Genomic DNA, 72,089 nt, shown 5'->3' with positions numbered 1-72,089 from the left:
TCCTCTTCACAAAATACTCCAGTCTTGTGGTATTTCACATCTTCTCACTTGGCCTTACTCGCATGCTCAAAATGGCACTATTGAGTGCCATCATCGTCACATAGTAGAGACTGGCTTGTCTCTCCTTGCTCATGCCTCAGTTCCCTTTAAATACTGGTCTGAAGCTTTTCAAACCACTATTTTCTTAATTAATCGCATGCCTACCCCATTCTTCATAATAAATCACCTTTTGAGATGTTGTTTCACAACACTCCGGACTATCAATTTTTACGTGTCTTTGGTGTGGCATGTTGGCCAAATCTTCATCCCTATAATCGACACAAAATGGACCTTTATTCCCATTTTTGTGTTTTTATGGGATATAGCATTGATCACAAGGGTTATTGCTGCCTTCATCTACCTACGGGTCGAGCATATATTTCTCTTGATGTCATCTTTGATGAAACAATTTTTCCATTCTCTACACAACACAGGCCAAATGGGTCTCCCTCTCTTCTGCAAACTAACATTCCTATTCTTTCCCTTCCTAATTTTCCAGCTCAAATCACTACTCCTTCGGCCCCAGTCAACTCATGTTCCAATTCACCTACTCGGCCCCTCAGTTCAAGCCTAACAAATTCATCAATTCATCCATCAAACTCGGCCCATAACCCCCAGCCCAATTCATCTACTTGGCCCCTTAGTCCACACCTAACGAGTTCACCAATTCCTCCAGCAAACTTGGTCCATAATCTCCAACCTGATCCACCTACCAATCCACACCAGCCCTCATCTTCTCAATACACTATCCCTAATATTGTTAACTCCTCTATGCCGCCATCAACACACACAGACCCACAGTCTATCTCTTCCACTGGTCATGACCAGTCTCTTCCATCATCTCCAAATGGCTCCTCCCCATCATCCTCTTCAACCGTCCATCATAACCTCCCCTCTCACCCGATGGTCACTCGAACCAAAACACGGTCTCTGCGCCTCCTTATACGAACCGATGGAACCATCCCTTGGCCCACTCCCAAACCCTCATCCTCTCTCACTTCTTACTCCCAAAATGTCCCAGAAGAACCTTCCTCCTTCACTGAGGCGTCCCGTTTTCCCGAATGGAGAGCAGCTATGGCCACCGAGTTTGCTACTCTCTTGCAAAATTGTACATGGGACATAGTTCCCTTCTCTTCTTCCTTTAATCTTCTAGGTGCTAAATGGGTCTTGAAAACAAAACACCAGGTTGATGGAAGTCTTGAACGCCGTAAAGCACGGCTTGTGGCCAAGGGATTTCATCAACAGCCCGGCCTTGATTACTCCGAGACCTTTAGTTTGGTTGTTAAACTGGTAACTATACGACTCATTCTATCACTTGATGTCACTCATAACTGGCCATTGCACTGGTTGGATATTTAGAATGCAATTTTGCATGGGGACCTTGAAGAAGATGTGTACATGCAGCAGCCTCCGAGGTTTGTGAATCCCAATCTTCCAGCCATGTCTGTAAGTTAAGGAAATCGATCTATGGCTTGAAGCAAGCCCCACGGGCTTGGTTCTCCAAGCTCACAGATCAGCTTCTCTCTCTCGGTTTCTCTAGTTCAAAATCTTATAGTTCTCTGTTTGTTTTTAGAAATAAATCTGATTTCCTCTATGTTTTAATTTACGTAGATGACATTATTGTTACCAGATCTACCTCTGCCTTGGTATCTGAATTTATTACAGCATTGAAATCTCATTTCCCTGTTAAGGGTCTTGGCACTCTCAGTTTTTTTTAGGCAACAAAGTGTTTCGCAACTCCTCTGGTCTCTATCTATCTCAGTCTAAATATGTGTCTGACTTACTTGCTCGAACGAATATGCATGAGTCTAAATTAGTTTCAACTCCTTTATTTGCCTCTTTCAAACTGAATGCACTTGATGGCTCCTCCTTTGAGGATCTCTATAGAAGTATTGTAGGTAGTCTACAATAACTATCTTTTACTCGGCCTAATATTTTGTTTGCAGTAAATAAAGTATGTCAGTACATGCATTACCCAATGTAGCCCCACTGGCAACTTGTAAAACGCATCCTTTGTTACCTTAATCATACCAAACACTTCGGCCTTTATTTCTGTTCATCTTCTCCTATTAAGCTGTCTGCCTTTACCGATGCTAACTGGGCAGGTTGCCCGAATGATCGTAAGTCTATAGGAGGTCATTGCATTTACCTTGGGTCTCACCTTATTTCTTGGGGTTCAAAAAAATAGCCCACTATAGCTCGGTCATCCATTGAAGTCGAGTATAAGGCTGTGGCAAATGCCACTTGTGAAATTTTATGGTTACAGCATTTGTTACAAGAGCTTGGTATTTTTCTTATTAAACCTCCAACATTGTGGTGTGATAATTAGGCTCCACATATCTCTCGGTTAATCCTGTTTTACATGCTAGTACTAAGCACATTGAGCTTGATTATCATTTTGTACGAGATAGAGTGGCTATCAAAACACTACAAATCTCCTTTATCTCTAGTAAAGATCAACTTGCTGACATTTTTACTAAGCCTTTGTCCTCAGCGCGTTTTTCACAATTACAATCAAGCCTCACTCTCACTCCAGTGCCACTTGAATCGCCAGGGGATATTAAGGCAGTACACAAGGGACCTGCCTCTAGTACTCCAGAGCACAAAGAATTAGTCGTGGCTGCTACAAATATTCCAGCTGTAGCATAATAGTACATAACAAAAAGTTGATGCGGACCAATCGTTGTGTATCTGTTGTAAAGCCATTGTGCTATAAATATGTGTAGATATTCTCTGAATTGTATACGGGAAATCAATAATACTAAAATGAGGTTTTAAGTCAATATTTCTTCATTCAGAACTTTTGTCAAACATCTTCTCTATCACTCTGTGTTACCGTGATTCAATATAGAGTATGTAAGCACCGTATAATCATTTTGAAAATATCACTTCTCATTACCTTAAAATATTCTTAGTTTATTTTTCAAACACATTTTAATAAGTTGGCATAAGCCCTAGAGATTAAGGTGACTAAAATTAAATTATTTTGTTATAATATATAAGATTATAATTCCCTAAAACTTTGGGGAATCGAAGCAACTAATATTTATTTTATTTCACTTAAATCAAACAAGATAAATTGAACAAAATGACTTCATGCCCTATAAATAGCCTTAATTTGACTCCTATCTTCACTTGGGCAAAGTTATGAGATAGAAGATTAACTTGTTTAATCAAAATACTAGAGATTAAATACCAAAATTGACAAATTTTTAATATCACTTCTATTATATAATGTTTCAAGGTATGCTAAGTTAGTTGGTTAGATTATTCTTCATTTGAGGCTTGGTTTGGATTGAGACGTGCTCTCAACCCGGCCATTTTATCTCATCATTACAATTTTTACAAATTCTGACACAAAATACAATAAACAATTCAATTTTTTCAAATCTCAAAATAATAATAATATTTTATTTAATTTTCATATCAACTCATCTCATCAGATAAACTCACTATCCAAACCTAACATTATTAAATTTACATATTTAATATTGTGCATTGCACACATTTTACAACTAATTATACATATGCCCAAGGAAATTACCTCACTAAACTTGATGTTGGATAGCCGAGTCGAATCCCAAAAAGAACTATAACTCCGACTCCATCGTTGAGGCAAGTTTGCATAAAGGATTTGTCTCTAAAATTAATGAAAAAATTTATTTGCAAGCATCTTTATAGATATGCTAGACAGACTGCTGATGGGAAAGCATGTCATATCTATTAAATTCAAAACTAAGAATTAAAATTTTGTAAAAAATCAGAGAGTAAGTCAACTGTAAAAAACCAATGAATGAAAGGGGATATTATATCATTGTTAATATAATCATCCTAAGAAATGAGGGATTTCACAGCCTACTCTGTATAATTTGCTGCAAAAGGACTATTTGCCAAACTTGCAAATTTCCCAAACACAATGGTACAAGTAACATAGGCTCAATGAAGAACATATGAATGGTTCGAGGAGGGCAACCTGACTGCCAATAAGCTTTGACTCAAATGGTAGTTCCAGAGGTCAATCACATCAAAACTTGCCAATAAAAGAAGGCATTCCCAATAGCTTTTTCTTAGCAATAAATTGTTAAAATGATTGTGCATATTTTCAGATCCAGTTCTGCCGTTTCTCCAATTATGTGACAGTAAAGAGAAATACAGGGAACATGTCATGGCAAAATATCAGCATGACATGAAGGGATCTGAGTGCAGTTAAGCACCTGAAACTAACTTTACTACAAGGAAATGAGCCCTAGAAATTCTCATCACCACGTTTGATTTAGATGTAGAAATAATGTCATATACTAAACTATTATTAGTCAATTTAGTCTATTTATATTATAGTAAAAGTATATTATTTTATAATAATTAGCTCACTCTTATTGAATTTAAATAACTATATAAGTTATAGTTATATAAATATATATAATGAATGTTCTTTTATAATATATGTGCAATATCGGAGGTAGAGTTGGCAGGCAAAATCAGAGTCGAAGGCAGAGTTAGTATGTCGGAGTCAGAGTCAGTTCGTCGGAGTCATAGTCGAACTGACTCTCACTCTGACTTTTCAGGTGAAAAAATCTCCGACTCTGACTTGGAATGGAGTCAGATTTAGAGTAAGATTTTTGAATTTCTACTTAATCCAACTAATTTGAAGTAACCATGTGACACCCCCAAATCCCACGTACGAACACGTAGAAATCGAGACGTCAGGATGATGACAACATGGGTCACCACCCTATCGCCAAGTGCCAAGTATGTGTACATGCAACAAGTGTGCAAATAAAAACACGCAGCGGATAACAAAAGTCTTATAACTAAGTACCAGAATTTTTTCTATGTTTAATACAAACTCGTTCAAAACATACATAATAAAATATTACAAGCCTCAAATATAGTTTCAAAACCAAACTACAAGGCATAAAACTCCAAATCAAAACTCTGGCAGAGCCGCCTTCTCGAGCTCAGCAGCCTCCTCCTCCTCCTCGACATCTGCATCAAAATCTACGATACCAAAATGGTGCCGCAGGTAAGTAAAGATTCAAACGCCACAAGATAAAAACATATTATACTCAACAATATGCATGAAAGAATGCAAATGCACATAACCCATAAAACCACATTTTTCTACACACACTAAAATCCCATTTTGGCCCAAAAGATATCCTTTAAAACTAGTCCTTGCCATCATCCCAGATAATGGCCCAAATCAAGAAACCACCATTTTTCCAGAAAATGGATCACAAACCCTCAAACACAATCTCGCCATTTTCCCAGAAAATGACCTGTATCCAATATCCAAAACCTGTTCCAATTATTGCATGCACCATGATCTCCCCTAGGGATCATCCACACACTCTGTCTCCTGTGCCACACCACAGGTAACGACTACGTGTGTGACACCTAAACGAGTGATGCCTAGTAATCGCGCCCAGCGCGTACCTGGACCAGGCCATTCTCTAGTCCCCGCCAGCCTAGGAACCACGGAGTCGACATGACAGCGTTACCGTATCGTGCAATCCAGTCGTCGCCCAGCGACAACCCAGGGGATGTCACTCAGTATTATCCACTCCCGAGTGACCAGAGGAGCTCCACCGAGATAAGACCCCATCTTAGCTTGGGGTCGTGATACACACGCACCCGAAAATCCATTTACACCAAAAAAAAAAAATCAGATTTTCTCAATTTAAAGCAATGCACATGAATGCATCATGCAATACACACCTCAAGACACTGTTCATCCAACAAGTAACAAAACAACAAAACCAAGCAACTCCGTCCTCAATCCATCCAACCCCCGACTCCTCAAACTCAGTCTGGAATTAACCAACCAATCAATGAATTTATTGAAAAGTAATAATATATTTAAATCTAAAATCAAGTTTGAAAATTACTTATAGCGCTATAAGGTATTTTTTAAAAGATTACAACGTTGCAAACGATGGAGAAAAAGCAACGTAACAGTGTATTTTACATTGTGGTCGTGGGTTGTAAATTACCCACTTTCGAACGGGGGCGAACCAAGACTTGAAATTGATAGGAAATGGCCTAAAGATGTTTATGAAGCTAATGAAAGTGAGTTTTGCCTTGGGTGATGGTGCACAGTGGAGATCAACCAACTTTGAGGAAAAGAGGCCGAGGGAGAGTGAGGGAGAGTGAGAGTTATACACAACTCCGTTGGCCATGAAATTTCTTGGGGAAGGTCATGGTGATGAGAGGAACGAGATGGTGGTGGTGAAACACCATGGGTGGCCGTGTACGGCGGCGTATGGTGGTGCAACCGAAACTCTAGCTATGGAGACCCATTGGAGAAAAAGAGAGAGTTAGGGGAAAAGAAAGACATGGGGAGGAAGTCCTTGATGTGGTGAATCCATTGGTGGTGCTTGGTGGCTGATTTGGCCATGTATGGTAGCTCAAAGAGGAGAAAAAGGCTAGAAGACCCATTTGTTTGGAGGAGAAAAGAGAGAGATTGGGTAGCCGGTGTAGCACACCACCGATGCAGTAGAGCTTGCTAGTGTGGGAGGGACATGCCGGAGGTGGAGGTGGCGCCGACTAGGCGGGCTAAAGGAAACGGACAGAGGGAGAGGGAGGGGCTGGGTTGCACGGCTGGGGGGAAGAAGCAGGGGAGGAAAAAGAAGAAAAAAAAAAGAAAGAAGAAGAAAAAAAAGAAAAAGGAGAAAAGAAAAAGAGGAGAAAAGAAAAAGGAAAGGAAGAAAGTGATATCCAGTCTTCACATCTTGAGTCAAAAAACTGATCCAACGAAAACAATTTTAAAAGCTATAAAACGAATAAAATAATTTAAACACCACATCAAGCTAAAATATAATAAATAACTAATAAAAACAACAACATAATTTTAAATCTAAAAACAAACTAAAATAAATTATACAGCAATTTAAAATCAAAACGATAATTAATATCAAGAAAGCTCCACAAAACAAATATTACAACTAAATAAATTCAATTAAAATACAATAATTTAAAATAAAAGAACTAATATTTTAATTAAATTAAAATACTCCTTCAATGAAAATACACGTAAAAAGGGGATGTCACAAACCACAAGATAGACTATCAAGCATAATCTTATTAGATCCACCCCAGGATAAATGTTTTTCATCCTGAATTTTGTAATTTCCAAACATATTGGCCAATACTTAATATTTTGAGTCAACTAATTTAGTGGTTGACTTAAGAAATTATTTAAAACATTCTTCATTAACTTGTATAATTAAGAATGATAAAATCAATAATAAAAATACGTAACACAAAAGTTGATGTGCAACCAAAAAATTTCACAATATCAACTAGCGTACTGTATTTTTTTTTTTAAATCATTTTTCGTGTATTTAAAAAATACTAAAAATAAAAAATACACAATTCGGTACAAATGATAGGTACACTTTATGCAACATAGGAACAATGTTTTCTCATAACAGTACAAATATTGCTCTAGCTACCAAAGGTCCTGGCAGCATATTTGAGGAGTGCATCATAATCAAAACAAATAAAAACATTAATAAAGGACATCACAAACATAGAAAGAAAGAGCAATGGAACAATGATCAGTTGGAATAATTCTCACCCATTTCCCTTGTTCAATCTTACGTTATTTAAGATAATACAAACGAATAAGGCTAGGTCATATAGTCTTAAGGAATACAAGCCTTGCGTACTCCATTTTTTAATGGTGGACCTTTTTCTTTTTTAAATAGAATTCGCAATACTTGCATTCTCTGCAACTATATCTAAGTATATTACTCCCATACGAACATATGTTATTTATTTAACTCAATGAGTTTTGATGATCGATTAGGTTTATTTACTTGATTAATTACTTCTAGTGGTAAAACTTGTATAGAAAACTATCAGCTAGCTTCTGACCAATGCGAACAGTAGACTTTGTATCCAAATGCAAGTGATCTGCTAAAAAGTTTGATCCCACAAAATCAACATGCACGACATTCTTCAGTTTTATATTCAGCTGAGCATCTCTTACAGATCTTAGGAACTTTCCATCTCTAGTAGAAACTACAACCTGCAAAAAATATTAATACTTTTAGAAATTTTATAATGATTAATTTGCAAAGATGCATTATGGAATTGTAACCAATTTGTGAAAGGATAAATGTTTTAGTAACAATGAGATTCCACAAAAGTAAACTCACAAACTGACGTGGCTTGATGTCGCACATTCAATAGTAAAGTCACTTTTTTATAATAAACTAGATCTAACTTATCATATAAAGTCATGTCAGTTTATAAGGTTACTTATGAAAGAAATTGTGCATAAAAGAAACTGATTAACCTAAGCTAAGCCAAAGAAAGTATCATAAGAATGGGGTGATCAAGAGAGTTAAGATCATGTTGAAGATTATTGAAAAACTTCTCCAACCTTCCCCTATAGAGCCACAATCACTCTCTCCCTGATACCAAAGCAGTGCATGAATATTACCACCAGTACTTTTGCCTCGTAGCTCTTGCACTATCCATCAACTAATTGTATAGTATAGTACCCTTTTGCCACTTTTCTATCTTTGTTTCTCCTATTGCCAAATGGACCTGGCCAATCACTCCAAAGTTTGGACGTTTTACCAATATTTGGTTGGAAAAGGGAATGCATGGTCTTTCCGAGTTGCATCGCTAACTCTTCTATAATCTATGCATACTTGCCATCCCATGACCGTCCTCGTTGATATAACTTCATTGTTGTCATTCTTGATCAAGGTTATCTTGCCTTTCTTTGGGACGACTTGTACTAGACTTACCCATGCCCTATCCGAGATCGGATAGATAATCGCGACATCTAACAGATTCAGTACTTCTTTTTGCACCACTTCTTGCATGGATGGAGTCAATCTCCTTTGGGGTTGGAAGATCGGCTTAAAATTATCTTCCATTAAAATCTTATTCATGCAAATTGAAGGACTAATTCATTTTATGTCCAAGATGGTCCAACCCAAGGCCATCTTATGTTCCCACAAGACTCTCAGCAACTTCTCCTCACCTACATCACTCAAGGAACTATTAATAATAACTGGAAAAGTAGAGTCCTGGCCTAAGAAAGCTTACCTTAAATTTGATGGAAGCGGTTTGAGCTCAAGCTTAGGTGGTTCCTTGGAGATGTCGGCTGAGATGAATTTAACTCTTCCACTTTTTGTCTTATTGAAGGAGGAAAGGATGATGTAGCATCCAAATATCTCCCACACTCCCTAACCTTTTCACCTTTGGATTTAATAAATGTAGAGTGAGTAAGACATACCTCAAGTGGTAGCTTTGGAAATTCAGCTCCATAAGTCTTGTCGGCCATGATCCTATCTAGGTCGCTTATTTGAAAACAAGAATGTACCTAGGAAGGGAATTCCATAGATTTAAATACATTAAAAGTGACCTGCTCCTTGCCAACCCTCAAAATGAATTTACCTTGTTGGACATCAATTAAGGTTCTCCTCATCGCAAGGAAGGGATCCCAACCCAAATTCATTCATAGAAACAGAAAGAGATAGATCTGGGTTCATTTCTGGCCATTGGCCAAGTGGAGCTTGGAAAGTCGACGACAATGGAGAGCATCTAGGGAGGCAATAGAGCAGGCATGGGCTGAGAATCACATATAAATCCTGCCTTTGAGTGATTTAATGGGAGGTTGAAGCATCTTGAAGGGATTATTGATGAGAGGAATGCCAATAGGGACTTGAAGAACAAAAACCGGCTGGGGTTGTGCCTATAGCATTTCCATTTGAAATGGAAAATGCATATATCAGGGTGTAGCTTCATTGATTACATTATCTTCCAAGACAGAGTCTAAGATCTTGTTCTCTGCCAACCCGAAGATAATGAAGCAATTATCAATGATGATGAAGAAAAGAGAAGCAAACATTTCAGATCTTGTTCTCCGAACTCATCTTCAAAAGACCTTGAAGATTCTACAATAACCCATTGAAAGAGAAAGCAAATATAAAATGAAAGAACAAGACAAAAAAAAAATAGCTTAAAGAATTGCATTAATCGGCCGACGTGACTTAAAGCAAACTCAATTAGAGTCTAGTGCTGTATGTTACTCTACAGTCTCCAGGTACCCCATCTACGATGTGACTTAAAGCAAACTGAAGTAGAGTCTACTGCTGCATGTTACTCCACCTATTCAACCCCATCTATAACTGTAAGAAAGAGTACTCAGTAATCAACAACTAATGGCTATTAACTGGAAGAAAAAGAAAAAACTGATGACTATTTAAAAATATTTAAATCGGGTCAGTACCGGAATACCTGATTAGATGGCCGGTTATTCGAGTAATCGGGTTAGCAGAAACTTTTAGAATCGGATAGGACCGGAACTGTGGCTTTTCGGGTCGGGTCATTGAACAGTCCTAGCAATGATCACAAACAATATTAGTTTAAATAACATTGGCATTCATCTTACCTAGTTGTTGTGATAAATTTGCCATTTGTGCCACCAACATGGAGATAGAATCAAGTTCAAAGATGTTGGCTGCCTTCCTTGGCATTGCTCTCTCTGCAGCCCACTGATAGTTATTAGACGCTAACTCTTCCAGAAGTTCATATGCGGCTTCTTGAGTCTTACTCCTCAAAGCTCCTCCCGCGGCCTCATCAACCATAGATCAATTTGTGGGTCCCAAACCATTGTAAAATGTCTATACTTGAAGCCAGGCTGAGAGGTCGTGATGCAGACACTTGCGCAATAAGTCCTTGTATCCTCCCATGCCTCATATAATTATTCACCCTCAAATTAGGTGAAGGTAGTAATATCATTCCTTAACTTCGCTATCTCTGCTGGAGGGAAATATTTTTCTAAGAGTTTTTGTGGCAACTCCTCCCACGTAGTAATGATGCCAGGCGACAAAGAGTTCAACGAAGCTTTTATTTTTTCTCTAAGTGAAAGGAATAAGTGTCAATCGAATCACATCATTTGTCACTTCATTATGTATAAAAGTATCACAAATTTTCAAGAAATTTGCAATATGGACATTATAGGATCTTCTTGTGATAGCCATCCACATTGAACAGTTTGTTGTATCATTTGAATTATCACTAGCTTAATCTCGAAACTATTAGCTTGAATAGTTGGCCTCCTTATGCTAGATGTAGCCCCATTAACCAAGGGCATAGCATAGTCCCTCAAAGCTTTATTATCTTGGTCGGCCATGGTGAATGCAAATGTGGTAGCCTCTAGCTTATTCTTTTTATTGATTCTACGTAAAGTTCTTTTACTCTTGAGGTCAAAAAGTGTGGGCTCTAATGGTTTAGATGGGAGCATACACTTCTAAATCCTGAAATAGAAATAGAAGAAAAGTAAAACTGAGGTCTATTTAAACAAATTTTAAAAATAATTAAAATCTAAATCTAAATTAGTAACAGTCTAGCAAGTATCAATATCAATAACAAATAATTAATCCTTAACAATGGTACCAAAAACTTGTTTGTGTGAAAATATCTGTAAGTGCATAGAATCATAAAAAGTAGTAAAGCGTTTTAAAGAAAACGGATGTCGAACCCACAGAGATTAATTATGCTATTGAGTAATGAAATTTACTAAATTAATTACTATTTAGAAAACTGAATAAATGGAAAGATTCTACTATCTAAATTAAATTGAAATACTTAAGAAAAATAAAGTTCAGAATAAAAGAGCATAAAATCTAAAACTGTAAATATAATAAGAATAGATCTAGAGCATTTGATTTCGCCTAGCAAATCTCACACAATTTATTCTTTCTCGTTATAAAATTCCAAATTTTCCAAGTTGATGATAAAAATCCCTTAAATATTCAATATCTTCTCTTGAATAATATCAAAAATATCTCCAACTAATAACTTCATATTTCTATGTGAATTTAACTAATTGGAGACTCATTAAGTTCTTTGGATATTTCTTGAAAATTCACTAATTGTGCTAAAGTATTTCTACTTTTTCTCAACAAATGGTGCTCAATCCTAGAGCTCTAATCATAAATCACCTCTCGTTCTCATTGCGATTCAATAGATCGAACAATAACTGGCTAGAAAATTGGAAGCATTGAGAATAAGGAATAAACACTCAATCATGGAAATATTGAAAATAAAATAACTTGGAATATAAATTGTGTGTTTAATGTCATACTACATCAAAACTCTAGAAAATAAAATTAGTTCATAATGAAACTGAAAAGAAAAAGAATAAAACTAGTATTCTTTGTTGGAATTGGTTGATGAAGCATGCAGCTCTCGCCTTTGCTCTCCAAATCCGCCTCCCCCTTAGAAAAATAAAGAATAAAAAACTAAACTAAGAAACTAGACTCAGGACTATCAAACTCTCCAACTCCCTAATTCATCCCACAAGCCGAGATTAAATTGTTGTTAAAGTTGAAAAAATGGAATCAGAGACTTACGGCTACAATCTAACCTAAAGATCTGGAAAATAATTTCCAAAGATAAATATTAACAAAAGAGAAAAATATATAAAAAATAATGGGATTGTCTAAAATGAAAAATTTAGTGATATGCGGCTTGATTTATGGAGCTCAGGAGAGTCGTAGATTGACATGCGTGCTAAATATAGATATACTCCTCGCCCCTTGATGAAGATGAAAATACTACTCCTCAGCCAAGATGATAGACCCCCTCTCGCCAACCTACCGAGCTGTAAAGCTACTTGCTTTTGCTAGTTAGTTAGGTTGGTTGCTTAAATTGATCGTTTAGACTAGTCGCTGGGTCTCCTCATCTACTGAAAGGATAGACTATTCTCCTACCGAGGGTTAAGTCTTCTCACATTTGGGTGAGATAAATTCTCTTTGCTACCTGCGGGACAAGGCTCCTGGCCCAAATCTCCTTGACTTTCTTCAGATCTCTTCGCCTCTCGTTGATCTGGATCCTAGTCTTTTCTTTTGTACCAAAGTGCTCTCCTTTTGCACTAAATCTTCTCATTCCTTCAAATCCAAGAAAATAAAGAAAAATATAAAATAAAATCAATAGAATTAAAGGAGAGCTGACACTTTTTATAAATAAAAGAGTAATAAAAATCAAATAAAAATCACACTTATCACATTGCCAATATTTCATATTATTAGATGTGTGGTAGGTGCACTGCATGTTTAACTATCATGAATGAGAGTAATCTTTGCTTGCTGTTTCCAGCTCAGATGCAGTCTTTCAAGAAAAAAAAAAAAATCAATTTCCTTTTGAAGATATTGCGCTTCCTCAACTGAGTTAGTAGTCAAAGATTGCTGGAGGGCCTCCAACCTTTTAATCTTGAACTGCAAGTTTGCATTTGAGACAGGATCCTTACTCTTGCTCCACCTCTTCATTCTCAACATCCAACTACCCAGTTTGCTTGTAAGATTGGAAAAACCCCCAAAGGAAGGATGAGGTTGACTCCAAGCCTCTTGAATAACAACCTCACAATCTTCATAAGTAGACCAAGTGGCTTCATATCAGCATAAACTTTGAAAGAACTATGGTTGCTGGTACCTGTGTCGAAGAAAGAGTAAGATGGGACAATGTTCAGAAAAGGAAGAGGCCAAGGCTTGGGCCTCCCCATCACCAAATTCCTTACACCAGGGTGTAGTAGCAACATCTCTATCAAGTCTCTCCTTTGCAAAAGTACTATCTTTTCTATTATTAGACCATATGAATTTGCCCTTGTAAAAACCCAAGTCATTGAGATGACAATCTTGCAATACTGCTCTAAAGGATTCCATCTATTTGTCATACCTTCGAGCCCCTCCAAATTCCTCAATATGAAATAGAAGCTCATTAAAATCACCCAGATAGAGCCACATTTAAGGCTGGAACTGGTGTAGAGATCTTAAGAGACTATGACCTTTATGCCTTTTCTTAACCTAAGGATTGCCATAAAAGCATGTGAGCGTCCCTGTTAAATTATATTTTTGAGTAGTAACCCATGAATTCATATGTCGCCAAGAATAACTATGAATAATAAGTGGCAGGTCCACTTTTAATAGCAAAGCCGATCCCCCACCCCGACTAATACCATCAACCGGAAAGAGACATTGAAAACACAAATGTAATTTCAACCTTTCCAACTTAGTCTTGTGTATTTTACTCTCCATTAAAAATATAATACTAGGCCTCTTATCCTTAACCATGAGGTCAAGGTCTCGAGCTATCTAAGGGTTGCCAAGGCCTCAAAAGTTCTAACTTAAAAGCCTCATTTCACCTGACAAAGTTGAACAACACCCTTCACCCATATATTAAGACTAGGACCCCGAGGAACAATTTCTCCTTGTTGCTCTTGGTTTGTCCTTACTATCAAAAGTGACACTACTAATATTCGGCTTTCATTTTCTAAGATCAACAAGTTTGGAAGGTGTTAAGTTAGCATCAACCACCTAACCCCACAACCTTCGTTTCCATTTAGTTAACGAACCTATGTGGGAATCATCAGATACAGTCAACACTATCTCCATCCTTATTGGCCATATGACAAAGCTTAGGTGTAATCAAGGCAACTGATGATGCCTCTAGATTGCGCTTGGGATTTGGCAGACTGAAGCGTCAAGACATACAACACAAGATTTTTGACACCCCTAGGTTTCACTTGGGTTCAGACGGACTCTAAAGAGTTGGGACATGCAACACAAGGTTATTGTCACCGTTCATAACAATTAATAATGCAATGCACCTAGCATGCATCTAGCAGTATGCAATATTTGTAGTGGATAATATTTTTCTTGAGCAATACTATGAATCAAATCAGATATGTCCCAAAGCATTAAAACATAATTCATAAACAGAATGTGATGGAAGTTCAAGATTATAGCATAAGTCCAAAAGGGTATGTAATCATAAGAGTACTAGAGAATGAGCTCCTTAAGTACAAGCAGGAATTAAAGCAACTACGAGACTAATCCATTGAGTAGCTCGCACAACTCAGTCAAGGATGCCATAATACTAATAATAAATCAGAGCATTGAGGCTATGAGCTCCACATCGTGCCATCGTCGTCTAATTTGTCTCTAGTCAATCAACCTTTGGTACACCTCCTGATCTTGACACATGATCTACCATTCCGGGAGAAATGGTAGTTGGAACTACCAAGGTGAGATTTGAGTACAAATCTCAGCAAGTTAATAAGAATCTATAACATACAGTTTACAAATGCATGCATGGTAGTGAAAGCATGAATGGATATTCATAATCACAAATAAGCATGATGTGACTTGACATATAACATGGTATGAACTGACATGGCTTCAACTTGAGCACAGACTGAACTTGAAACTGAACTTGACATAATGTGAACTTGAACATGAACTTAATGTAACGTGAACTTGAGATGAACGTGAACTTGAGCTTGAATAATATGAACTTAAACATAACATAACATGAACTGGATCTTGAATAACATGAACTTGAACATGAAATATATGAACTTAAATGTGGAACTGAATGTGAGACTAAACATGAACTCTGACATCAAATCAAAATGATTTTACCAGTCATTTCGTCAGAAATAGTGAACAATCAGAATGATTATGCCCAACATATTCTGTAAGAGATACTCAAATAATCAAAATAATTACACCATGAGTGTTTTAAATAAGATACCATAACAATCAAAATGATTACGATGGGAGTACCTAGTAATATTTTGACAATCAAAATGATTATGCCAAGAGAATTTGAGTATAAGTGTTCTAACAATCAAAATTATTATGCCGGACGTATCTCGTGTGAATTATCAATGGAGATACTCAAATAAACATAGTGATTACGTCATCAGTATTCCAAGCATGACTAACTAAGAAAATACTATTTTTGAGACATACTTTGTACTCGAGACATGAAATGATGTGAAATGAGATTATTGATGACATGACATAACATAACATGACATGTGCGTGAGGTGAATGACATGGCATAACATGAAATTCGTAAACACTTTGTGACGTAATGTGTAACATTTTGTGACATGGCATAACATTTAACTGATAATTTTTTGTGACATGACACAATATATATAACAGATGAACATTTCGTGACATGGCATAATATGTGACCGGTGCAAAACTGCAAGTGCACAGTATCGTAGTTTTATAGTAAAGTAATAAGAAGAGTATCGTCCTCAGAGATTGGTACCTTACTCTTGCCAAATACCAAAATTATGCTAATCTCAATTTTATATAGAGGAATCGCTAAGGTTTTTGTAGTAGCAATTAAAACTAGATCAACTCAAGAGAAATAAGCAAAGAAAGTAAAACTGATGTTTGAAGATCAAATTCAATAGGGAAGAAAACTTCTAGGAAATCGATTTCACCATAATTCTTCACTATGCTTTTCTCATCCAGCTAATTTAACTTAAACCTCTTTTGTCTATTAGCAAATCTCTAATTCATCCAAAAGCCTCTTTCGATAGTCAATTGGAAGTGATTCTAGTTTATCAATTCACACAAGAGTATGCAAATTAAATAATCAAGAACGCAATAAGACCAATGATTTAATTACTACACAGGTTCATACAAGTCTTTCGATCTCTATACTTACCTATGCTGAAATATCCAAGATCTACCCTATGATTCCCTCTTTCGATAGCAAATCACAAGATTAATAATCATCTAATCAATGGCCAGTTAATTAGAAGCAATAAATTCAGAATAAATCAGATAAACAAAGAGAGAATTTCATTAAATTAGCATGGACAAACAAGCATAGTTCGGAATTAGGTTACATCGTTTTCCTAGAAATTAGAAAATTTAGCTCATGCTAGAATTGGAATTCAACATAAACGAATTCACCATAATTGTTCTGAGAAGATGGGAAGAAGAAAATAAACACTGAAAAATCCTCCTTGCAGCCTCAACTGGTCGTCAAAAGCTCAAGGGAACGATTCAACGCCTTTCTCCCGTCCGTGCTCGTGTATGAATCCAACGTACGTGCAATAAATTGGAATTCCGTCTCCAAAACAAATGATTTGAATCCCTCTAGCTATGTTTTTCTCTCCCAAAGAGTGTTCTCCAGTCAAAACTCTCGGCTCTAGAGTGAAGAATGGCCTTTTATATGGTCCAACGGCGGAAAACCTAAAATCTGTCAAAATACGATGTTCGCTCGAGCGGGGTGTCGAGCGCGCGTCGAGCGTTCGACTCTGCCTGATTTCGCTCGAGCGTCCTATCGCGCGCACATCGAGCGTTCGACTCTGCCTGATTTCGCTCGAGCGGCCAATGTCTCTGCTCGAGCGATCTTCGTTTTTCAGCAACCCGCTCGAGCTCCCTGTCGAGCGGCAGTCGAGCATTTGAATCTGCCTGAATTCGCTCGAGCGGCCAAAAGCCTCCGCTCGAGCGAACTTGTAAAATCTGCAATATGAAATTTTGCAAGCCATCAATATGTAACAGATAAGATTTCATGATATGACACAACATGTAACAGATAAACATTTCGTGACATGGCATAAAATATAATAGATAAACTTTTGTGATATAGCATAACATGTAAGAGATGAATATCTCATGACACAAAATAATGTATAACAGATATAAACTTTGTGATAGAATATAGTGGGTAATAGATAAAGATATAGAGTCAAAATATAATGCCTAACAAAATAACATATACATGGCATAGCATAGCATATATGATAACATAAGCATATAGACAATAGTTCTCTTGCCAATGCACACACACTAAAATGTGACAAAAAGTTAGAATCCAACTTATAGTTACTGTCGCATCCTGGAGAAAAATGTGCAAGACACCAGAAACTATAAGTAGGGATTTCTAAATATTAGAAATTTCATCACTAATAACTTAGAAACATGAAAATACCATTTTAGAGTAAAATTATCGTTTTACCCTCTACATGTAAAAAAATGACCATTTTACCCCTAATTTAAGAATTTTACATCCCAACTCTAAAACTCACAAAAATTTACATTCCTCATATAAAATTTGTCCTAAATCCAAATATCTAATTATAAAAATTTAAAACACATAAAAACTATCACTAACACACTAAGGCCAAAACCTTCAAAGGCATAAACTCTTGATGTTTGTTGCAATTCTATCAACTTCATTCGTCATGCTTAAAACCAAAATATTGCACCATGGATGATTACATCCTATATTAAAAATCATACAAGAAAAAAAAGACTCACTTTACAAGAATCACAAAAAATCATTTTAAAACAAAGCTCCAAGTTTTAACTAAAAGCATAACCTTTGATTCTCAATGTTTTGTCTCTTTTTAAAACATCTCCAAGAACTTTCAAAAGTTCAAAACTTTATTCCAATATATTCATAACACACTTCTAAGAATTATAATGCTTTGAATAATCATGCCAAAATACAAAATTACAAGATCTAACGCCAAACTTTCGACTTCAACACTTATATTCAAAACCAATTGCCTTAAGGTTTGCTTTTTTTTATCAAGTCCTTTGATCTGAAACATACAATGACAAATATCACAAACCAACAATATCATATGGTTAACAATCATATCCTAGAGTAGATCCAAGCATTAAAATCAAGATCACATGGTCAAAATTAAAACAAAATAGAGATCTATCCAAAAACCTCCTATATGTGACTTAACTGAACCTTTTCAAGTATAAAAATCATATCTTCAAAACCAACGCAACAAAACCTTAAAATAATACCCCAACATTTAGAATAAATTCTTAGGATCATTATATAAAAATATCAAAGCCATTGGAGCATGATTTTACGATAAAATATCCAAACTTTTACAAAACAGAAACTATTTTACTCCTTCCAGTTTAAAACTATTTAGATCTAAGAAAAAATTTCATCAAAAGCTTATAATATGAAACAAATCCTCATCAAAATTTCATATAAATATGTTAACTACACTTCATAAAAAAATCAGACCAAGATCTTTCCAGTAGCTTGGTAAAAAACTAAAAAATATCTAGTAGTGTATTGCTTGCCACTCAAGATGACCTTTCTAATATTAAAACAAATTTTTACCACTCAAATGGACATGAAAATCAACACAAAAATATCCATTAAAACTAGAATCAAAGATTAATTACTCTTGTGAAGGGAATTTTGTGAGAAAAGACTTAAAAAGCTTTAAAAAAAGGTATGGAAATTGAATCAGGAAAACTATCTGAGAGAACCTTTAGGTTTCTCTCCAAGAAAAGTGTTGAAAATGGATGAAATGAAAGGGAATAGACTTGGATGCCTTCTTGCACAACTGAGGGGTGATGAGAGGGTTGTGAATGATAACTGAGTGATGGTTGTATCAACCAAAACAAGTGGTAAAACCATGGGCAATAGTGTATGGTTTTCAGCCATGGAAGCTTCCTTGTGAAGGATGGTGGTGAGGTGGCATTAGCCTTCACACCAACTACAACTTGGGGCTGCTTTCGGCACTGTTTGGTCAGCCATGTTAGGGAGAAACTTCCTCCACAAGCCTTGCAAAGGTGGCTCAATTTCATGGGCCTTAATGAGCCTTAATTGAATGGACTTGAATTTGAGGTTTAAAGAGGGTTTGGGTTACTATCAAACCCAAATTTAATTTTTCTTGACCCCATAAACTATCCAATTTTCAAAGAATAACATGAATTTGAGTGATTAATAGCATATGGAAGTAATTTAATTAAGTGATTAAATACTAAGCTAGAAACCAAAGACCCATTTAGGGTTTGGGAAAACCATTGAGAGTTTTAGTTTTAACCAATCTTTTGGAGTTTCAATTGAATTCCAAGTATTTGGTGTTTCACTAGGGTTGAAACCCTCTTTAGTTCGACACAAATTAGATGGTTGGATGGAATAATTTCTTAGGTGGCATGATTACAAAGCTTGATTTCTTTCACTTTTTCCATCTCATGGTTCTTCTTAGTGCAAAGTGTCCAAAACTATTTACCAAGTACGGCTAAGATTTTGTTAAATATCCAAATAAAATTTCTCTAACCTAATTTGGACATTCCGCACTGTGATTTTGAAAACATTATTCTAGGTGCTACTATTGAGGTTATTATTCACTCTGAAAAAATAAAAATAAACTTTGCATTGTAAAATCTTAAATATACATACTAACCTTAGGATGCAAATTGTTTATCGAAATTGGACTCTGAAATGCCTCGACATAATCAAAAAGAGTTATCGAACAAGCGTTTCATCTGAAAACAAAAAATGAGTTTATTGCTTCATAAAATCCTAAATATTTAAACGACACTAGGTGTAGACCATATCCCATTCTGACACTTTTAGGTACCTCAAATAAATAAAATTGTACTTTTCACACCATAGTGAGTGGTTACACTGATTATGCTGATAGACTAAAATCTATGTGATTGAGTCGATTCATGAAAATTTTCAGATTTTCATGAAGTTCCTAAGCATAAAGAAATTCATCCCTTGAATTTTTGGTGGGCTGTTATAAGGTTACCTGTCCTCATTCATACATACCAGATAAAGATGCAATGCACCTAGCATTCATATAATGATATGTAATATTTGCAACAGATGATTGTTTTTTCTTGAGCAATACTATACACTAGATGTGACACACCACTTAAAAGTACCTTAGGACTTAAACCATTATGACCATGACCCTAGCTAAGCCAAAGTTTAGATCTTTGAGAAAAGGAAAATTTTGAAGTTTGAGTTGGCAAAGGAGCGTACACCATGGGTTTAGTTAGTATTATTTTAAGAAAAATGTGCCAAGAGGCCAATGGAAGAATGGCATATAGCATATTAGAGGCTTGCCACTTTGGTGGGCTAGGTAACTTGGTTAAAGATACTAGATAGATTTGGAGAAAGCCCGAGAGTTTGGTTTAAGATAAGACAACTAAGGATAGACACAAGACTATAGGCCCAACTTGATGGACACAAGACATTAGGCCCAAGTTAGTATACATAAGACTATGGGGCCCAACTTAGTAAAAATCCAAACTATAGGCCCAACTTGGTTAAATCCAAGATTAAGATCCAACCTAGTGAACTATTGAGGCCAAGGAAAGGGCCAATAAAAATCTAAAAGGGGGGGGGGGGGGGGGGGGGGGGAAAGGATAGGACTATTCTAAGGCCCACAAAAAGGGATTTAATATTTGGCTGAATGGGAATTCAATCCAAAGCCCATCCCACACACCCCTAGAGTTACAAATCAAACCATGGTTAGCCCTCCCATAACCTCAAGCTTCCATTTCCAAAGATCCTTCATCAACCACTAATAGTAAAGTTGCCATCTTTGAATGCTGATTTCCACCACTAATATTAAGTTTCCATCCTTCATTTTCTAAATTTTTTCACTTTCCTCACTTACTCTAGATCACTCCCTCATGACTCATGAATAGTAGTTAAATTTCATCCCTTGTCATGTAGTATCATGACATGTCAAATGCCAAATAAACCCACCAATCAGCACTCTTGGTGCAAACCATTCAACCCTACAACAAGCCACCAAAACCATGGCTCATCAACAAGTTTTCAAGAAGGTATTCTACACCACTCAACCAGCAATATGTCACCTAAACCTAAACCTAAAATAAGGCCAAGAACAATTCCATGAGCTAAGCCAAAAACTCAACTATTCACTCAGGAATTGAAGAAGTAACCAAACTGAATACCCAGGCTTCTTCAAAATTTTTTTGCACCAAAATTAGCCACCTCCACACATCACCACCTCTGCCATTTCACCCTAAGCAAGTATTTCAAAGCACTCAAATACATGCTTGGCCAATCCCTTTCCATAAGTAACAAGACCGATTGGCAAACGGGATGGTGAAGTTAGATCACTCGGCTGAAACCTATGCAATCAATTCTTTCCTTCAATTTTTACTCAAACTAAATCACATGGCAACCAATCAAGCCTCCTTACCCACTTGGGAAAGCCACTCAATAGTGGTTACTATGCTAGCAAAAATGACCAAAAGAATGGGAACAAAGGACACTAAAAAAACTGGACAGTTTTTAAGCCAAAACTGTCGACCATCAATATGGTTCCCCATGGATTTTTGTTTCAAATTTATGAAGTCCCTCAACCCCTGCACCTATGGCCTTCCTCTAGCTCTTGTACATGAGGTAATCAAGTGTTTTAGGCTACTATTCAACTGAACAAGGCAATGGCACGTCTGAAATGCACTCAACACCTCCCCCACCCACAACCACCACTCACATTCCATCACCTTCAGCCAAGTCATGCACTCCCTTACCCCTCCATTGAGTCCTATAAAGACCCCTTTCACCCCTCACTTCCTCACACGACTTCCTCAAGCTTTTTCTTAGTGTTCTTGAGAGCAAAACCCTCTTAGTGTGTGTAAGGAGTGAAACCGAGTGGTGTAAGAGTTTGGAGTGAGTTGTTTTTGGAGCATCATAAGCCATGATTTGGCGAGTACCTCTACCTATCTTTTGTTGGGTGACTTGTTTACATGTTAGGCTTTAAATTATGGTATAAAGAGGAAGATTTGATTGAGTTATGTAAGGTTGAACTTGGGAAAGCACATATGGTTTAGATTTTGAGTTTTACATGTATAAATTGTTTTGGCATGAAATTTTAGCCATGACATGTCTTAACATGTTATCCTAAGCGTAGCTAACATCTTGAGCAATTGATTAAAGGTTTAAATTTGAGGAAAATAACATGTCATGTTAAGTTTATAAGTCAATATCTAGTGTTGATCATCTAAGCACATTCGGTTTCCACTTGCATGAAGATGTCATATCATGATTTATTTTCCTAAAATTTGAGTTATAAACTTTTAGAAACCTATGATCATCATGTTAGGGGTTGAAGTACATGATTTATTTAGGCCTTAAGGGTTACATGTTAAAAGAAGCTAAAAGCATCATGCTTATACCCGGTTTGAAGGTTTCATGACTTTTTGGTGCAAATTGATGCATGGATGATAATAAGAACTCACGTGACCTGAATCTAAATTGTTAGAATGTCCGTTAATACCACAATTATTGGTTACTACTTTACAAAATTGGCCACACATGCATCCATTAAAGCAATAGGCTTGAAATCCCTAAATGGTCACAAAGCATGCCATGGGTTGGATGGAATTGGCATGGTAGCTGTTTGATTCTTGCAATTCTAAGGTCATATATGGCCTTAGAACATGAAAATATGAGGTTTGTGAAATTTGAGGCCAAAACACAAATAGTGAAAGTTTAGGCCCTAAATAGCAATTTCGAAAAAATATAAGGGTAGTTTTGTAAATATTTTTTGAAACCTTTTGATTATGAACATCTTCCTTAATTTTACAATTATTAACTTAGAATAACTCTTATTACAGCTGCACCAAATTCCTAATATTCAAAAAGTTTATAAGTTAGCTTCTAACTTATTCTTGGATAATTTATTTATGATTCTTGTAGAAATGCTACATTCATATTTTAAATTTCATTTCAAGCATATAATATCACATGATACATCATTGAGTATTTGATTACTTGCTTATTTGACATGTGAGGTTTTCACCATTTTAGCATGTTACATAAAAATGTCATTTTTGCATGAGCACATGTCATGAAATACCTTTTGAGCATCGTATGAAAATAAATTTTGTTATGACCCCAAATGCTAGGATGAGAAATTATCCAGGTGGAACTCCTCTGTCTACTCTGGAGTGAGTACAAATGGAGGGGTAAACCCTAAGTTGACAAAGAAACGCTAACGGGCTTCGAATGAATTCTTTTTAAAGAATGTTGGACCAAAGTTGTTTATGAAACCTAATGCCAGTGGGTGCAAATGTTATGATGATGAAATGTTATAATATCAATGCATTAAGATATGAGTGAGTTGTAGTATGGACATTGGTAGGTACTCACAATGCAAATTGGGAGCTATGACGATGACATATGTTTTGTTATTAATAACTCCAATAAATAAATAAAAAATGTTATGTTTTTTGGGAAGATGAAGTGAAAAATGTTCTCTATAAGAAAATGTGCATTAAAGTTTTTCTTAAAGATGTTAAGGAATCTGGATGGAAGACAAATACTGATTTTTTTTCCTTACTGAGATTTTAATGAATTTCACTACAGTAGTCTCACTACCATTCTCCTCGAAATGGTAGTAGCTATGTCAATACCGATCTTCGATGAACAAGATGGTGATGAACTCCACCCCTTAGCTTCAGATGAATGAGAACGAGCCCGACCTCGACTGAAAAATGGAGTTAATAGTGATATTCTTAGAGATGGTCTTGTTCGCTATGAAACGTATTAGAGAGAAGTTTTGATCTACCTGATTATGGAACCTTGTTATAGTTGACTATAATAAGGAGATTCTATCTCTAATTTTATGTTTGAGCTTATGCCTTACTATTTGAACCTCTTTCAATAAGGGATCATTTATCTATGGTTACTTGAATTATTGGGATGTTTAGTTTATTATGGTATGAAATTCTTATAAGTCGCCATTTTTCTGCTGCGATTATTATATATTGCTAGTTGTATACTAAGTTGCAGTGCATATTATCTGTCTTGAACGAGGGTATTTAATCATGTGTTGCATGTCCCAATACTCCAAGTCTCCATTCCATCCCAAGCAGAGGTTGAGGGCGTCACACCAGATATAACATATCCCAAATTAACATAAGCATACTTCATAGACATATAATAACTAAAGTCCAAAAGCTACAGTACTTGTTTAAATTATCTGTAACATCACTAGTACTGGAGACAAGCCTTCTCATGTACACAATAAGACAAGCATAATGACTACTAGGCTAGACTAAGGAGTAGCTCGAGTAACTCGGCCAAAATAGCACTAGAGTATCAACGGGATGAGCTCCTCGTTGTTGTGTTGTGGTCTAATTGACCTCATCCAGATGAGCCTCCATGGGTCCTCCTAATTCTGACACATGGTCTACCATTTGAGGAGGAATGGTAGTTAGAATTAATAAGTGAAATTTGATTATAAATCTCAGCAAGTTAATAATCAACTTAAACTAATAGTTTATGTATGTATGCATGGAAGTAAAATAACATGAATACTAACGTGAACATGAATGAGCATGACATGACTTGGAAAATAGCATGACATATGCTAACATTATTTGGAAACTAACATGAACTGAAATTTACTTGAACTAGACTTGAACTGAATTATACATGAAGTAAACTGAAACTGAACGTGAATTGAACATAAACTTGAAATTTTTTTCAATAAATAAACTAGTTAATTAAACATGACATGTGCTTAACTGAAATATGTGACTAAACATGGACATGACATGATTTGACTAAATTAGACTTAACATGAACTAAAATGCTTGACATGAATTGAACATATATGAACTGATTGTGAACTGAAAATACTTGACATGAACTGAACTCACATAAGCATTAAATGCCCTAACAATCAGAATAATTTTCCTAGTTGTTTCTTCAGAAATAGGTGAACATCCAAACAATTCTGCCCAATATATTTTGTAAGAGACACTCAGACAATTAGAATGATTACGCCATGAGCATTTTAAAAGAGATACCCTAATAATTAGAATAATTACACCAGGAGTACCTAGTAATAACTTTAATGAAAATACTCTGACAATCTGAATGATTATGCCATTAATATTTTAGTAGAGATATTCTAATAGTCAAAATGATTACACCATAAGTGCCTAATAATAACTTTAATGATATTACTCTGACAATCAATGGTTATGCCAAAAGGATTTAAATGGAAATACCCTATCAATCAAAATAATTACGCCCGAAGTAATTAGTAATAACTTTAATGAAGATATTCTGACAATCAGAATGATTACAATATGAGCATTTTAAATTTTTACTATAGGTACTCTAACAATCAGAATGATTATGACAAAAGTAGCTTGCTTAAATTATCAATGGAGATACTTGAACAATCATAATAATTACGCCATGAGTATCCCGTTCATGACTGACTAGGAAAAATATTTTTTGATGGACTTGTATGACTCGTGACATGGCATAACGTGACATGATATGAAAACAAATTCAAGCAAGAATGGCGAGAAAAATTGTCTAAAATCTCTTCTAGAGTTCTCTCTAAGCAAACGAAGTGGAAGTGGCCAAAATATGAAGAACGAGCAAAAGACGACCTATATAGAGCTAGGGAGCTAAGAGGGGATGTGAGAGTGACCACTTGATCATGGTTTTATCAGCCAAAACCATGGATAGTAGCACATGGTTTTCATCCAAGGAAGTTTCCATGTGAAGAGTGGGGGTGAGGTGACTGATTGACCTCTCATAAGCCACTATTTGGGGCTGACATGGGTAATGAAAGTACACTTACAGAAATGGAGAAACTTCCTCATGAGGCCATGCATAGGTTGAGATTTTCGATGGACCTTAATGAGCCTAAATCAATTGGGTATTTGGGATTTCAATAGGGTTTGATTTGGAGTTTCATTTTTTAACAAACCCAAATCTAAATTTTCTTGGCCTAATGAAATTTTCAAATATAAAAGAATAAATAAGGGTGTAATGACATGGATTTTAATGGTTAATAGCATGTGAAAGTGATTTAATTAAGTGATTAAACACTAAGATAAAACCAGTCAACACTTAAGGTTGGGGTAACTATTTGGGGTTTAGGGAAACCTTTTAAGGTTTTGGCTTTCACCAAAGTTTTGAAGTTTCAATTGGATCTCAAAGATTTGGGGTCTCACTAGTGTTGAAACCCTATTTGATTTGCCACCAAAATGAATGGTTGGATGAAATAATGTTTGGCTTAAGTGACATAATTACAATACTTGATTTTTCTTCATTTCCTTCATATTTTCATCTCATGGTTTCTCTTGGTGCCAAGTGTCCTATACTATTCACCAACTGTGACTAAGATCTTGTCATGTATCCAAATAAAACTTCTCTAGACTGATTTGGACAATCCACATTGTGATTTGAAAAGGACTGGACTGAGTGCTAGTAAGGGTGTTATTATTCACTCCAAAAATGACTTAAATAACTTTACACCATAAAATCCCAAATAATCCCTATGAAACTAATAGTGCAATTTGTTTCGCAAATTTTGACTCCTAAGTGCCTCAAATAAATCAAAATTCATTTTCGATCAACTATCATCCGATAAATGAAAATTATATTATTGCGACATAAAATCCTAAATATTTATCTGAGACTAATGGCATAAATTGTTTCTTAATCTCATACTCATAAGTATCTCAAATAAATAAAATCTCATTTCTATCACCAAAGTGGGTAAGAAATTGACCAAGCTAACAAATTAAAGCTTACACAATTATTCAATTCGCGAAACCTTTTCGAGATCTTCACAACATTAATAAAGGCTAAAAAAATTCATCCACTGAACTTCTGGTGGGCTATTACACAGATTAATAAAAGAAACAACAGATTCCACCTTGGGAATATAGGCCTTATGTAGTGAATGTGTGCTTGATTCAGGCAGGACAACATGGATTTTATTGTCTGTGAGAACATTGGTAGATACATTATAAATAGTTTTTTCAGTTACAAAAGGATCTGTTTTAGGCGTAGGATAACTACCAACCATAAGAGCATGTGGTTGGTCGACAACATTCCATGTAGCACCTTCAATGTTTTCAACCAATGATTGCTTTTCAAAAATATAACTACCATCCTCCTGTCCAAAATTGTCACCATTATTAGATGTCAAACTAGTAACCGTCATCTGCTTGCCAAAAGAAGGCAGAGAGATCTTTGTCGATCGTACCCTAACTGATACTAGAATAGTGGACTAGATACCTTTAGCTATGACCCATATTGCAAAGTAGGTGATGATCTTAAGGATGCTAAATTGATCTTTCATGGACAAACTTGTAATATCCCTATATGATAAGGATAAAAGTAGGTAGTGTATGGATCTCACATTGCTTGGGAAGAAGTTCTTGCCCTTTATAATGTTGCAATAGGGCTCCAATTGTATAATTGACTAGTCCTTTTGAAGTATAGGCCATATGGTTTGGTCTTTCCATTGGGATGTTACAAATGGTATCAGAGTCTATCCTGACCATAAATGTGAGACTTAAGACATGCCCTCTACGATGAATTGGCTTGATGACAATATTGAAAATTTAAGGGGGGAAGATTGTGGTACCCCATATGATAAGAATAAGAGATCCCACAATGCTTGGGAATGAGAAGTTATTACTCTTTATAATATTCTACTGTGGCTCTAATTGTATCATTGACTAGTCCGTTTGAAGTATAGATCATATGATTCAGGTCTTCCATAGGTGCGTTACAAAACTAGAAACGGTTCTCCCCCACTTCAACAAATTTAATTGTTGTAGCAATCTTCCAAACTTTCAACATGGGTGGACTTGAAAACGTCATGATTGACACGTTTCTCTTCCACATCCTCACCAACTAAGCAGCATTTTCTCGTGCCAAAGTGTCTTGCATATCTTCCCCAACCACCATAACTTCATGCTTCTCTTCTACAGAGTACAAACTATCCCATAATCAAGTGGTATCTTCTACCCTCGGGAATAAATAAAAAAAACAAATATTGAGATTGCAACACTAATCTTGCCCTCAGCAAACTACACCTTCCACTTGAGCTTGAAGGAAAGAAACTTTCTCCTCACAAAGCCATGAGAGAGAGAGAGAGAGAGAGAGAGAGAGAGAGAGAGAGAGAGAGACGAATTGGGTGGTATTGAACTGTCTAACCATAGGAGACAAAAAATTGAGAAATGACAGAGAAATAGTTTAATATTATTTTTAGAAATGAGTGCAAAATAATTTAATATTATTTTTATTTTGAAATTTGAAAAAGTTGTATTAATTTTTATATTTTGTTTTCAATTTATTAAAATTGTAATGATTAGATAAAAAATTAAAAATTAAAAGTTAAAAAATATTTTGTATTTGAGTGATGTTTAAAAAAGAAATTAGAAATTTTTTAAGAAATTATAAGAATTTCTCATTTCATATAATCTCATCTAATCCCATCTAATTTACAAAAGGTACCCTAAGTAATTAGACCGTCAAAACATAGAGTAAGGATTTTAATGCTAAAATTTAAAAAAAAAAAAAATTTAAGTGTCAATGTGAATGCACAAATAAGTATAAGGGTGGAAAGATTAGAGAAAAAAAAAGTATGAGGGTGGAAAATGAAAAGAAAATAATACAATGACAATCAAATATGTTCACTTATAATGGTGGAAAATGAAAAGTAAGTGACTATTGATGAATTTATATTTATATTTTAATTTTTCTTGATAATTAAAAATTTTAAAAAAAATAATAATTCATTTACACTAATGTGTAGGTTTGGGTGCGCCTAACATTGTTGCCAAGGAAAACATAATGTAAAATGTTGTTGTGTCATCTTGACGATATCGCTCAAGTGTACCGTTCGAGAAATTTTATTTTTTATTTTTTACTTAATAATTAAGAAAATGATTTTAAGTGTATTGATGTATTTTTTTATTTTTTAAAAATATTTAAACCTATTTTAAAAAATGTGAAAAAAAAAGAAAAAAAATATAACTAGCCAGCATAGCCTGCCCAAACACAATAATCCAGTCAAAGAAAGGCCTTGGAAACTGTGTCGTTTAGCCCACGTGAACATCAACACAACCTAACGATTTCCCTCGTGCCGTCTCGGCGGGCATTTCCGGTGATCTCTCGCGTCTTCTCGTTTAGTATTAGCAGCGCGGAATATAAGGCTTTTTTCTCATCTTCTTCCCTGTTTATTTACTGTTTCTTCGCTGACGATGAAATCCCAACGACGCTACTAGCAAAAGACTCCATATAATCTCCTCCTCCTCCCTTCCCACGCAATTTTAGGTTTGCTCTTGAGCCCCTGTACCCTCTCTCTCTTGTCATTGAATTATTTATGCATTTATTTTTATACGGAACTTTCTCGTGGTGCATTTATTTGGTACTGGAATAGATATTTGAGTCCCCACAACTTTAGCTAAGAGTAAAATCAAGAAGAGATAAGACAAATCGATTCACTCTCTTAAGAGAAAACAGACTCAGATTCCTAACAGGAGATAGACTTATACTCCTAGAAGGGAACTGCTTCACATGACTTAGAGACCTACAAAGAAAAAGCTTCACAAGACTAATTAGATTCCTATCACTCTAAAGAAATAACTTCTATAAATAGCCTATAGGAGGTAACAAATCCTGAACTTGATTTACTATATACTCTTACTCTCATATTATATTTCTAACTTTGGCATTGGAGATTCCACAGGGCAACCAATGTTGCCCCTTCATTTGTTGCAAGCGATCCATGTGGTAGGTGGCGATGAAACACGTTCTTAACAGTGGCGCCATCTGTGGGATATATATTTCTTGCAACCAGCATGCTTTTCACATGCCTACTACTACGCGATCACAAGCAAGCAAAGACCGAGAAGTGAACACAACAAAGATAGAGGTGAGGTGGGCAGATATGGAAGAAAAACTGAAAAGGAGATTGATCCAGTAGAGCAACTGTAGAAAGAAAGCGAGGAGTTAAGGCGACAACATGTTGCTACGCTGCCAGTCGATGGACAAACAAAAGAGGATGCCCATAGTGCAGGCGAGGTCGATACTGAGGAGCTGGAAAAGAAGAAACTGCACGAGAAGCTAAAAAGTCTTGTTGACAAATATGTAGAGATGGCAAGGAAGATGGGAGGATCTTCCTCGGTAGAACAGTTGCTGAACCGTACAGACCTCCCCTACAGTGATGAAGTTATGGCAGTGCCCCTCCCACCTAAATTCAAGGTTTCCCAGATTGACATGTACAATGGGTCCAAAGACCCGGTGGAACACTTGGAGAACTTTAAGGTGCATATCACACTCCACGGTTTCCCTGGAGAAATCGCATGCCAAGCTTTTCCCTTGACCCTAAAGGGAACTACAAGAGGGTGGTTTAGAACTCTCCGACCAGGATCAATCGACAACTTCGAGGAATTGGCCAAGCAGTTCTTAACACAATTTATGCCAAATAGAAGGCGACGGCACCTATCAGCATACCTTTTAACAGTTAAGCAGAGAGAAAAAGAGAATCTGAAGACATACCTCACCTGTTTTAATATAGAGAGGTTGACAACCAAAGATCAAGACGAGAAGATCATTTGGCCGCCCTCTTGGGTGGGATCTGGCCGCGTAGCCCTTTTATGGCTGAGTTAGCCAGGAGGACCCCATCTATTTTGAGAGAGTTCATGGATAGGGCAGATAACTTCGTAAATGCTGAAGATACACTACAAGCCCTTGTAGACCCGAGAAAAGATGAGCAGAGGGCAGAATGTAAAACCAACCTAGGCGATAAGAAACTTACGTTGGGTCATCAGGATAGAAAACAAGAAAGACGACTAGAGCACAACAACACATTGATGTACAGCAATCTATATGTGCAAGAAAGGGAGGTGCCAGACAGAGAGTATCGCCAATCTAGAGCAGGCAATCGTTATTGGAAATACCACCAGACGGGTTCGCATTGGACAGAAGACTACACGACCATGAAGAAAAGGGTCATCGAACTGGCGGACACGGGAGAGTTAGAGTGAATGGTCGCAGAATGTTCAAAGCCTAAGTGACGGTATGAACGAGTACACGGCTAGGAAAGAGAGGACAGCCCAGGTAGGCAGCAAAATACTCGTGGCAGCAATAGAGATGGAGTGCTCTCAAATGATGATAGGGACAGGGCGTCCCAAGGTGAAATCAGATGAAGTTTCTTGACCGACATTGGGACAGGAGAAACATATGGCGAGCAGCTTTCCTGCCCTGGGAATGCAGACCATTGGGAGAAACCTTACCCATGATAACAAAATTTTTATTTTCTATTTGATTTATTGTTTTATTGATGAGACTCTTTTTGCATATTTCTGGAACATCTGGCAAATATTAAAATTAACAACTCTATTTGTGTGATAAATAAAGTGCCTCTTACAGATCAGTCTCGCTTTACCCATAGAAGCGGATGGTGGTCAAGTCTTCATGACATTGCAAAAGGGAAAGGTCAGGGACCGCCCAATCATTAAACACCAATGACGAGCTATCAGCCTCGCGATGCCATGTAAAAAGGGCAGGAAAGGTCAGGGACAGCCCAACCTTTAAACACCAATGACGAGTTATCACACTCGCAGTGCCATGTAAAAAGGGCGCGAAGGTCAGTAGACCACACCACCCTTAAACACCAATGACGAGTTATCACACTAGTTGTGCCATGTAAAAAAGGGGGGAAAGGTCAGGGACAGCCCGACCATTAAACACTAATGACGAGTTAACACACTCGCGGTGCCATGAAAAAAAGGAGCGTAGGTCCTCAAATCACGCCGGCCCTAAACACCAAAGGTAAGCCTTAGCAACTTGCAGTGCCATGTAAAAAGGGCGCGGAGGTCCTTAAACCACACCGAACCCTAAACACCAAAGGCAAGCTATAGCAACTTGCGGTGCCATAAAAAAAGGGTGCGTAGGTCCTCAAACCACGCCGACCCTAAACACCAAAGGCAAGCCATAGCAGCTTGCGGTGTCATGAAAAAAGGGCACGTAGGTCCCAAGACCACATTGACCCTAAACACCAAAGGCAAGCCTTAGCAGCTTGTAGTGCCATGAAAAAAGGTGGGAAAGGTCAGGGACTGCCCAACCACTAAATACCAATGGCGAGCTATCAGCCTCGCAGTGCCATGTACAAAGGAAACTCCTCAACACCCAAGTTAATCTTCTCGCCAGAAAGCCCATCGCCACCAGAGCAAGGCTGAGGTATTTAAATCTTAACTTTGTACATTTTTATTATACTAACCAATTTTGTTTTTAGTAAACCAATGCCTTTGGGCGAGCAACAACACAAACACCTATAGGCAAGCAAGAATATAGATGCCTCTGGGAAATCAACTATACGAACGCCTCTAGGCAGTCAACTATACAAACGCCTTAAGGCGAGCAACCATACAAACGCATCTAGGTGAGCAAAAGGATAAAAGCTTCTAGGCGAGCAATATGACCAACAATTCTGGGCGAGCAAGTATTTAGCAGTCTCAACCGTGCAAAAATACTGTTACAAAAGCACTCAAGGATAAACAGTTTTTTCCATGCAATAAACAGTCTCTCAGGCGAACTTCCACAGACTCAAAATTGAGCTCCACACTCACACTCAATGCGGTCGAGTACATCTCCCGCCTATCTCTTCAAGCTGAGTCTCTCAATGCTTAGCACAAAACAAACAAAAAACTAGGGATTGGACAACAAACTAGGGATCGAGCAGGATACCAGTAACCAAGTTTCTAAATTTATTTTGTAGATTATTGACTTGAAGATTCTCAAGGTCTTCTAAGGCTTCACAGCTACCAGAACTGCTTTTTCTGTAGGTTACCTCAATTATGGTTGACTTGAAGACTCCCAAGACAACCAAAAGGCCGAGCTACCAAAGGTCGAGCCTCATGCACGATGCAGCCAACTAATAGCTAACCAAAAGGAAGTGAAGACACCCATGCGCACTAACTAGCATGGATCCTCAGAGGGGTAGGGAAAAACAAAAGCAAACTAATGCCCACGAGCTGATGGGGTAAAAGGTAGGTACAAAGAATGCAAAGTATTTAATTTCCCATGTGATGATCACAAAGGAAATTAGCGGGGTAACTGGAATGGATATTTGACTCCCCACAACTTTAGCTAAGAGATAAGACAAATCGACTCACTCTCTTAAGAGGAAACAGACTAGATTCCTAATAGGAGATAGACTCCTACTCCTAGAAGGGAACTGCTTCACTTAACTTAGACTCCTACAAGGAAAAGGCTTCACAAGGTTTATTAGATTCCTATCACTCCAAGGAAATAACTTCTATAAATAACCTACAGGAGGTAACAAATCCTTAACTTGATTTACTATACACTCTTACTCTCATATTATATTTCTGGCTTTGGCATCAGAAATTTCACAGGGCAATCAGTGCCGCCCCTTCATTTGTTGCAGGTGATCTGTGTGGGAGGTGGCAATGAAACACGTCCTTAACATTTACGTGAAGTTTGGAAGTTTGGCCAATTTGCTTCATCTTCTTCCTCGTAACTGGAAAACCAGAGTTTGTAATTTTCCTTCTTTTTGTGAAATAATGTTCGTCATCTGTGGTTCAATCTAGACTTCGCTTTTGGTTGATTTTGATCTATCATTTTTAATAGTCTTCGTTTTTAAACTTTTTTTATTTACAGTTGACCTGTGTGATCTTTTTTAGCATTTTGGTAGGTCTTTCTTAGTGATTTGAACACGAACGAATCAGAAGAGATGGAAGGGACGAAAGAAATGGGACTTAAAAACATGAGCTCGCATTGCTCCATCCCCGAAATGGACAACTACGACCTTCTGCGCCTTCTCGACAAGCCAAGGCTAAACATCAAGGGACAGCGTTCAATTAATGAGAGGTCGCCTGCAAGCTGTCGATCGGTCTCACCAGAGGAGGCTTGGATAACTTTGAGAGCACGTACTCACCTGGTGGCAGGTCGGGTTTCGAGACCCCGGCGTCCTCTGCTCAGAACTCATTTGAGCCCCATCCTATGGTTGCCAATGCTTGGGAAGCACTCCGGCGATCTTTGGTGTATTTCTGAGGTCAACCGCTTGGGACGATCGCTGCGTATGATCATGCCTCGGAGGAAGTTCTTAACTATGATCAGGTAAAACTTCTAGGCCAAATAATGATGCTCAATGATCGACTATCATAATCAGGTACAAGACAATTAAAAAATAAACATTTTTATAAATAAAAATATTAAGAAATGATTAAAATTAAGAACATTTTTCTAAGTTCTCAAAGATTCTATTGATGAAGTCAATAGGCATTGTCTATGTAAACAAAACTTAAAAAACTAAAAATATCGATCGAATTCGGGATGAAAACCCATTTAAGATTTTGGATTAATGGTACTAGAGAATGCATTTGTACTTAAAAGTTGAGGGGAGGTTGATTGTGATTGGTAGGGATGTAAAAAAAAAAGGGGGAAAACTGGTTAAACCGGACCGGATCGAACTAGCGGATTCGGTCGATACGGTCCGATTTATAAAGATGTCTGATCTAGTACCAATTCTTAAGAATCAAAATTCAAAGCCGGTCCTAAATCAGTGCGGTATGGTTTAAATCGGACTAGACTGGTATATATATTTATAATTTTTTATATTATAATATATATTATAGGTTAAATTGCTAATTCATATAACATGAAATTTTAATCTTATTATTCAAGTCTATTAATTTTATAACATAAAATTAATATAACATTTGATATAATATCTAAGTTTTAATCTTATAATATAAAATTAATATAATATAACATAAAATTTTAATCTATTAATATGAAGTTATTAATATATAAACTTACTTTTAATATATATATATATATATATATATATGTATATATCAATGATAAATACATTTTTGACATAATAAATTATAATATATATCTTTTTGGTAAATACATTTTTACAAATTTGATCATATATACTCGTATAAAAAGTATACTATAATAGAAATAATCTAATAGTTTAGTATATGTAAACATAATATTATTACCAACACAGATAGTCCGTAAAATCGAAAAAACTAGACTGGACTGAGACCGAAAAAACTAGAAGTTCCAGTTTCAGTAGTGAATCAGTCCAGTTTTGGTTCTTAAATTTTCAAAACTAGTGTGTACCTATTGAGTTCTAAAAAATGTACAAAACTAGACAAAACCGAACCGATTACACCACTAGCGATTGGAAAGAATGCAATTGGTGAAAAACTCACAACCAATAGTGAAGAACCGTTCAACTCAAGGGGGAGCTTAAATTGTATTTAATCCTTGGAAAAATATAGTTGCAAGCATAATTGTGCACTAATCTGTGCACCAATGTGATGTGATTGGTCAAAAAGTAGATTTTATTGAAAATGGTGTTAATTTAAATTTTAAGTATGAATAAATCAGTATTGGTACACAGATTAGTACGCGACTGTGCTTGTATGTAGCAAAACTCTTAATCCTTAGGCACATTGCAAAGTAGAAGTCAGAGTCCCGAATGCCACTTGCACAACAACCCTTTTGACCACCACAGATTTTGATGTAGCCAAGGGTTTAGTTGGAGAAAATAGTTTAGTTTCTTATAAAAATAAAAATTCCTATAGGGTTTGGTCTTGGGGGCCATCCCCAAGGTCTAATGTTCTATCTAAGGGTGCAAACAATTTATGAGGGCTACCTACTATCGGTGAAAAGCCGATGATTTACCCTTATCCATGTAATGTGGACAAGTTACATGGGTTCGTTGCTTAATTGGGTACAAAACATGTTGTATTTACGCTATCTCTAGAGTTCCTTATCATAAAAAATAAATGATGATCCGGATGTTCATTAGGTAAACTTGAAAACTTGATCTCGGTTGATGGAATCTCTCAAAAGGTGATCAGGCAGACTTTTACATCAAAATGAAGAGCAGCTATATGAACCTGTGATATATGTCTTGACCTGTGCATGTCTTCTGACTTTGTTACCGGATATTTGTTGTGGGCCCATTACCCGGGTTTGGGGTTTAATTGGCTTAAACAAATTTTGTGTTTGCACTGTCTTCGAGTTCATGATCATAAAAAATATCTTATGGGCCTGACTTGATATTTGTTTCTCTTCAGATATTTGTAAGAGACTTTGTACCTAGTGCCCTCACTTTCTTGATGAATGGTGAACCTGACATAGTTAAGAACTTCCTTTGTGTCTTCAAGGGTGGGAGAAAAGAATAGACCGATTTAAACTTGGGGAAGGTGCAATGCCAGCCAGCTTCAAAGTTCATCATGACCCCATTCGAAAATTGGATACTTTAGTTGCTGACTTTGGTGAAAGTGCTATTGGTAGAGTTGCTCCTGTAGACTCTGGATTTTGGTGGATTATTCTTCTCCGAGCATATACAAAGTCTACAGGGGATCTATCACTTGCAGAAACACCAGACTGTCAAAAGGGGATGAGGCTTATTTTGACTCTATGTCTATCAGAGGGATTTGATACATTTCCAACTCTGCTTTTTGCAGATGGATGCTGTATGATTGACCGAAGAATGGTAAGCCGCCTTTATAATACTTTTTAGTCAAATATGGACCTGATGTTGGTTAGCTGTTCATTTACAAAGCTCTTTGGTTATTCTTATGAAATATCACATGATTTACTATCATAGTAGGAGTTTCCAAGGAAAGCAACGTCACTAAATGGTCTTAGTGGACACTTTCAGTATATTTTTTCAGAAGCAGAGTACGTTAGTAACTGAGCCAGTGAAGAGATAGCTGGATTAGCATAGTCTTTTATTTAGTTCTTTTTTGGGTTTATGTGGAATCAGATCTAAATATGGTGGCCTCACTTTAAAAATATAAAAAAATAAAAATAAAAAAAATAAAAAAGATCTAAATATGGTGGCCTTATCAAATTAAGTTGTTCCTTTACGAGTATAAATCTTTATTTCCGTAGCCATTTGTTGTTAGTAATGTTGAAGGCTATTTTCTTTCAATTTCTTTCAATGTATCTGTTTTAGCAGTGCTTAAGAATACTTCAAAACAAAGATTAAGTGTTTCTTAATTGGAAGGGAACTTGACAGACTTTGTTGTTTTGTAATGCTTACCGCCTTGTATGAATGGAGAACCTAGGGCATGTTTGGACACTTGGTGTATCACAGAATTTTGTGAATAACAATGAAATGGTTTGAGTGAATATGTTTATTTTGTTTTGGCAAAGGAGAGAGAAAAAAACAGAATAAAAATATTATAAAGTCAAAAAATGGTTTGAATATTTTGAAGTTTGTAAAAGTTATATTGATTTTGTGTTTTGTTTTAGATGAAGAAGTTGAAAATTTGAAATTGAATGTTGTGTTTTGAGTAATGTTTGAGAATGAAATTTTGAGAATTCTTTGCCTGTCCAAACATTCCCTTAATATTCTTCTTGTTCTATTCGTACTTTTGTCACTTTTTGGTGCACATTAGTAAGATTTTGAGGGTGTTACATGAAGATTCTAATAATAGATATTTACTTTGCTTGGTTTCTCAAGTATGTTACGGATATTTCCAGTTTAGCATTCCTAGTTGAATGATTGCTGATTTTTTTGTTTCCTTTTCGCGTCTTCCTTTTGTGTGCTATATCGATCAATCCCTCATTATCATTTTAGCTTTCCTTTTATATCTCTCTTTGATGAAAAAGCTGGCTCTTTTATACCATTCGCTCCACTTTTTCACTAGATGACGGATGCATAGGACAAAGCAATTTCTACATTGCAGTCTCTCTATGCGTTACCTTCGACTTTGTGTTGACATTCTTTATGTGAGGACGACTTCGAATCAAGGGAAGGAGTTCCCCCATGCAGGCGAAATGCCAATAGGAAGAGGGCAGCTAGGGGAGCAATGTGCAATCAAAAATGAAGTAAGGCAAGCAGCACGTTGTGGAGAGCTTGGCTGGTACGAGCAGCACAAAGAGAACAAGGCGACTAAGGAGATGTGTGCCCTACACCGGGTGAGCGAAGAATGTGCTGACTGTACGTAAGGTGAGCAATGGACAATGAAAAGCCTTGTATAGAGCTAATTAAGAATGCTCTAAGATAATATGGAGGAGCTCATAGGAATATGAACGTGCTTGTCATACGACTCAACAAGAGCAATGACGTCTCAACAAGAGCCTACCTAGGAAAAGAGGAAATACGGACTTGCAGGTCATATGTTTGAACATAGAAGTAAGGCCCACCACCACTGGGCAATTTTCATAATGAAGTAAATTGTGTGCCTAATTTTGAGGCAAGCTGCAGGGAAATGTGCGTCTTGTCCCATCAATCCACTTGATCCATATCATTCTTTAGTCTAGCTGACGCATGGACGACTAAGATTCACAATTGAAATTTCCAAGATACCTCTGTAAAATCACAAAATTGTCTACCAATTTTCTTGAACAAATAGGTTAGATCTCAATTATCAAGATTATGAAACGAATCAAATACTTTAAAATAAATAATCAAACTTGCAAGATACAAGGATTGGTTACGAAGGGAAACCCTTTAAAGAACTCTTTAAAGGTAAAACCCTACGGGGCAGCCAAACCTAGGAAAGTCAATCTTATTATTTGAAAAACAATTACAAGTAATAATCAATTACAAAACCTTTGCAATTCAACTCTCTTACTTGCCTAGACAAACGACCCGTTTGTCTTCTACCACAGTAGCAGCCAGAACCTCTAGCGATCTTCAAATATTGACTTCCCTTCTGGAACTCCAAAGGCTGAAATCCAATCGATGTTACTTTACCCTCAAAGCACGATCACACTCAAGAAGATATGAAAAATCCCATAAAAATTCTCAAGTGAATTTCCTATCATAAATGCTCAGAATATCCTCTCTGAAATTCGTGGCTCAAAGTGCTTGAGAAGATACAAAACTGAATCCCTTTAAATAGAAAGTCTGGAAAGAGTTCTAGTTGCAGTAGGACTCTGCTGACGATTAGCAACAGATGCGAAAATGCGTCCCGACGAACTGCTAACATTTCGTGATAACTTCTTCTGATATATACTCAACTCTGTTTTTGATTTCTTCTGGATAAGTGCAAAACTATTAGAACTCGATTTTGACTTCAGGGACTTATCTAAACAACTCCTAAAACTTCTAGATAGACTCAGCATTGTTTAGATACAAATAAATAATTATTTTTACATTCATCCAAATTTAATCAAATAATGATAAGATAAACCTTATCATTTAGTCATCTAATCGTAGCCAATTTTTGCCTTTACAATCTCCTCCTTTGCCGGATTGGTGACAAAGCCAACTTGATGAATGTCTTGCATATACAATCTTTCCTTTGGCGGATCGGTCACAAAACCAACTTGATAAATATAGTGTGTACCTAAGACAAAAACAACCAGCAGACCAAGATCTCATGAAAAATATCTTAATACAGTATTGATAAGAAATGACATAGAACATTCCTTGAAACTAGTCTCAATAATAATCAAAGGTTATATCAATAAGAAAGTGTTCTAGTCATTATCAATAACAATGTTCAATACTTAGTTCTCCCCTTCAATATTCTGCTGCTCCCCCTAAAGTATATAGTTATCCCCCTCAATATTTTGTTGCTCCCCTTTTTATATTTTTAGCAAATTCATTAAACTCCCACTTACTCAAACTCCCCCAAAATTTCACAATATCAAAATATTTCAATTTGCTCTTCCAATACTCCCCCTTTTTGTCACTAATCTGACAAGACACAAAATAGAATAAATATCACTTATGTGTGCCAAGATGAAAACACTAAAAAAGACATGATGAACAACTCCCATGTGTCTCAAAAGTCTAACTAGTGATATGAGTGAATGAAGGATTCGGTTGGGTCTCAAAAGAGGAGGAAAGGTGTGAGTGAGTTGGATGCCATGCAAAATAAGAGAGAAAGGGGGTGGGAGGTCGGCGCATGTATAAGACACAAGAAAGAAAAAACATAAGGCACATAAGTGCCGTGTGCCTAAGCACGTGCCCGAGGAAAAAGAGTCTCACTGGGACTACTGCAACACCAACATAAGAGACCAAAAACACATATTTAGGCTCATATCTCAAACAAACCAAAAAAAACTTTTTTTTTAATTTTTTTTTTATATAAAGCAATAGGGCTAGTAACATGCCTAAATGCATCTTGGTTCAAACATAGTGTAACTCATAAAACAAATTCAATAAAGTACACCATTTTATTTGCAGCAATCACTATGGATGTTCACTCCTCATAAGATCATCAATGTCAAAGTTCATGTGAGTGTGTGAGTGAGTATACTTATAACATAGTATTTTTATGAACTCCTTTCTTCAATATATTTTTTTTTTATACCCTTATTCATGAAAGATTGCTTCTTATAGATGCTCATGAGAGTTTGTTGCTTCTCCTTAAAAGTCAAACTTTATGCTAGGGTCTAGATACATGAGCATCTCCTCCAAACACTAGTTTGCACAATCCCCTTTTTTAAGTCCATTTTTGTTGCTCATCTTTTTCCACAATGATTAGAGCAACGATTCTTTCTATAAGGACTTAAGGAGATAGATCCGTGTAGGGTGTTTGTCTTTTTCCGCAATGAATTAACACTGACTTTTTCTATATGGATCACTCTTTGTGTTTGGCAAGAAGAGAGCTCTTTATTGATGTACTAAGTTTAACTAGTATTAGTCAATTCAAGGTATGAACTCTCTCTTTGATGAGCATCTCATTAGATGATGTGAACTTTAATTATAAAAGCATACATATAAGTTTCTCACTATGCATTGAAAACGAACTTTGCCAAGATAATCCATAGGGTTAGTATGCACAAAGTGAATTGCACAAAATAGAAAGATGCATAGGTTTAGGAATTTATTAAGTGAGAATACAAATGCTTAAACTTTGACATATCAAGCATGCACTTTCCTTAAAGAAAAGTTTTGAACCAAACCAGAATTTTTTTTTATATATTATATTTTTCTTATTTAAAACAGAAAAATAAAAACATAAAAACAAAACAGAAAAATAAAATGCATGTCCTAGGCTAATGCATTAATATAAAGGATGCAAGAACATCCAAGTAGTCCTATTAATTAATGCAACAAGGCATCTTTTTTAACCACCCATTTTACTTTAAATTTTGGCCCATTTTTTTCATCAACACCACTTTGTATGATCTTTTCTTTATTTTGAAAGCAAAAATCTGCTAGTTTACCAAGTTTGAGACTTAAAAATTTTATCTGTTGATTCATATCACAAACTTGATTCTCTAGACTATTTCCTTTCCTTTCTGGATTTTTTTCACATCCATTTTTCTTTACTTTATTCAAGTTAAAGCAATTTGGCCTTAGATGACCAATAACACCACAATAATGACAAGTAGGACTAAACTTACCTTTGGACTTACCTTGGTTGGACTTCTTTGTCATTGATCTATCATGTGAGGCTCTTGGAACATGAGTTGTAGACACGGCCTTCTTTGGAGTTTCCTCATCTTGACTTCCTTTAACAAAAATGATATCTTTTGATGAGGTGGTAGCGGATAATGAGTCTTTAAGTTCCATACCTTGGGAAGTCATATACCCCAAACCCGTGCGATCACAACTAGATTTTTGAAAACTCAACATCTCTTCTAGTTTCTGTGTTGCTGTTTTTTCTTGAACATTTTCCAATTTTTTTTCTAATGCAATTTTTTTATTTCTTAATCTTGTTATTTCAATATCAGAAATTTTGAATGTCTTAGACAAGTTATTTTTCTCACACTCCATATTAGTGAATTTCTTGTACAGCTTCTTGTTGAGTTTTTTTAATTTGATCACTTCTTCACACACATCATTGTAAGCTTCTTGTAAACTCAACTCATGATCATCCACAACTAGAGCAACCTCCGAATCACTATTGTCATCATCATTTTCAGATTTTGTTAGCTCAATATCAGAAAAATCATTAACAACAGTAAAAAAAGCCACAAAAGTATTGTCATAATCAGATGATGAATTTGAAGTTTCAAATTCTGAATTATTACTCAGTGTGATATTGAATGCTTTTCCTTTACTTTTCTTGAATTTGGACATTCAATTCTTATATGACCATAATCAGAACATTCATGATACTTTACTTTATCAGATTTTTCTTTATTCCAATGTTCAAAATAATTTTTCTTTGTAGAAAATTCTTTACCTCTTTTTTTCTTTCCACTATATTTTTTATTAAACATGAATTTTTTGAACTTTCTTACTATGAGATCTATATCCTCATTGTTAAGATTTTCTTCTATAGTTTTTAAGGCAATAAACTTACATTTTCTTGCTTGTGGAAACGAAGATTCATACGTTTGTAAAGAACCTACCAGTTCTTCTACCCTTATTGCATCAATATCTTTACTTTCTTCAATAGCGGTAACTTTGGGTCAAAATCTTTCAGGTAAAGACCTTAGAATTTTCCTCACGATCCTTGAATCCTCCACCTTCTCGCCGAAATTAAACCTGGAATTCACAATATCATTCAGTTTAGCATAAAAAAATTTTCGTCTTCCAACATGTTAATCTCTTCAAATTTTGAGGTTACATTTGCAATTTCGAATTTTTTACTATTCTTGTGCCTTCATGTGTAACCTCAAAAATATCCAAAGTTTCTTTAGCAATCTCACACATGGAGATTCTTTTAAATTTTTCAGAGGATACCGCCATGAAAATAGCGTTAAGTCCTTTGCTATTCAAATTGCAATTGTTGATTTCATCTTTTGTCCAAGCATCTATAGATGTCTCGGGCTTAGTCCATCCTCGTTCAACCAAATGCCATACACGTTCATCCAAAGACTTGAGAAAAGCCCTCATACGAACTTTCCAATAAGCATAGTTTTCCCCATCGAAGTATGGTGGAACGTATAATGACGTCGACATGATCTACAAGGGCACGGATCACACTCGAATGAGTGAACCACTCTCTGATGCCAATTGAAATTCCCAACATACCCATATAAAACCACGAAATTGTCTACCAATTTCCTTGAACAAATAGGTTAGATCTCAATTATCAAGATTATGAAACGAATCAAATACTTTAAAATAAATAATCAAACTTGCAAGACACAAGGATTGGTTACGAAGGGAAACCCTTTAAAGAACTCTTTAAAGGTAAAACCCTATGGGGCAGCCAAACCTAGGAAAGTCAATCTTATTATTTGAAAAACAATTACAAGTAATAATCAATTATAAAACCTTTGCAATTCAACTCTCTTACTTGCCTAGACAAACGACCCGTTTGTCTTCTACCGCATTTCCAGCCAGAACCTCTAGCGATCTTCAAATATTAACTTCCCTTCTGGAACTCCAGAGGCTGAAATCCAATCGATGTTACTTCACCCTCAAAGCACGATCACACTCAAGAAGATATGAAAAATCCCATGAAAATTCTCAAGTGAATTTTCCCTCATAAATGCTCAGAATATCCTCTCTGAAATTAGTGGCTCAAAGTGCTTGAGAAGATACAAAACCGAATCTCTTTAAATAGAAAGTCTGGAAAGAGTTCTAGTTGCAGTAGGACTTTGCTGACGGTTAGCAACAAACGCGAAAACGCGTCCCGACGGACTGCTAACATTTCGTGATAACTTCTTCTGATATATACTCAACTCTGTTTCAGATTTCTTCAGGATAAGTGCAAAACTATCAGAACTCGATTTTGACTTCAGGGACTTATCTAAACAACTCCTAAAACTTCTAGATAGACTCAGCATTGTTTAGATACAAATCAATAATTATTTTTACATTCATCCAAATTTAATCAAATAATGATAAGATAAACCTTATCATTTAGTCATCTAATCCTAGCTAATTTTTGCCTTTACAACGATCACTCTTTCAGCAGAGGTCAAAACTATCAGAACTGTTTCTGACAATCCTGCCATATAAAAGGCATTTGGACGATAGGCTTCATCTCACTTTCAAGATCATTAAGTACTTCAATATACTTTCTTTTCTTTTTTCTATCGGGAATTCAAGAAGGCTAAGAGCCCAAAGTCTTCATCAACAAGGAGACCAACAACTCGAGCACAACCCTTAGGGCATGCTTGGGTAATGAAATGAGATGACAATTCTGTAAATAGTAGTGAAATTGTTTGGGTTGAGATGTTTTATTGGGTTTTGGGAAAGAAGAGAGAAAAAGTTGAAAAAATGTATTATAAAGTTAAAAATTTGTTTGAATATAATTTATTAATATTATTGTTTTTTTGAAATTTAAAAAAGTTGTATTATTTATTGTGTTTTGTTTAGAAGTTTGGAAAAATTATAATCATTAGGTAATGACATGATGAAAAAGTAGAAGATTTGAATTTGAAGAGTATTTTGTGTTAGATGAATGTTTGAGAAAGAAATTAGGAGAAATTTTGAGATGAGATGAGATATGTTCTCAACATATCTCACTTCCCAAACATGGCCTTAATGTCTAGTCACCATCTAGGTAGGTTCACTCCTACTTCTACACTAGTAATATGGGGTAAATGTCTAGGGTATGTTCAGGATTTGATATTCTACTTCTCACCCCACCCCCCATTTCTCTATGAAAGTGAATGTTTTCTCATTATGATTATTGACTACCTTGATGATGTGATTTCAAAGTGCTCAGTGCTCCGGGGCTACTGCAGTTTCTTGTATTGTGGCCATGAAAATTTTCTTCTTTTTGTTACTCTCCTTTCATTCTTTTAATGTGTGTTTTCCTTTATTGTATTCTGTTTTTATTCTGTTGTTCTGTTTCTTCACCTCTTTTTCTTTGAGGATTACATGAACACTTCCTTATATATAATTACTTCATTCACTCTTTTGCAGGGCGTGTATGGTTACCCAATTGAAATTCAGGCACTTTTCTTTATGGTGTTGAGATGTTCTTTGGCAATGCTTAAACCGGATGCAAAAGGAAAAGAATTTATTGAGCGAATTGTGAAGCGTTTGCATGCATTGAGTTATCACATGCGAAGTTACTTTTGGCTTGACTTCCAGCAGCTAAATGACATTTACCGTTACAAAACTGAGGAGTATTCACACACTGCAGTAAATAAGTTTAATGTTATTCCTGATTCAATCCCAGAATGGGTGTTTGAATTTATGCCGACACGGTGTAGTTACTTTATTGGAAATGTCAGCCCTGCAAGGATGGACTTTCGATGGTTTGCTTTAGACAATTGTATTGCGATCCTATCTTCACTTGCAACATCTGAGCAGTCAATGGCTATCATGGATCTTATTGAACCTCGCTGGGAAGAGTTGGTAGGAGAAATGCCTCTGAAAATATCTTATCCTGCAATAGAAAGTCATGGGTGGAGAATTGTAACTGGCTGTGATCCCAAGAATACCAGATGGATTTACCATAATGGAGGATCTTGGCCAGGTTTGCCTCTCTTCTCATCAAATTTTCTAAGTGAACGCGTATTTGGTTATTTCAAATTGAGTTCAGTATGATTTTGGTAAGGAGATAATTTAATCAATGTTTTCAATGGATTGTTGTTTAATTTTTTGTTTTTTGATCATGTTGAGCTCAAGGTTTCAAGTTTCATGTAATTATAAATCTACATATGGATTTTAATGATAACAAATAAATTCAAAAAATAAAAAAGTCTCAAATTCAAGTTGTCCACACAATAGAGTCAAACACATCAAGGAACCAAGCATGAGCAAGAATGAAAGAAGTTCACATTAAAGCCGTAGAGTAATATTGTAAATCTCTTAAAAATTCGAAATTAGGATTAAGTCTCAAAATTAATATTTTATCATAAAACATTAAAATACATTTTCCACAAGTGCATGAATATTTTGAAAATTAAATTTGAAAATTTTGAAAGATGATTGATTGTCATCTTTCACATGTACATGACAGATTAAAGGTTTGAGCTTTAAAAATATTAAAGATGATTGATTGTCATCTCTCACATATGCATGCTTTATTTAAATATTTTCAAAAGTGATCGATACACTTTTTGACTTATGCAAAAGGTATATGTTTTTATTTGAAAATTTTGAAAAGTAAAGTATGCTCCTTTTGTCATATGCAAAAAGTAAAAAGATTAAGTTTGAAATTTTTGAAGAGTAAAGTGTATTCCTTTTGTCATATGCAAAAAGTAAAAAGATTAGGTTTGAAATTTTGAAAATTAAATGATGTTGTCTTTGACATGTGAATCTTTTTAAATTTGAATATGAAGTCTCACATATAAATAGATCATTTGAGAGTTTCACATTAATAATACCAAGAGCATACAATATTTATTCAAATCTTTCATTCTCTATTCTCTAAACATTAAGCCTTAACCCTTATTCATTTTCAGAGATATAGTTTGCACTGTATTATTCTCATTTCACTCATTCGGAGTTTTTTGATAACCTACCCACTATCAACTCTTGTATCAGTAAAAGGATGTGTATAACCCTTATGCATTTAGAAAGTGTTCTACACAGGAAATAATTGAATCACCACTTGTAAGGTGATTACAAGTGTAGAGGGTGTTCTACACGGATCCTTTGTAACGGTGTTGTTTAAAAGTATAATAGGTTTCTATTTCCACCTGAAGGGGGTTGAATAGTGAATTTAGGGATCCTCAAGGGGTAGCTTGAGGTGAGGACGTAGGCAGTGGGGCCGAATCTCGTTAACATACTGAGTTCACTTCTCTCTTACCCTTACTCTTTATATTTACTGCTGCTTTATATTTTATTTATATTTTATATTATGCATTTGATTTATAATTGTTAATTTTTCAAATATAACTCAATTCACCCTCCTCTTGTATCAGTCATCTGGACAACAATTAGTATCAGAGCAAGGGCTCTATTATAAGATTAACTATCTTTTGAGTTAAGATCTTATGGCTAACATTGCAGCTTCATTTGATAAAAGTTAATCTAACAATCGGTCTCCACTCTTTTGTAAAGACAATTACTCATTCTGAAAAATTAGAATGAGAATATTCCCTCAAGGTCAAGATCGAGAAATCTAGAAATGTATTATAAATGGACCTTATATTCCAACAAAAGTGGTTGATGGAGTAAAGGTCAAAAAAGAAGAAGAAGAGTTTGATCGTGAAGACGATAGACTTTATACTTTGAATTTAACTACTTTGAATTTATTATATAATGCTCTCAATGAAAATGAGTTTAATAGAATAATGACTTGCATTACGGCAAACGAAATTTGTGATAAATTGGACGTTACTTATGAAGAAATTTCGCAAGTCAAGAAATCAAAAAATTATATTCTTACTCATGAATATGAAATGTTTTAGATGAATAATATCGAATTTATTTCTAGTATGTACACTCGTTTTACTAATATCATAAATTGTTTGACAACTCTTGGCAAAATTTATTTCAAGGTGGAGATAGGAAGAAAAATTCTCAACTCTCTACCAAAACGTTGAAAATCAAAAGTGATAGCGATTCTTGAAGATAGAGACCTCAAGAAGCTCGAAGTGAATGAACACATCGGGTCACTTATCGCCCATGAGTACACATTGAAAGAAGGAGAAGAAGAAGGAAAGCTCAAGAAGAGCTTGACACTTAAAATTGTTCCTCATGAAAGTGAAAGTGAAAAAAATGAGGAAAATAAATACAAAGTTGAAGAAGTTGCGATGATAATAAGAAGAATTAAGAGGTTCTTAAAGAAAAATAAAACTCCTCCGAGGAAATCATTCAAAAAGTTTCTAAGAAAGATTTAGGTAAAAATGACATTTTAATTTGTTATAAATACAATAAGTCTGGTCGTATCAAACTAAATTGTCATCTGCTAAAGAAAAATTAAAACAAGGGCAAGAAAGTAATGAAAGCTAAATGGGATGATGATTCAAATGGCTCGGATAATAAAGCAAGCAATGAAGAATTAGTAAATATTTGTCTTATGACAAAAAATGACATTAAGGTAACAAATCTTAAGAATATTGAAGATCCTTCATATAAAGAATTGCAAAATATTTTAGAAGACGTATATAAGGAACTTGAAAAATTGGATATCAAGTATACTGCTTTGAAAAAGAAAAATTCTTTTTTAACAAACGAAATTGAAATTTTAAGAAAATAAAACATCGTTTTAAAAGATGAAAATTTTAAGTTGAAAAATAAGAAAACTGATTTAAAAAATATTGTTGAAAACTTTAAGAAGAAATTTTAAAAAACTTCTTTGTAATCAAATATGTGTTTTTGACAAGGCAGGCCTGGGATATATGCCAAAACAAAAATAAAAACCTTATAAAAACTTCTTTGATAATCCTTCTACATCAAAGTCCAGTATTCAAAATTCTTTTCATAAAAATAATTTTGCCAAATAAAGATATTATTATAATCACTCAAGTTCTTCACATATGCCACATACTATTTGTAATTTTTGTAATAGAAATGGTCATAATTATCATACTTGTCCTATTAGAAGAAAGCATACAATAACTATTAGGGTCATATGGGTATCTAAAAATCTTGTTTATTCTAATACTAATAAATGAAGGACCTAAAGAATTTGGATACCAAGAAAAATCATTTTAATTATTTTTATAGGTATGCATGAAGTCCTCCACAAGCAAAAACAAACGGTTTTTAAATAGTGGATGTTCAAAACATATGACGGGAGACAAGACTAAGTTTTTTTTATCTTAGATCTAAAGAAGAATGACACGTGACATTTGGAGACAACTCGAAATGGAAGATCGTGGGAATAGGTAAAATTGGTAATGAATTTTCTCTCATAATTGAAGATGTTCTACTTGTTGAAGGTCTAAAGTATAATCTTTTGAGCATAAGTCAATTATGTGATAAAGGATTTACAGTTACTTTCAAAATAGATAAGTGCATTATTTTGAATGATCATGATTGTAATGTTTGTTTTATTACTTTTAGAAGCAACAATGTTTATACAATCGATTTTGAAGAAATTACCTAACAAGATACTATTTATTTTTTAACTCAAAATGAATTGGTTAGCTATTGCATAGAAGATTAGGTCATGTCAATATGGAACTTATTTCCAAACTTTCAAAAAATAATCTTGTGAGAGGTTTACCAAAAATAAATTTTCTTAAAAATAAAATTTGTGATGTATGCCAATTTGATAAACAAACAAAAATTTCTTTTAAAACCAAAAAAAATATTTCCACTACTAGACCACTACAACTGATACACATGGATCTTTTTGGACCAAATAGATTTATAAGTCTAGGAGGAAAATATTATGCATTTGTTATTGTTGATGATTTCTCTAGATATACTTAGATCATCTTTCTTACTCATAAAGATGAAGCACATAATTTTTTTATCAAGTTATGCAAGAGAATTCAAAATGAAAAGGGTTATACTATTTCAAGTATCCAAAGTGATAGGGGAAAAGAGTTTGTTAATAAAAATATTAAAACTTTTTGTGATGAAAATGATTTTGTGCATAATTTATCTGCTCCTCGAACTCCTCAACAAAATGAAATAGTAGAGAGAAAAAATAGATCTCTTTAAGAAATGACAAGAACAATGTTCAATGAGAACAATTTGCCTAGTTATTTTTGGGCCGAAACGGTAAGTACTGCATGTTATGTTATAAATAGAGTTATGCTAAGGTCTAAGTTAGATAAGACCCCCTATAAGCTTTGGAATGAGAAAAAACCCAACATTGATTACTTTCATGTATTTGGATACAAATATTTTATTTTGAATAATATGGATAATTTAGCCAAGTTTGATACAAAATGTAATGAAAGTATCTTTCCTGGATATTCTACTAATAGTAAAGCTTATAGAATATTTAATAAAAAAATTTTGACTGTACAAAAATCTATGTATGTAGTATTTAATGAATCTAATTCTCTACTCTTCAAAAAATCTATTGATGAAGAAACATGAGGTATAAATAACACGGAAAGTTTCAATCTCAACAAAGAGAACACAATAGAGGAAGTCCAACATGGAGACATAGGAAAGATCATTAAAATTTAATACAAGATGCAACCAAACAGTGGAAATTTGTGAAAAATCATCGAGTGAAACAAATTCTGGGAGAACCTTCACGAGGTATAAGCACTCAATTATCTTTTAGAAATATTTGCAATCATACTGCTTTTCTATCTCAGATTGAACCCAAAAATATTGATGAAGTACTTCTTAATGAATCTTGGATTCTAGCTATGCAAGAAGAGTTGAATCAATTTGAAAGAAATGATGTTTGGACACTTGTTCCTAGACTCAAAAATCATACTATTATTGGAATATAATTGATTTTTATAAACAAGAAGGATGAGTCCGGAGTCATTACTAGAAATAAGGATCGACTTGTAGCCCAAGATTTCAATCAAGAAGAATGAATTGATTATGATGAGACATGTGCACCAGTCGCAAGATTAGAAGTTATTCGAATTCTACTTGCATATGCTTGTTATAAAGACTTCAAATTTTTTCAAATGAATGTTAAAAGTACTTTTTTAAATGGTTTTATAAATGAAGAAGTATATGTTGAGCAACTTCCAGGTTTTGAAAATCATATTTCTCCAAATCATATTTTCAAACTCACAAAAGCAGTATATGGATTCAAACAAGCTCCTAGAGCTTGGTACGAGAGACTCGGTAGTTTCTTGATTGAAAAAGATTTTTTAAGAGGAAAACTCGACACAACTATTTTCATTAAACACCAAAATGATGATATTTTTTTAATTCAGATTTATATTGATGATATAATATTTAGTGCTACTAATGAAAATATGTGTCAAGTTTTTGCTAAGACTATGCATGAAGAATTTGATATGAGCATAATGGAAGAACTTACATTCTTTTTCGGATTGCAAATTAAGTAAGAAAAAAGTGAGACATTCATCAATCAATAAAAATATTAAGGAATTATTCAAGAAGTTTGGGATGGAATGTACTAAGGAAATTGGAACGCCAATTAGCCCATCTACTAAACTTGATAAAGATGAAACTAGTAAGCCAGTTGACTCGAAAGTATATCGAGATATAATTAGTAGCTTATTATATTTGACAACCAGTAGACCAGATACTATGTTTAGTGTGTGCTTATGTGCACGCTTTCAATCATTTTCAAAAGAATCTCATTTAATTGCAGTTAAGCACATTCTTATATATCTTAGTGCTACAATTGACTTAGGGTTATGGTATCCTAAGCACACATCTTTCGATTTAATCAGCTACACAGATGCAGATTATGCTAGTTGTAAAATAGATCCAAAAAGTACTAGTAGAGCATATCATTTCTTAGCAGATTATGTTGGTTGTAAAATTGATCGAAAAAATACTAGTAGAGCATATAATTTCTTAGGTCATGCACTAGTTTCTTGGTTTAGTAAAAAATAAAATTATGTTGCACTATCTACTACTAAGGCAGAATATGTTGCTACGGGTAGTTGTTGTACTCAAGTTCTTTATATGAGCAACAACTTAAAGATTTTAAACTCATGTATAATCACATTCCAATCAAATGTGATAATACAAGTGCTATAAATCTTTCAAAGAACCCAATACATATTCTAAAACTAAACATATTGAAATAAGATATCATTTTCTTCGAAATCATGTGTAGAAAGGCGATATAGTATTAGAGTTTACAAACACACACGATCAGTTAACAAATATTTTCACAAAACCTTTACCAGAAGATAGATTATGTATGATTAGAAGAAAAATATGTATGATACATGCTATAAATATCTCTTAAAAGATAGACCAGAGTTAATAAAAATAGAGAGAGATTTTTAAATATTTTTACATAAACTTGAGATTCTTAACCTCATGTTTGAGACGCTCATTCTCTTCATACAATATCATGTCATCCCTATCTATTGGAACTATCAAGCGGAATGAAGAATCAAATAGAGATTTCAACTGTTTATTTTTTTGCTAAAAGATTCATTCCCTTATGTGAGACTCTTGAACAATTCGTTGAAGTACAATAATTTGTTCTTTAAGTTTTTCAACTTCATGGTTTCTGACTTGTAGCCGCTAAAAAAAAAAATAACTATAGATGAGGAGTAGCAAGTCCCGAGACTCACCAAGTCGTAAATAGCATCGGAATCTGACTTATTAGCCAAATTATTATTTTCTTGCTTCAACATGGCACCAATGGCAACTGCAAAAAGGACAAGAGAATGAGGTGTAGAATACCTCATGGATGAATCCAAATGAATGTTAGAAGAATGAGCCATTGAGAAAAGAATTGAAAGTTTAAAGCGAGAATATTGAATGAATGCAGATGAGTTATAGAGATGAGAAGAAAATTTAATGCAGATTGGATAAACTTTAAGACTGATTTTATAGAGATAGCATAACGAACAAGATAAGCTATCATCTAAGTCAATGAGCAATGTGATTTCTTTTTAGTATCCAATGGATGAAAATGATCTTTTTTTTAACAACATCAGAAGATTTTTAAAATCTCCAGCCACAATTGTCGGGTCACGAGTGGCTCCATTTTTTCAACTATCTACAATTTTTTTACTAACACACCTTTTTTTTTCTTTTTCAGTTCATTTACTTGTTGCGGATCCTTTTTAATGATGCCAAAAGGGAGAGAAGTTTTAGATTAGAACATTAACATTGTCTGAATTGCTAAACTTGTTATATATGCTTGGAATTATATTTATATTTTTACTTGAAAAACTAACGCATATTCCCAGGGGGAGATTAAGTATTAATACAGGTTTCAGATTCTATCAAGTATTTGTCATCATCAAAAAGGGAGAGATTGTTGAACTCAAGGTTTCAAGTTTCGTATAATTATAAATCTACACATGAATTTTGATGATAACAAATGAATTCAAAGAATAAAGGAGTCTCAAACTCAAGGTGTCTATACAATGGAGTCAAGCACATCAAGGAACCAAGCATGAGCAAGAAGGGAACAAATTCACATTAAAGTCATAGAATAATGTTATAAATCTCTTAAAAATTCAAAATTAGGATTAAGGTTCAAAATTAATATTTTTTCATAAAGCATTAAAATACGGGCTTTGCTACATACAGTCGGCAAATGCAGTCGGCGTGCAGTCGGCTGTACGGAATGAATAAAAAAAATTATAAAAAAAAAATTTTATATTCAGGGGGACCTACATGAATAAAAAAAAGTTATAAAAATAATTTTTTTTTCATGTAGGTCCCGTATTAATTCACTTTTTTACAGCCGACTGCACGCCGACTGCATCTGCCGACTGCAAAAAGTATTTCTCTTAAAATACATTTTTCACACGTGCATGAATATTTTAAAAATTAAATTTAAAAAGTTTGAAAGATGATTGATTATCATCTTTTACATGTGCATTACATAATTAAAGATTTGAACTTTGAAAATATTAAAGATGATTGATTATCATTTTTCATATATGCATGCTTTATTTGAATATTTTCAAAAGTGATTGATTCTATTTTTGACTTATGCAAAATGTAGATGTTTTTGTTTGAAAATTTTGAAAAGTAAATTGTGCTCATTTTGTCATATGCAAAAAGTAAAAAAAAAAAAATTAGGTTTGAAATTTTTGAAAAAAAAATGTCCTCCTTTTGTCATATGCAAAAAGTAAAAAGATTAGGTTTGAAATGTTTTAAAAATAAAGTATACTCCTTTTGTCATATACAAAAAGTAAAAAGATCAAGTTTGAAATTTTTGAAAAATAAATGATGTTGTCTTTGACATGTAAATGTTTTTAAATTTGAATATGAAGTCTCATATGCCTATAAATAGATCATTTGAGAGTTTCAGATTAATAACACCAAGAGTATACAATATTCATTTAAAGCTTTCATTCTCTCTTCTCTAAGCATTGAACCTTAACCCTTGTTCATTTTGAGAGATATAGCTTGCACTGTATTGTTCTTATTTCACTCATTGATAAGTGTTTTCTGATAACCTACCTACTATCAACTCTTGTATCAGTAAAAGGGTGTGTATAACCCTTGTGCATGTAGAAAGTGATCTACATAAAGAATAGTTGAATCACCACGTGTAAGGTGATTACAAATGTAGAGGGTGTTCTACACGGATCCTTTGTAGCGGTGTTGTTCAAATGTATAATAGGTTTCTATTTCCACCTGAAAGAGGTTGAATAGTGAATTTGGGGATCCTCTAATGGTAGCTTGAGGTGAGGACGTAGGCAGTGGAACCGAATCTTGTTAACATACTGAGTTTGCTTCTCTCTTACACTTACTCTTTATATTTACTGCTGCTTTATATTTTATTTATATTTTATATTGTGTATTTGATTTGTAATTGTTAATTTTTTAAATATAACTCAATTCACCCTCCTCTTGTGTTAGTCATCTGGACAACAGATTAGGATTGTTTAATTGTTGGGGCAAAAACTGATTCTAACTAAGAGGGATTGAGGGAGGGAAGCTCTTTCATTCATTCCCTTTTCTCTCTCCCTCTCTATCTCTCAGGCACACGTGAGGAAATGGGTTACTCTTGAACCCAATGCTTTATCTAAAATTTTAAACAGATTTCAAAATGATATGATCTAGAACAGCTGTCTGAAAGGCAAGTTCTTATACTATAACGGTCCAATGGAAGGCCCAAGGGACCTACCTATAATCTAAAATGACTAGTCAATGATATAATTAAAGTCTCATTGGAACATTATAAAGAATAAAAACTTTTCATCCCTAAAGAATGTGGGATCCTATACACCACCTACTCTTATCACTTATCAGAATGTGGTATCACAATCGCCCCACCTTATATTCCCGATGTCCTCATCGAGCTAGTCCGTCGTAGATAGCACTACTTAAGTCCCACATTTCTAGTTAGGATAGGCTCTGATACCATTTGTGACGTCTCAATAGAAGGCCCAATCCACATGGCCTATACTCCAAAAAGACTAGTTAATGATACAATTAGAGCTCTATTAGAACATATAAAGAGTAAGAACTTCTCATTTCCAAACAATATGAGATCCTATACACCACCTACCCTTATCATTTATCAGAATGGGGTATCACACAAACTCATTCCCTTTCGCATGTTAGCTTTGGCCCCCGTCGGTGGATAATCGAATTCCATGAGTGTGAAGCAAAGAGTTGGTCCTGAACTCAACAATTATATTCAAAATCTCATACAGGCATCAAAAGGTGTTGGAAGAGTTGCTTCTAATACCCCCCCCCCCCCCCCCCTTCTCTCTCCTCCTCTTCTCACACACTAACTTGCACAGAGGTGGATAATTTGGAGACAGTTTGTTACTATGACCAACGTTAGAACTAGATGATAGAATATTGTAGAAGAATTAAAACATTTCAATACTTTCCTATAGACCTTTTTATTCAAGTCAATAAAAGGTTTCTCCTCGTATATGTGGGTGGCATCAGAAAATACCTTCGTTGCAATTCTACAAACTTCTGTATTTGCATAATTGGACTGAGCAACCATATTTTGGAATTTGCTAGTATATTCTTTTATAGACACACTCTAGTTGTAGTCATTGGTTGTAGTAGGGACCACGTGAAGTGAAAGGTTGTAGCTTGCTCCAGCTATTCCCACGCTCTAATCTCTCCAGATCCCATCCTTTTTCACAACTATTGTTTCTTTATTCACCAAATCCTTGATTTTTCCCTTTACTTTGGCTTCAAAAAGTGCAACTTGCAAACATTAATGAGGTTATAACTTATACCAAAAAAGTCACTCTACAGACTAGGTTATTCAATCTTCTCAAGTTTTCAGTTTACAATCTCCCAAAAATAAGGCACAACACTTTGACTTATTTAAGTTATTATACCTCCAGAAGTCCTTCTCAAAGACTTTTGAATGGAAACATGAGATCTAATGTTTGGGTCAGCAATCATGAATTGGTTCTGAATGAAGCTGCTGTCTGGGCAATTGGACACTACTAGCACCCTAGGACCTGAGAAAGAAAATGGATTAAATTGGAATGGAAGTGGTCGGGTCGAATCTGGGCCTGATTGTGAATCTCTAACACCTGACTAGTGGTTGTTCCATATGTTTTTTACCAAAACAGTAGACTGTAAGCTCTATACTCAAGTCCTTCAAAATGGTGCTTATTGGTTGCGCTTCACCTTTGAGCCATGCATTTATTTTTTTAGTGTTTTTGTAATCTCCCTTGATGGCCTTGATTCCGAAGCAATTCGTATGTTTCTTAATACTATCTTGACAGGAAGAAAATTGTAGATTTAAATTAGGAGAGAACCTTTTACCCTGGTACCAAAATTAAGTAGAATAGAAAGGTTAAATCTTACTTGTTCTTCTGGTGGGCCTAGGGTCTTGGAGGAAGTAGGACAGTTTCATCCTCATATTGATCATCACCTAGGATAGTTTAACACATTAAAAACAAAACATGAGTCAAATACTAAGTAAGTCACCACATTGCACAATAAACATATAATAACATATAATAATATTCATGGCATAAACGTACATGATTTCCTTGTATATGTAGACACTCATGCATGGGTGTTGCTCTTGTATATGTCTCGTGTACTTGGCTCTACTTATTTTAATAAAATTCTTATTTACTAATAAAAAGAAAACATATAATAACATAAATTTTCTTTTTGAAAATAACACATGCTCGATAAAACTTTGTCGTACATAGATACATGCATACAGGCACAGGCTCTTAGTTCCACTTTACTTGTTGGCTAGCATCCACTATTGACCCCCATGAGTTGGGGTTAGCAATCCTTGCTAGTTGTATTTCATCCACGGCATTGGGTTAGGAATCCATACATGAGGATCTCATCACTAGGTGTGCTATCAATATGCCTATCCTGTCATCGCAATCTGCCCTTATCTTATAGTGCCATCATACTTATCATAACATAGGCCATTACGTATCTGGCATGCAACACACTTAAACACATGCTTTCTTGTCATATCATCTTATTGTACCTTAACATATCTTATGATGTCCTTGCCTTTGGTTCATGCATGACGTAGTGTAAATAAACATAATATCGCATTTAGAAGCGTACATAAAAATCTGTTGCATGTATACATTGCTTTCCTAAATAGATATAATGTGCGCATGCATGGAACATGGGGTACCTGAAAATGGGCCATACTTTTGTTGTCATAGATCAAAACATGTACATATCATATACTTTTAGAAAAAGATTATCACTTTGTTTTACAAAAAGATTGTTATCTTAGCAAACGTTTGTGATCATGGTTTCTTATATAGAATACCGATCGATAAGGGTGAGATCATGGTTACTTACCTCGAGTTTATGCAGTAATCATTTTATGCAAATAATCACAGGCACGTCAGTCGACACAACAATCATGACATCAAAATTTCTACTTTGAGGGCACTATTAAAAGACCTAAAAATCTGGTTAATGAGACTACCTCTGACTTTGCTTAGCCCAAAAGATGTCCTTGAATAAATCCAGTGTTGGTGAAAGCACTAGGCGCAAAGCACGAGCATGCACTTTATTGAAGTAAAGTGCATATTTTTAAAGTCAATGTGGAATAACAAAAGATCCACAAAATACAATAAAAAAAGGTTTAAAAAGCAAGATGGCAATAGAGTTAGCCTATTAACTCAATTTATTTGAGTATTATGCAGTGTGAAAATCTGTAGATGCATGCAAAAGTATATTAGTGTGACAAGATATTTAGAAAGTGCTCTTGGAATCAAGTAATCAACAAATTATGTAAAACATAGGCAACTTTAGTCAAACACCCCTGTGCTAAGAGGTACTTAGGTTTAAGATCTTGTAAATTTGTTTGAGAAATAATCTACTGTGGTATGAGCTAAATAGATCGAAAGACATCCTTCTGTTAATTTTGTCGTCCATCAATGCTAGTTGAAAATGTAAGGCAGCTTCATAAATTGCCATGTGTCAAGTTTAATTTTTTATTGAATAATTATATTAATTTTACAAAAAATAATAAATAAAATTGATAAAAGACCTTTTTACTTAAAATATTAAACTAAAAAAACGGACTTAGGATTTTTTATTTATTGAATAATTATATTAATTTACTTATAAAAAATTATATTAATTTTTAAAAAATAATAAATAAAATTTTTATAATAAAAATAGACTTTTTTACTTAAAATATCAAACTAAAAAAGAAAACCTAGAATGGCCTTTCTGGCCAAGCTTTACTTAAACACAACATTTTGGATAATCCTTTTGTGCATTACTTAATATACACTTGTATGACACTTGATAGCCACAAAATAAAATAAAATAAAATAAAATAATTATTTGATAGCCATAATCAAATTAAAGTACATGATTGAGTCAATATATACTAAAAAGGCCATGACCAAAAAGCTCAAGAATTGTGGGTGTCGACTTCCATGCTAATATAAGCAATCAAAATACCAATCCAACCAGAAAGCCAACTTGGACTATTAAATTGAGTTCAAAGCATATACAATACATATCACAACATGTGGTGCCATTGTAAGTAAATGAACTTAACTATCAACTAAATACTGAAGAATTTAGGGTCTTGAAATGATCTTTTATAATTTTTTTAAAAGTATTTCAAAAACATGTTTTTCTGTGCTTTAAGCTCACACAAAAAGCAAATTGCCACCGATAGGACTCCCACCACTGCCCCCTTAAATCCATCTTTAAAACTTTTCTTAATGATTTTAGAAACTTTCAAGAAAATCTTACATCCCAACATCCTTGTAGTCTAGTAGAGGGCAACAGGTTGAAGAACTCTATCAAGGCATATATGCCTCTCAATAAACTACAATGTGTTAACATTAATTTTAAAAAGAATATTAAATCAAAACTTTTTAAAGGAATTAAAATATATATATTAAAAAAAAATTTCATTATAAAAAAGTAGAAAACAAATACTAAGGATAGCCACTGGTGGTGGTTGCCACCTCCACCCCCTAAAAAAAACAAAAAGAAAGGGGAAAAAAAAAACACCTTTGGTGGCGAGAACCAGCCGAACCTTGTGGTTGTCAGAAGCAGCTAAACTTAGTGGTGGCTAGAAACAGCTACCAGGGCTAGCCCATGGCTGGGGTGGCGCTCCAACCTATGGGATGGTGGTCGAACGCCTCCACAAGCTGGCCGGTGCACCACCCCAACAGTCATGGGCTGGCCAAGATTTGGGTGCCTGGCCACCAGAAAGGTGGGCTAGTTCTTGCTTATCTGGTGGTGGCTAGAATGGCTGGGTGGCAGCCACAACCATTGGCTATCCTCTATGTGTGCGCGCGCGCATGTGTGTTTTCTAGTTTTTTATTTTATTTTTATCCAAGTAAAAGGTAATCCATAGTCATTTGGATATTATTTGAAATTCATAAGAAACATATTGTTTGAGAGAAATGTTCCTTATCCCTTATTATCTTAGAATGGACTTATTTAAGATTTGAAAAGAGTTGTTTAATCTCAGTAAGGCAATAAAGTTTTCATAGCATTCGCTACTTTTTTTGCGTCAGATCTTGATTCCATATGCTGCATCAGAACATCGCCTTGTTCCAAGTGCCCTCGAGTTCCTAATCCACAACTTTCCACTAGTCCACACATATAAGCCCATAAATTAGTGTGACTCAACTATTAATGAAAGAAAACCCACGGCTAAGCAATTATAGAATTCCATGACTACCCTTAAATGTAGAAAACCAAATAAAATGAACTACTATGGACATTGTTCATGGGTCAAAAGGCCTTTTTACTTGGTTTAGAGTCTTAGCCTTGAGGAGGTGGTTTTATGTCTAACGTACCATGCTAGGATGATTCAATTGATAAAAGCTTATTCAATTGATAATAGCATATTAAAGAATAGCAAATTTAAAGCATATACTGATGCAAGATAATTATTGCACCACATCATCAGTTAGAGATGGAACACATTAATTCAGAATTGGAATATAGTTAAAGAAGAATTGATGCGAGCTTTCCAAGAATTTTATTCTTGTCATAAGTTTGAGAAGTCCCTAAATTCTATATTTATTGCCCTCATTCCTAAGATAGCTGGTGCCTATGAGTTGAAGGATTTCTTTCCTATTAGTTTGAGAGGCATGATTTATAAAATCATTTCGAAGATGTTAGCTAATCAAATGAGTACGGTGATGGATAAAATCATTTCCAAACCTCAAAATACTTTCGTTAGGGGACGTCAAATATTGGAGTCAGTTCTGATCACAAATTAGTGTTTGAACAGTCAGATGAGGATAGGTATTCCAAGGGTTCTTTGCAAGCTTGATATGGAAAATGCATATAACCATGTGTGCAGGGATTTTCTTTTTTATATGCTAAGAAGATGTGGCTTTGGGGATAGGTGGTGTGGATGGGTTAGACATTGTGTTTCAATCGCTCGATTTTCTGTATTAGTAAATACAACTCTTGTGGTTTTTTCAGCGTTAAGAGGGGCTTGAGACAAGAGGATCCGTTATCCCCAATGAAATATCTTGGGCTTCTATTGGGGGCATCTTTTGGCGTCTTTCAAAGCAAATAAAATGGGATGGTGTTGTGGAGTAGGTTGAGAAAAGATTATCAGGTTGGAAACGGCTATATCTATCAAAAGGGGGGAGATTAACTCTTATTAGAAGCACCCTTTCTAATCTTCCCACTTATTGTCTTTCTTTATTCCCATTACCGGTTGGTGTGGCAAACCAGATTGAGAAATTGTTTAGAGCATTTTTATGGGGTGGGATGGGAGAGGAAAATAAATTTATGTGAGTTGGCATAGGGTTTGCTGTCCAATTGTGAATGGAGGTTTGGGGTGCAAAATTTGAGTAAATTTAATTAGGCACTGTTAGGGAAGTGGTTGTGGGGTATCAAATGGAAGGGGGGGATTCGTTGTGGAGGGAGGTTATTGATCGAAAGTATGGATGTGATTGGGGGGATGGTGCTCTAAGGAGGGTAGGGGGTCATATGGGGTGTGCTTATGGAAATTTATTAGAAGGGGGTGGAATAGTTTTGTAAAACATATTAAGTTTGAGGTTGTAGAGGGTGTACAAATTCATTTTTGGTTCAATGAATGGTGTGGTGAGAGAGCTCTTCATTCTGTTTTCCTAGTTGTTTTCAGCTGGTTGGAAATCAGCAAGCTGCTATTTCAGAGGTGTTGAGTCATGCTAATGGGACTGTGCATTGGAATGTTATTTTCACTAGAAATGTACAGGATTGGAAACTTAATGAGATTGCAGATTTTTTTAGTTTCTTGTATTCTCTGAATATAGAGGAAATGAGAGGGATTGAATGCCTATGGAAACACACGGGGAGCAAAAAGTTTTCAGTTAAATCTTATTATAAGGTGTTGTCTGTTCAGCAACAATTCTCTTTTCCGTGGAAGAGTATTTGGAGGGTTTTTGTGCCGTCCAAAGTTGCATTTTTTGGGGAAGATTTTGACGGTTGACAATTTGAGGAAACATGGTATGATTGTTATTTAGTAGTGCTTCATGTGTAAGAAAAATGGTAAATTGATTGATCATTTACTCCTACATTGTGAGGTGGCTAGGGTGTTTATGAGTTGGTGTTCTTGGTAGAACTGGGTTCAGTAGGGTTATGCAATGAGGTGGATCTACTGGCATGTTGGAATAGGCATCATAGTAGCTCTCAGTTGGCAGCAGTGTGGAGAATGATTCCTTTGTGCATAATATTGTGTTTATGGATGGAAAGGAACGATAGGTGCTTCAACAACAAGGAGCGAACTGTTGAGGATATCTAGAAATTGTTTGCTTTTTTTGCTGCAGTGGTTTTCGGCTATTGTTCTTAAGGGAGGGAATGCTCATGAGTTTTTGTTTTTTTTTTAAGTTTCTAGAATGTAATTAGGTGCTTCTTTTGTATACTTCCTGTGTGCATTGGCTTTGCCTAGTTTCATTCAATAAAGTTTCTTATCAAAAAAAATTATTATATGTAATACTTGCTGAGTCACTCTTTTTTGTTTTGCATTCTATCTTTTATTGTCCAAGGGTTTTATTGATTTAGAAGTCTGAACTTTAGGGATTCACTCCCCATCAAGTAAACTATAGTTGTTCTTAGTTCTCCACATACAGTCCTCATTCTCGAATCATGATGTTGATAGAATAGCATGACATTCTTTAGAAAACTGAATTGACAACCCATATCTACAATTCCAAGGTGGCGGAAGGAAGCAAACCTTCTAAACTCATCTGTCCACAATCTTGTTTTCCCACGCTACTCTGGAGATACAAATGACTATCTTTAAGGCATGAAAAAAGCACGTGAACCATGCATTTTGAAACTTCTTGTGGTTTAAGGCATATGATTCCAGCTACCACTTTGTTTTTGGAGCTTCAAGATGTTTTCCATATGCCTTGTCTTGAATCACACTTCAAATGTGCTCACTCCAAATTTGTCCTTCACAGGTTGTTTAAAACATGGTTGTTACCTTTCATTGGACATGATGTAGTTTATTTGAAGAGTAATATCTGTGTTGTTCATTTCTTTGATAATCATTCACATGAAATTTGATGCTCCTTCCATATTAGCCAAACACATAAGCTCAATGCACCGTACTATGAATGGCACCGGATAACATTGCTTTAATAGGCCAGTGTTTTGTAGCACATTGTTTATTTTGACATCAAAGTAGTGACCTTATACCATTAATATCGACAATTCACATTTCACATTTCACATTTCATGCTCAACTCTGTTTTTGATGTTCATAACCCATTCTTTTTTAGTGATACCTTGTTTTCCCTTCTTATCTCGAGTGCAGTGCTTCTATGGCTTCTAACAGCTGCTTGCACCAAGACCGGACGGCCACAAATTGCAAGACGGGTAATTGAGCTTGCTGAGATCGACTACTGAAGGATAACTGGCCAGAATATTACGATGGGAAACTTGGGAAGTCTATTGGTAAGCAGGCTAGAAAGTACTAGACCTGGTCAATTGTCAGGTACTCAGTGGCAAAGATGATGCTAGAGGATCCATCACACTTGGGGATGATTTCCCTCGAAGAGGACAAGCAGATGAAACCCGTACTTAAGAGATCATCTTCATGGACCTGCTAAAAATGCTCAAGCTAGAAAAAGAACCCTAGCAGCACAGAATGGGAAAAATCAAGTGCTGAGAAGGATCTTGTTATATGACTGCATTACTATTCTTTGGTGGTTTCTGCCCTATAAGTTTCTCTAAAAGTTTAGTTCGTGTACAATATAGGTTGTGCTTGGACCATTTTTGTGATTTTCCAAATAAAAGTACCTTTTTTTTTTTTTTTTTGGTTTCAAACTTAGAGAGGCATTTTGCAAAGAGTTTTGCTACATACAAGCACAGTCGCGTACTAATCTGTGTACCAATACTGATTTATTCATACTTAAAATTTAAATTAACACTGTTTTCAATAAAATTTACTTTTTGACCAATCACATCATATTGGTGCACAGATTAGTGCACAATTATGCTTGCAACTATATTTTTCCTTTTGCAAATGTCGTGCTGCTTTATTAGCTCTCGACAGACTAAAAATGGTGGTGTCAAGCCGTTGCATAAGCAGGAAAGACACCCGGTGGATAATTTTAAATCTCTATTCCGTGTACTTGTTTGGTATTAGAGACTTTTGTGAAGCCAAGCCTTCTGATTCATTTATATCATCTATTTAACGCTATCCTTGCACTTGTTTGGTATTAGAGACTTTTGTGAATCCAAGCCTTTCCTAAAAATATCAAAATGTTATAAACTTATTTGTATGACCATCCTTAGCCATCAATTAAGATCAATCTTTAGCCATCAATTAAGATTTAAGCTATACCTACTCCTTTGTCCTCCTATATATATGAGTATCATTCACTTATATATAATTAAGTTTTTACATTGAATCCTACACATTATTTCATCTGTCTTTCCTTCTCTCTCTCTGTCTTTCGCTCTCTCTTTTTATTAGTTTCATAATACGTTATCAATACGAAGATTTTGACGATTCTAAAGCTAGTGATCTTCTACTTCAAGTAAGTTTTTTAATATATTATTTGCAATCCCAAGGTGAGTCTTAAAGATTATATTCCTTATTATTACTTCATAAAATTTTATGTTTATTCACATAGTTTATATCTCAGTTATATCTATGATGAATTAAAATTTTCATAATTTACATTTCAATTATATCTGTGGTTAACTTTTATTCATATAGTTTATATACAAGGTCTATTTATTGTTTATACTTGTTACGAATTATTGATGATAAGATTCATTTTGAAATAGAAATTGAGCATCCCTAAAGGATCGTCCTAAACCAAAAATTTTATTGAGTATCTCATAATAAAAGATCTATTGATTCTGTGATATAATTTAAATGAGTGATACGTGTACGAAAAGCTCATTATGATTAATGCACCTGAAGTTGCATAATTGAAATTGTTTAGAAAAAAGCCACTAAAGAATATCTGTTTAAAATGAATGCCTCGAATGTGCTCCTAAAATAGCAATATCGAGTGTGAAAGTTTACAAGATATTCTAAACTTATATCTTGTCTTCTAGTGGATGAGCAAAATAATGAGTTTTTGTTAAGAAATCATGAGTCACGTCCTACTAGTTCCACATCATTCCCTGAAGTGAATGGTATTGGATTTATATTATTCTCAGAAGTGAATGGTGCATTTTTCAAAGAAACCAAGAGCTCGAACGTGGTAATGAATATCTTTATAGTACATCTATGATTTCGGGCCAGAAGCTCGTACTAGAAAAACTACAAGCTTTCTCTTCAAGATGATATTATACAACTATTGAATCAAATATTATAATGCATCAAAAGTGATATGATTCAAAATATTTGTATGTTTTTCATGATTAACTTGATCATCCGAAATAAATTACGATAAGTCGAATAATTTTCATATGGACGTTTATAAAAGAACCAAAAGATTCTTTTATTATAAAGTGTTCCCACTATGAGCGAAGAGAAAAATTTGCTAGAAGCAAATAAAATGAAATAATTCGACGTTATCTTGATTATCATAGGTGAATTGGAAGTTCATATGATAATTAATTTATAAATGCAATAAGGTAAAAATGTCTCATATTCTAGTTACTAAAATCCTAGTAATGATTGAAGTCCTAATAGGACAATTAAGAAATTTAGTAGTCTAATGAATATCAGACATGTCTAAAAGCGTGGGAGACCTATTGATACAAAAGATAAAGTATCCCAAAAGAGAAAAATACAAAAAAAAGAAATTAGTACTTCTGAAGAGGTCGTACCCACAAAACAAGCAATAAGATCCATCCAAACTTTCTGTACAAAATTCTCTCATAATAAAAACTCCTGAAAAGTATAATCCTTCTGAAGGGTACCTCCTAAATAGGTCTTTCATGAAATGTCTTCCCTTGAAGAGGGACAGGTGTGACGCCCCCAAATCCCCACACACGGACACAGAGAAATCGAGACGTCCGGATGATGACATCACGGGTCACCACCCTATCGACGAGTGACAAGTGTGTGTATAAACAACAAATGTGCACGAAGAAACACGCAGCAGATAGCAAAGTCATAAACTAAGTACCAGAATTTTCATTGTTTAATACAAAGCTGTTCAAAACTTACATATTAAAATATTACAAAACACAAATATTATTCAAAGCACAACAAGATATTAACTTCAACTCAGAACTCCGGCGAGCTGCATCCTCGGGCTCAACCTCCTCCTCCTCCTCGATCTCTACATCAAAATCTACGATACCAAAAATGGTGCTGCAGGTAAGTAAAATCCAAACACCACTAGATAAAAGCATATTAAAACTCAAACAATATGCATGAAGAATGCCAATGCACGAAACTCATAAAACCATATTTTTCCACGCATGCCAAAAATCCCATTTGGCCCAAAAACATATCCTTTCTAATTATCACGCCAAAAGTCACATTTGGCCCATATCCAAATCAAACCATTAACCAATTAATCTGTATGCACCATGACCTCCCCTAGGAGTCATCCGCACACCCTGGCTCCTGTGCCACACCGCAGGTAACGACCACGCGTGTGACACCTAAACGAGCGATGTCCAGTTCCGCGCCCCGCGCATTCATAGCCAAGCATCCTCTAGCCCTCGCCAGCGAAGGGCCACGGAGTCGGTGCGTAGAGCGCTACCCAGTTCCGCGCCCTGCGCATTCGTAGCCAAGCATCCTCTAGCCCCCGCTCCCGTCGTCGCCCAGCGACAACTCAGGGGACGTCACTCAGTATATTACACTCCCGAATGACCAAAGGAGCTCCACCGAGATAATACTCCATCCCGGCTTGGAGTCGTGATACCCACGCACCCGAAAATTCATTTACGCCAATAAAACAGGATATTCTCAAATAAATAAAATGCACGTGCATGCACCATGTAAAAGCAACCACAATGCACAAAACAACAATCCAAGCAACTCTGTCATCATCCATCCGACCCCCGAACTCCTCGTACTCAATCCGGAATCAGCCAACCAACAACAAATATATATTGTATGAGTAAAATATATTTAAATCTAAAAGTAGAGTTTGGAAAATACTTACAGCGCTATACGGTATTTTTTGAAAGCTCGCGGCGTTACAAACAGCAGAAGAAAAGTAACGTAACAGTGTAATTTACACTGTTGCCATGGGTAATAAATTACCCACTTTCGAACGGGGACAAACTATGACCCAAAATTGATAGGGAATGGTCTTGAGATATTTATGAAGCTAAAGGAAACGAGTTTTGGCCATGGGTAGTGGTAGAAACGACGGAGGAAGCGGAAAAAGCTCAAATCGGAGTTGAGCTCGTGGGAGCTGCTCCGGCAACAGATCGAGGCCGAAAATGGGTGGTTTAGGTCGGCAAGAGGTGGGGGAAGAAGTTGTAAAGAGATGGTAGCCGGAGGTGGTGCGACGGCTCCGAAATCGGTGAAAAACTGAGTGGCTTGGAGGAGCTCGTGGTGGCTAAAGGTGGGTCGGATGGAGGTGAAACTTGGTGGGGATGTTCACCGGTGAGAGGGGAAGAAAACTGGGTAGGTGGTATAGGCCACGCCGCCAGCAAGTGGCGGTTCTAGGCTGCGAAAGCAACCAGCAACAAGGGGAAAAATAGAGCAGGTGCCGTGACTTCCAGGGGCTCGTGGCGGCTAACGGCTAGTCCGATGGCTCTAAAAATTGGTGGGGATGATCTCTGGTGGGAGGGCAAAAGAATGGTGGGGGTAGTGCACTACACGGCGGCTGGACGGAGGCGCACCAGGCTGACAAACAGGCGGCGATGGAAGGAGAGAAAAGGGGTTGATGTGCGTACGCGGGAGAGGAGGAAGAAGAAAGAAGAAGAAAAGGAAGAAAAAGAAGGAAAAAGAAAGAAAAAGAAAAAAGAGAAAAGAAAAGAAAAGATAAGGGAAAAGAAATGAGGTCCAATCCTCACTCTGGAAACCAAAACAGATCCACCGAAAACGATTTTAAAAACCATAAAACGACTAAATAAATTAAACACAACATCAAACAAATTAAAAATCAATTAAAATACATTAATTTAAAATAAATAAACCCACATATTAATTAAATTAAAAACAACCCTTCAGTGAAAATACACGCAAAAGCGGGTCATCACAACAGGTACCTGAAAATAACGAGATCTCGATACATTTCATGAGTAAATGAGAAATTCTTGATAGAAATAAAACCGTTGTTGACAACGTATTTTCATATAAGATGGCACTTGACATTACTAGAAGTAATGAAGAAAGTGAGCCAAGAATCGTCGAAGAATATACCGACGTAAAAATATTGGCCAAAATAGAAATAAACAATTCCTGCAGAATTGATATCACTAGTAAAATATAATACATATGGACTTGTAGTCCAAACACCTAAGAGGTGATGCTTGTTGAATATCAGTGGATATTTGTATAAAGCAAATGAAAATGTAATAAATAAATCACGAGTCGGTTTTTTGCAAAAATAATATTGATATGCTTTTAAGGTTGATGAAATTATATTGAGGTTTTTATTAGCTTGATAGTTACCGAGTTCGGATATGCATGATTAACTGCATATTTATATAGATCACTAGATATGAAATGCATGAAGCATATAGTCCTAAAGTACTTATTTTATCAAGTTTCAAAAATCCTCATATGATCTAAAACAATCCAAACGCACATGTAACAAGCTATTTTCTATATATTTTCAGTATCTATATTAGCTTTTATTGCAGTTTGTATACATGATTTAAATGGCATTGAGGTTCCAGAAGAGCTCATGAAAACTGCACATATTTGAAATATAAATCAAAAACCCTTTCGGCTTCGAGGGAGAGATAAATGAAACTATTAATTCTGAAATACCATTTCTTAAATGCAGTTAGTATTTCAGATTCATATTACAATTTTGTAAGAAATGTGCATTATTAAAGAAGAAATAAAATCAAACACACAGAACATCTACCAGAAGATAGAAACATAATATGAATATTTGTGAGATATTATTTTATTATCTCAAAATAAAATTACATAAATTTGAGGCTCTTCACCTCATTCTTTAAACGATCTTACTTTTCAAAAATTTGCATGGCATCCCTATCTAAAGGAGTAGACAATTGAAAAGAAGAGTCAAATAAGGATTTTAAATTCATATTCTCTTGTTTTATTGCTCCTATCTTCATGTTGGACTCCAGAAGAAGTCGCTGAAGGAAAGAAATTTTCTCGTTGAGTTTGTCAACCTCACAAGTTTTGGATTGTAGTCGCTAGAAAAATGCGACAATGGTTGATGAGTATCGGTTACGAGACTCATAAGCTTGTAAATAGTATCATCATCTGACTTATTAGTCAGATCATTATTATATTGCATTATACACTACAAGAAAAGCGAACTTTTGTGACCAAAATGATTATTTCCCACGATTTTCGTAGGAAATAATCCTTTTGGTCATAAAAGTTTGGTCACAAAAGCCCACTTCTCTTGTAGTGATAGCACTTACAGTAGAAGCAGAAATAACTGGTGAACGAGATGTAGAATACCTCATATATTGGTCACGAGAAGATTGTTTGGCCATTGCAAAGAAATAATGCAGAGAGAGATTGCAGAGTAAGGATGCAGATTAATTACAAAAAAGTGAAAAAGATGAGATGCGAATGAAGATGAGTTGAATATTTCTTTTATAGAGAAAATTATGAAAGCAAGACAAAATTATATATATTGATAGAGGATACGATAAACACAGATATCCTACAATTATTTACTAGGCCATGAAATTAAAAGTAGCTTGCCCCTACTCTATTTGAAGTTGAACTTTTTCAGATATCCACGGCGAGATTAAATGTAGCTTGTCCTTATTCTCTAAGTATTTGGACTTTTTCAAATATTCATTGCTGCTAATCCTGAAGATCACGGACATACTGTTTTAGCTCCTTATTCTCCTTCTTCAGTTTCTTATTCTTACGACTCTTCTCAAAGAGCTTCTAATGTAATTAAGATATTTGATTATTGAGTTGGTTGACCTCATTCACTTTAGCTAATAACCTCTGAGACATGGTCGTAGCAGAGGCAGAATATTAAGCACTAAGAAATCTTGATTCTAAAACGACATTAGAATAACTCATTCCAGAAAAATGAATCTCTGCTCCTATCATAAGAGCAACATCCTCAGGTGAGTAAAAGGAAGGACAAAGCATCTATATTGCTTCACAGCGTCTCTCATAAAGCATCTATCTACAAGAGACAAGAGATATAGCATCATAGCCCTGCAACACCTAATAGCTATAGAAGAGCTATAAAATCTTGCGGTGCTTATTTGGTCTAAAAAGCTGATCACTGTTTTTGTTGAATATGGAGGTTGGCGGCTTAATTTTGATGATTTCTTCACTAACTATGTTATTTACAAAAACTCTAAAAGAGCACAATTCCAGAAGAGTAGTAAAATTAATGTTCAAATGATCTTGAATCAATATGGTGAATTTGTTTACCAAAACATTACTAACTGCATCATTTAAAAAGTTGGTACACAATATTGAGATGCATTAACGCAAAAACCTTTCACTATAAAGTCTTGAAACATTTTTATATGGACAAAACTTATCACCTGAGGACTTCAATAGTTGTTCAATCACTTGATGTGTAGAAAGATCCATTTCATTCTTGTGTAGATGATGAAAAAAAATTTGGTCCTAAAGTACCTTATGTCAGTACAATTGGACCCCTGATGTATCTTGCAAATTGTACTCGGTCTGATATTGCATTTTCAGTTAATTTACTTATTAGATATAGTTCTACACCAACTCAAAGACATTAGAATGGTATTAAACATGTCATTCGTTACCTTCGAGGTACGATTGATATTGAATTATTTTATCAACATGGATCAAGTCCACAATTAGTTGGATATGCGAATGCAAGTTATCTTTCAGATCCACACAAAGGTAGATCTCAAACTGGATATGTATTTATTTATGAAAATTCTGCTATATCATGGAGATCTGTCAAGCAAACATTATCTGCTACATATTCAAATCATTCAGAGATCATTACAATTTATGAGGAGAAATGTAAAATTAATGTTGAGCAGATACAGTCAAGCAATAATCTAGCAGATTTATTCACTAAAGTATTACGAACTGTAACATTTAAGAAGATTGTGCAGAACATTGAAATGCGGAAACTTAAAGACCTATTATCATGCACTTTTCGGAAGGAGTAAATGTCTTGAAGACATGTACCGATTGTACTCTTTTTCCTTTACTAAAGTTTTATCCTACTGGGTTTTCCTTTACAAGGTTTTAATGAGGCAATCTTAAAGCACTTGGCGATACACGTGAATGTTGTACTCTTTTTCCTTCGCCATTGGTTTTTTCTCACTAGGTTTTTGCTTGGTAAGATTTTAACAAGGCATATTCTTTATGTATGGTCATCCAAAGGAAGAGTGTTATAAACTTATTTGTATGAACATTATTAGCCATCGATTAAAACTATTTAGCCATCAATTAAGACCAATTTTTAGCCATCAATTAAGACTATTGAACTATCAATTAATACTTATTTTTAGCTATCAATTAAGACTTAAACTATACATACTCCTTTGTCTTCCTATATATATGAATATCATTTACTTATATATAATTAAATTTTTACATTAAATCCTATACATTTTTTTATCTCTCTTTCCTTCTCTCTATGTCTTTCATTCTCTCTCTTTTCATTAGTTTCATACTACTAAATAATTTTTCTTCCGTCGGATGCTTTTTTTTATTTTCAGAGTGGTTCTACGGTCATTGATGTTTGTCAACGATAAATTCTCCTGACTGATGTGGCCACGTCCACAAACGCATCTCCCTCCGTGTATAGCATGTTTTATTAAAAAACAACTCTACCATACACTGTATTTTATTTTTTCATTTTTTTATAATAAATATGGGATGATATATAAATAATATTTAAAACAATTAAATTAGTTTAATAACAATAAAATATAATAAAAATAAAAAATAATTTTAAAATATATAAAATATATAATATGGAATAGTTTTTTTTTTTTTTTTTCAGAGTGGCTTTACAGTAAAATATATATAAAAATAGTAGTAACATCCTCTTTAATTAAATTATGACACAAGGTCAAAAAAAAAAAAATTATGACGCAGGCATTTTGGACGTTCGGGCACACATGCATCATCAGAATTGTTTGTCAGTGGTCAGACACAAGGCAAATGGCCTGGCCCTCCCGAGGTCAAAAATAACTTTAAAAATAATAATAAATAATAAATCAAGATGGTAGGTTCGTAACTTTTTCTTCATTTCTTTAATGGAACTATTATCATACAATTAAATGTGCAAGTGAGGATAAAGGAATTTTATTTATTTATTTTTTATTTTTTAATTATTTTTTAAACATTCTTTAA

General features: G+C 35.1%; 1 non-coding gene and 1 pseudogene across 1 annotated transcript; both read left to right on the top strand.

The window, feature by feature from the left end:
- The first annotated feature begins 10,707 nt into the window (after positions 1-10,707).
- Positions 10,708-10,813, top strand: LOC122299965. Its single transcript, XR_006239817.1, has one exon. It is a non-coding gene; the product is annotated as a small nucleolar RNA R71 (small nucleolar RNA).
- A 23,349-nt stretch (positions 10,814-34,162) lies between these two features.
- On the top strand, positions 34,163-63,288 carry LOC122299694 (annotated as a pseudogene).
- Positions 63,289-72,089: the final 8,801 nt, after the last annotated feature.

Source organism: Carya illinoinensis, chromosome 16 (assembly GCF_018687715.1).
Source record: "Carya illinoinensis cultivar Pawnee chromosome 16, C.illinoinensisPawnee_v1, whole genome shotgun sequence".
Lineage (NCBI taxonomy): Eukaryota > Viridiplantae > Streptophyta > Magnoliopsida > Fagales > Juglandaceae > Carya > Carya illinoinensis.
Note: the sequence above shows the minus strand (reverse complement) of the source record. Positions and strands in the feature narration are given on the sequence as shown.